A 72,089-nucleotide genomic window follows, 5' to 3' on the forward strand; every position below is an offset into this window, starting at 1 on the left:
GCATTTTTCCTCATGGTTTTCTTGACAATAACCAAAATCATTATCAAGAAAACCATGGAAAATGGCTAGATATATAGTTATCCAAATATGACAATTCCAACAAACTCAGGACTTTGATAAAGGAGACCACTGTTGTTAGTCAACGTTAGTCTACATATATGCGTAATGTCATTAACTTATGTCACCTATGTAATGTAGGTTAAATAACATTCCTATCTTACGTACCACATTTATTTTAACTCAAATTATGTTTTCTTAAACTTAACCAAGAAGTTTTGGTGCCTAAAACTACCATAGTGCGGTGACTTAAAGCAAGTGTTGCCCTTTCAAAACATATTCTTATGTTAAACGTCATACTATCGTGAAGTCAAAGGCATAATCTTGTCTCTAATGAGTGAAAGTGATCGATTCATTATCGATTAATCTGCCAATTAATTCCTCCATTAATCAATTCATCTTTTTCTAAATAAAATGCCAGAAAATGAGCTAGAAATGTCCTGAGGCCACATGATGTCTTCAAATGAATCCAAAAAATCCAAAGTTATTCAGTCTATTATCACATATGACAAAGAAAGCCAATTATCAAGTTTAAGAAGCATACAACCAGCAGATATTTGGCTTTTTTTGCTTGAACAAAATGTAATATGATGATCAAAATAGATGCCAATTAATTTTCTGACAATTGGCTGATCATTCAATGAAGCTAATCTCATCATATGAATCAAGTGTTGTTTAAATAAAGACGTAATAATGATTCATTTGGGGCGTCCCGGTGGCTCACACTGGTAGATTGCTTGCCATGTAGGCTGAGGCCTTGCTGCGGCGGAGCCGGGTTCGAATCCGTCCTGAGCTCCCTTTGCCGCATGTCTTCCCCTCTATTACCCCCTTTCACTCTGTCACTGTCAATAAAGCATAAAAATGCTTTATATATTTTAAAATAATCTTTAAAAAAAAAAAAAATAATGATTCATTTAGCGTTTTTATAAAGCACATAAAACATTTTCATCTAAATCACTGAAGAAATTGACGTAGTCTTTGATAAAATCTATATTGAGAGTATATATAGAAAAGCTTCTTGTTGTTGTATTAATAGAAAAGCTCATTCATGTGAGAGGAATAACAGGTTCCTATCCTTACACTTCAAACAGCTTGTAAAATCCTTATTTGTCCAATGCGAGGCCGTCTCCACTGGTTATCACATTGAGGTTGTCAGCTCACCATTCAAGTGCTCAGTCATTAGTTAGCTGCCATTATAAATCTTCCCCCTTATTAGAAACGCAGAAAGCTCAATAGCTGGAAATGCAGCCACTCACAAACACTCTATCAAACCATTGCCTTATTGATCGGCCCCTCTCATCTCATTCACCTGGGCTCAGATGGATGGACCTCAGAGTGTCAGTCAGTCCTGTGAGTCACAAGCGTCCGTGTCTGCCTCCTTACAGTCGCTTCCTGCAGTGAGCACTCTGCTCAAATGTCAAAGTAAATGAGCTGGCCAGGCTGTGCAGCCGTATGTGCTCATCAGGCCACTTTCTCCTGCCTGTTTGTTACTATTTTATATCAACCACACATACATACATCCAAACACACCTCCACCCTCACTGTCAAATCCCTCTCCCTCTCCCTCCACCCCCCGTGGCTCTCTGGGGGCCTGAGGGTCATTTCCGCGCTTACAGGTTTAATTAAAGGCCGCTTAATTATTTAGTCCGCTCCGGGGGTGGGGTGGGGGGGCGAGTCCATCCCTTGCCTTCAGTTTGATCAGTGGGTGACTTGTTGAGTGTCGAAGAAGGCCCACAGCTAAACATCAGTTTCTCACTGAGACTTAACTCTCCACAGACTGAACACACACTAACATCACTGCTTAGTTTTCAAACCTGGTAATTGTTCGGTATTTAAAGTTGGGCTGCAACTAATGAGTATTGACATTATAGAGCAATTTCTAGATTTACTTTTAATTTTATTTAGGTTAACTGTACAGACTAACAGACCACTGGCTGAACAGGCCTCCGAGCCTGAACAGTGAACGTGCCTTAAACCTGCATTCTTCCTAATGGCCAGCAGGGGGCAACTCTATTAAGTAATCTGTATGTAAGTCAATAGGAATATGAAACTTGATTTATTTCCTCAGTAAACACTCTCATGATATTCAATCCAGCATAATGTTTATTTATAAATTATGGTCTCATTTAGAGTAAAAATGATAAAATAGGGCATGCTTTAGGGCGGGGCTACAGTGTGATTGGCAGGTCGCTCTGCACTGTGTGGCTTTTAATATAAGCTGACAAAATTTAGTGGAATACCTACTGTATAAATTCCAGTTTAATACTTGTCATAGGGATTTCTACAAAGTGTCAGGAGAACAGCTAGAATTATTACAAATTACTAAAGGTCCAGTGGTAGAAGAAGTATTCATATCCTTTACTGAAGTCAATGGTCTAATACCACACTGTGAAAATACTCCACTACAAGTAAAAGTCCTGCATTCAAAACTTAAAAGTACAATAGTATCAGCATCAAAATGTACTTAAAGTATCAAAAATAAAAGTACTTGTTATGCTGAATGTTATAGATATTACAAATATATTACTAGATTATTAATTTTTATGCATTTATATAAGCATCATTTGATTTATATCAAGGCACAGCTCATTATAACTACTTAATATACTGTTATGAAGTTAAATTTAAAAAAAGTCTAAATGAATCATGTTAACTAAAGCTGGCAGCTTAATGTAGTGGAGTAAAAAGTACAATATCTGCCTCAAAATGTAGTGAAGGAGAAGTCTAAAGTTGGATAAAATGGAAATACTCAAGTTAAGAACAAGAACCTTGAGTAAATGTACTTAGTTACCTTCCACCACTGTGCTGGTCCCATGTGAATAAAGCTTTATAGTCCAATGGAATTATACGATTTCTTCTGTCTCTTTTGTGTTTCGGTTATACTGTAACCCAGACTGCAAAATAGTTTGGCTGCTGTGTTAAATGTAAATAAAAACAGAGTGCATCATATTCAGAATGAATGTATATATTTACAAAAAGGCAAAAGTTCCCCAGTCGGAGCATTCGACATCCTGTCTTTGTACTGTGTTCAGTTGAATGTAGGTCACAGAGGATTTACAAATCAGTGCATTCTGTTTTTGTTACAGCGTCCCAACTTTTTTCGACTCGGGGTTATAATCAGTATGCTCTGTGTCTTTCCCGCAGTAATATGGACTCGCTCATGCAGGACTAACGCGGTGAGTGTGGGTGAAGTGTATGACCTGTACCTCATCGGCCTGCGAGGTGTTTAGATTGCAGCTGTACCGGTCTGCTCAGCCCCTGACCGGCTCCTCACCTCCATCCCCAGCGGGGATAATGACACTAATACCTGTAAGCGGCGCTCTGCCTTGATGCCAGCCCGGGAGGAGGCGGCAGGGGCACCAGGCCTTTTAAACCAATTTTAACCCCGTCAATTAAGCCGGTGATTTGTGTTGGACAGAAATCACTCTGCCACTTCAACACCACCCCCCCTCCCGTCTTTCTCTCTCCACACACACGCACACTGTTCCTCCTCTATCCCACAATCCTTAGGGGACTCAAAGAGGCATTGATTGGTTGAGCTGTTCGCCCCTCAGACAGATCGATAATCACTGTGTTCTCCCGGCGCTGTGCTGCGGGGGGAGGGTGGGTAGACGCTCATTTGCCGGTTCCCATGGGAACTGCTCTGAGTCCCACCGGATACGGCGCTTTGAAGACCGCCTTGATTTCTTCTCAAAGTTTCTGTTTTGTAAGTTTCACTACGTCAACCTCTGAGGACAGTTAATATCGTGTCGAACGCTTTAATTGACAGTCAAATTGGGCCAAAAAATTGGTCTCCGTGTTAGAGGCGATCTTGGCTATTATTGGTTCTTTTTCTTAAGACAGATGATAGCGCCGTGTGTGTGTGTGTGTGTGTGTGTGTGTGGTACGGTAAAATAATGAATTTCTCTTGATTAAAAATTCTCTCGAACAGCGAGTGCTGAAGCCCTATTGATTTCCATTAAAAGTAATCAAACTTTTCATGCTACCAGATGGGTGTGGGAATTTCTTTTTTCATTGTGAAAAACTATTTGACTTCTGCTTTTTAAAATGACCAGCAGTCCACACAGAAGAGTCTGAATCATCGCATTCATCAATCAGCCCTCCCTATGCCTCGCTCCGATATCAGCTGTTAATAGTCTGAACCCTGAACTCTGAAAGTATTGGCAGTGTATCGCCGCAGCCGTGAAAAGCTTGGAAAGTTTAGAGCTGTATCTTCTGATTCATCAATCTCTGAACCAATAGCTCGGAGTTGTCTCGGGCATGAATCTCCCCTCAGTACCAGCCCTGAATCGTTTGAACCATCAATTTCCCCTCTATTAGACTTGCACTGTCTGCTCCATGGCCATGTCTTCTTGTTGGAGTTATGGCTGGAGTGGAGATGGGGGGAGGACTGTCAGCGGATGATAGAGACATGCGGGGGAGGAGCGGTGTGGGCAGAGGTTAGAGCAGGCAGAGATATGCTTGGTATTTAGGCAGGGATACATGAGGAATGGCTGTATCTGTCACTTCCTGCCCTCCTGTCTCCGCTCGGTGGTCCCCACCGCTCCGTCCGTTCGTGCCGGTGGCTCATAAAGAGTCCTGCGCAGCCCTATGTTCAGGTCATAAAACCGAATTAAAATATTAAATCTGTCAGAGCCTGTCCTCGTAAATAAAGCCATATATTACTCCTCCATCTATAAAAGTGAAAAAGGGTCGAGGCATTTTACGAGGGAGAGAGGAGCAGGCCTATTTCGGGTCTGATCACAAAAAGCCACCTCATCACTGCCTCCACCTGTGGACCGGGCTAATTATTCACCTTGCAGTCTGATGGAGAGTAAGGAGGAATCGATGGAGAGTACAAAGCTGGGCTGCAGATAGAAAGACTCAGAGACTGTGTGACTGTTTTTTTTTATCTCTATCAGCGATGACTGGTATGACAACTTAAAGCCAACTCATCAGAGGTTTCACATTTTGACACATTTGCTGAATTGATGGTGAGGTTCTCTTCACATACTGGACAGTGTGTATCATCTGGCTCTGAGATTTAATACAAACTGTAAATCTTTTACTCAACATTTTGATTTATATTCAGATGTGAATTGCCCTTCTTTACGAACATGCTGCCTCTCATCAGCCGTGTTTCCATTAAACTCGAAACAAATTTTAAAGCCACCAACAAGACAAAATGGAGAGAAGTTTTCAATTTGGCAGCTTATAATTGTTTTTTCATGTCAGAGGAAACAGCTGATCAGTCATGTGAGTTAAATGTTCACTACGTCAGAACTTAAATGGAAGAAGCGCTTCCATCTCCCATTTAGCTTATTAACTATTTTTTGGAAAAAGACAAAAAACACCTTGAGTGTAAGAAAATTGTTGCGCATTTTCGAAAGTTTTATCAAATTTTGGTGTTTCCATCAATCATCATTATTAGCATTTAAATTACAGTAACACCCCCACTAGAAGGCGCTACGTGCCTCAGTGATTTGTATGCATGGTTGACCTGCCTCCCCCGGCAGTCCACTCCACCGGCCCCTGAGATCAGAGCCATTAGCATTAGCAAGTGGTCGTGGATGTTAGGATGGACATCCACCTGCTACTGGGCAGCTGCTTCTGCCCGCTCAGCTAATTGGCTGGCAGGTGGCCGCGGCAACACAAGTGTGTCTCAGCCAGGAAGAAGAAGAGCGAGGACATCAAGTCTCTCGGTATCCTGGACCAAAGATGAAAAGGCAGAATGAAAACAAGTCATGCACACACACACACACACACACAACCACAACCACACAAACATGCATGCATGCTTCCTACTTCCAATTACAAACAAGCTGTAACACACACACACAAACACTCACACGTCTTGCAGCATTTGCTCTCAACACACATAAACCCAAAATAAGCATGTGCACACACACACTCCCTCTCTCTATTTTATTTAGCCTAATACACACACGCACATGCACACATGGACACACAGTCTTTGAGCTTTGCAGAATAACCTTGGCACCAGCATGGTGCCTGCTTCGCCAGTCTGGTAGATAGATGGTCCTCGACGCGGGCTGGCACAGGCTTTTCATTATGTTCACTACCAATCCATAGGAACCGAGTTTTGGATGTCTTCCCTTTTTCTTCTTTCTCGTTTGCTTCTGGCTTCCAGCACGCTACTGGACTGTGTCTGTGCTGCTCTTTTTCTGCATTGTCAATGACCATCCTCTTCCTTCATCCATTGTCTTTTAGACACGGTTTTGTTTTCTCCTCTCCTCTCCTCTCCTCTCCTCTCCTCTCCTCTCCTCTCCTCTCCTCTCCTCTCTGCTCCTTCTCTCTCTTCTCCTCTCCTCTCCTCTCCTCTCCTGGCTTAATTAGGATGTGGGGGAGCCGGTTGTCGGTTGAGTAAGCTCAGTATCAGATGATTAATTGCTGGAGGGGGGTACAGCAGCCCAGGGGCAGTATGGCCGGGGGAACACAAGGTTACAGGATGGTATACCCCCCTCCACCCTCCACCCTATCCTCCTCCTTCCCTTCCCCTTCCCTCTGTCTCTCTCTCTCTCTCTCACTCTCTTTCTGTCTCCTTCAGCAACTTTCTCTCCTCCTCTTCTCCCTTCTCTTCATCTCTGTCTCATTTACCCTCTCACTCTCCCCTCTCTCCTTGTTGATCTCTTGTAAAGCAAATTCCCCCACGTTTCCTTGTCTGACCTACGCATTTTGCCGGCACTTGCCGGCCGGTGCCGCCTCAGAGTGGGAACATCGCTGCACATATGTGTGCCGTTAATTAAGATAAAAGGCCGAAGGCAGGCGAATGGCAACGCAAACCAGCTGTTCATCACTGCAATGATCATTAGCTCCATGTATTCATTAACAAGCCTGAATTTATGAATTTCAGGTGGTCAACATATTCAGCCGCTCGCTGTCTCTTGCTGTGATTTGCAGTAATTCCCGCCTCAAGTCTGTATGTGGTGGTCAGTAGTCGGCTGACCTTGGCTGCCAGCAGGTTGAGAGTGTCAGACTGTGGCTATGATTAGTTTGCAGATAGTGGACCTTGTCTTTGGTCGGCCAGAGGGCAGAAAATCTATTATGTGATTGGTTGGTTGGCACAGCGCTCCGTAGTGGCGGCATCAAGCAAGAGCTAAGTCTAGACTCTAAATTTAGATTAATGAAAGGGTAGCTGGATACGTTTGTAATTAATAGCAGTGACCTGCAGGGGCTCCACGTATTACTAAAACCTGAACAGAACTGGACACCTCCCTGACCCACACTCACTTTGTCACAGTGAATGGAGACCTCATCTATTTTCTCCGAGTCCCTTTTTATTTATGGCTTGTTTTGACTTCACTGCTTCTCACTAAATGTTGTTCGGCAGGCAGTGTTCGTTGTGGTTTATTGTGCAGAGTCACAAAATCCTGTAGCGTTTGAGACTGTGTCTGCAAAGGGACGGCAGCCCACCTTGAACAAAGCATATTCAACAAGACAAAATGCTGCTTCAGCTCTTGGTGCAGAACTCATCTCTGAACATTTTGTTTGTACCTGAGAGTGTTTTTCAGTCGCCATTCTGTGGCCAACACGGTATTCTTCAGCTGTATTCCACTTTGGTGACCCTTTTTACCTCACTCTGTCTTCCTCCTTCATTTCTCTGTATTTTCACTCTCCCTGTCTGATGCCGACTCTCCCTCCCTCCATCATATCGAGCTGTCCGTCAGTGTGGGGCCTCGTGTCTCTTGGTCTTTGATGGATGGGGAACACGTAGGAGGAGCAGCCGTCCTTAATAGACACGGCGGATTGAAACACTGGGGAAGTAAATGTTAAGGGCCTCATAAAACATCCACTTCCCCGCCCTCGTCCTATGCTGCCCTCCCCCACATCACCCACACACCTCCTTCCCACAATCACCCTCCCCTCCCTCCTTAAATCTCCACCCACACAACACTGCTGACTTATCAGTCGCCTGCAAGTGTGTCTGTTTGTGACTGTGTCTTTCTTCAGCTATCTCTGAGTAGAGATGTGCAGGCATGTGTGTGTGTGTGTGTGTGTGTGTGTGTGTGTGAACATGATTGTATTTATGTGCATCAAATCTGCCCCTCCACATCCCTCCTGTGGTGTGATAGTGGTGATGGATGGAGTCAGAGGAGAAAGGACCTTCTTGCACCTCAATCCGACGTCTGTTGCCGCCGTAGATCACGTTGTATGGCAGTTTCCTGCAGCGATATGTCACTGCGTGTACATACAGTGACCGTGGCGGCCCCTTTGCCCCTGACCTCAAGTAACCATCAGCTCCTACTGGCTTGTCAAGATGTAGGAGGGGGGGGGATTAAGAAGACACTGGTAAAGTTGATTTATTTCCTCACGCCCCAGGCAGAGACAAAGGAACCATGTTAAAGAGCCTCCATCAATAAGCGAGCGCGGGCTACCATGTTTTGCGAGAGGCAGTAAGGTCAGCTTTTAAAGTTATTGCCGTGGGGCGATATCTGTAGCACTGAATAACTCAATTCCCCTCAAGGTGGAGGGGTCAAGAGGAGTCAAGGACAGTGGCGAGGCAGGAGGTGGGTGGAAAGTGAATTTAGCGGGAGAGGGGAGGCTTGCTGTTTCATCTTGAGCATTGACCCTGGTCATAATTCCAATTGCCTGACTTGTTTGATGCAGAAAGAAATCCCTCAGTGTGAAAGGAATTGCCTTCTCCCAGCAGCTCTATAGCGTGTGTGTGTGTATGTGTGGAGGATGGGTTCTGACCATGATTTAGATCTTCAAAAAATTGACCATGGATTGAAATATCTCACCGTAGAAAATATTTGAGGTGGTTTCATATGAATGTGTCTGAAAAGACAACCTGAAGCCAATACGAGAGCTCTGCAGATTCAGCCATTAATCATCATAATGCAGGAGGCATCCAGCGATGAATTAGAATCCCCTGGCCCATGCAACCTCAATAATCCAATTATTTAAAAGCCAAAATAGAAGTTATAGCAGTATGGTAAAATCTTTAAGGTGAAGGTCGACACATTACAGCATAGTAAGGCAAATGGCATCAGCTCCCTGGCGTGCTGGTGGTCCCCTGCGGCAGTATTTCATCGCTAACGTCAAGACTCTTGTTGAGGTCATGTTTGGAGCTCAGGACGGAGCAGCAGATGAAGTCATGTTTGGCCGCAGCACTTTATAACATCATGAGACACTCAGAAGGATTTAAGGATCAATGTGATTTGGGTTAAAGATGTAATTCTGCCTCGCAGTAGGATGGGGGGGTTTGAGGAGGTGCGGGCAGCAGAGCTGACGTTATTCTGCAGGTAATGAGCAGAAAAATATTTGCTGAATAGAGATATCTATCATTGAAATGAGCAGGGTGTCAGCACATTATAGAGAACGCTCTTTGAGAACAGCGAGAATGTAAAAAATGAAAGTCAGCTGTAAATACTTAAAATAATATGTGTTCAGGTGGAGAGTACAACATGCATGTAAAGGTCACACAGAGTGTTCACATCCTGCTGCAGAATCTTTATTATTTTGTCTCTATAGAGAAATGATTATCATGCTTTTGAGTCTGCTGAAGTTTTTTAGTGCAATTTTTAGTCAGAGGACTCTACACTTTCTACTGTATTTACTTACTTTATTGTTACTTCGCAGTTTAAAATAGTCTAACCATGAACAGCTAAACTGAGACATTCTGCATAGAGAGTACTTTTGAATTTCTGAAGATATTTTGTAATTTTAAAGAGATAAGATAAGAGATAAGATATGACTTTATTTATCCCGGGAAATTTAGTCGTCACAGCAGCTCAAGATACAGACACATATATATAAAAAACAGAATAAGAATATAAAAAATAAGACATATACATACATTCTATACACATTATATACATACATTTCTGCTATTTGGCATTCATTATTAATATATATTTTTTGTGTTTGTTTGTGTTCCTGAATGTACTTTGCATCTTACAGATATTGCACATTGGAGAAAATATATTTTAGCATGTTAAAACGGTGGAATAAAGCTGATTTAATCACGTTTTATAGTAACAATCGATGAAATCATTGCGTGCTCCCTGCTCAACACCGAATGGCAGGCAGAAAAAGTAAGGGACTTGCTAGTGATTATAATGAAGCATTTGGCAGCTAAACAGCCAGATCACTGTATAAAAGAAGTGGATTTAGCCACTGTAAGCTACAAGCCTAGAGATCGGCATTTTGGCTTTATTTGGAGCCAGAAGTGACCATATTTTGACAAGAATGTGGAGCTAAGTTAATATCTAGGTAATTAGTGTGTTTTACAAGGTGGGAAAAGGACAGCCAACTCCTTAGTAAGACATTTTTAGACGACCAAAATGTTGCTTTCATAGACAGGAAAAAACACTATGAAAGTGTTGAGTTGTATTTAGAAAACATGGACAACAATGTGGTAGCAAATTGCCAATCATAAGTTAACCCTGCCCCAAAGGATATTGCTATGCTATATTGATATGCTTTATTGTCTATTTTACTCTATATGGTACCATAATTTACAAAATTAATGTCATGTTGCATTTGAAGAAAACTTAAAAATTAGCGGTTGATATGATACAGCAAATATTTTCTGAGTGAGGAATTGGCTGATTTTCTCATAGACTTCTAAACAATATTTCTTATTTTTTTGCAACCAGGGGAGTCACCCCCTGCTGGCCATTAGAAATAATTCAGGTTTAAGGCACTTCAGCATTGGCTTCACTTTTTAGAGGTTGCAGCTTGAGCGACTATATTTCTCTCAGGAGTTGGTGGAGAATCAGTAGAGGAGTGAATGTTGGACTCAGGTAGATGCAAACACGACTTTAAATGAATGCCGCTGTTTTTAAATGACCATGTCATGTAGCTTACAGTAAGTAGGCCACTGCATGTTAATGTTGCAGAACATCATGAATATGAACTTAAAATAATAATGTCAGTGTCAGTGTTGTGATATTAATGCAGGTTTATATTATTAATGCAGGTATGGGCCTCTTTTCCCATACAGGTACTTCTGTTGCGGCCAACCAATGGAGTTCGAATGTGACGTAAATTGTTCTGCGACACTTGATTATTCAGCAACAATTTTGACCATGACATCAGTGACGCGATGCTGACAACAGACCGACGTGGCAAGTCCAAACAGTCGAGACATTATTTTTCCTTTGTCCATTGTCTTCTCTTCTTTGGTTTTCTTATTCTCGATTCTCTCGTCTCAGTCCGTTCTGCTTATTTCTTTTAAAAATGGTGCTTTTATGTTGTGGTCATGTCTAGTTCTACTCACGTCATATCCCGCCTCAACCGTATCCAATCAGTATCGACAAGTCAGTAGCGGCTCAGGTAGCGGCTCAGAAAGTACCTACTTGAGGCAGGTACTTTCTGAGCCGCTACCTGAGGCGCTAACCGGTGAAATTGGGTAGATCTTGGGCGGATCCTCTCCCCCAAGCCACACCCATAGCTGCTCACTAGAGGGAAAAGTACCTAATGGAAACGTGCCTATTTTAAACTCTTGTATGTGAATATAAATATATAAATAAATACGGGACTTCTACGCGTTAATTAAGATAAATTAATTACACAAAAATTAATGCGTTAAAAAAATTGACGCATTTTAATCACACCTATTTTTGCACCGCGGAACGTTTCTCACTGGATGAGTTTCAGACGGACTGATTACACTGGAGCACCAACTAGCATTCATGAGTTCAGACAACAACAAACCAGAGTGAATGAAGAAGCTGATGAGACCGCTTTGGTTTGCCCCGTGGATGGGAAATTTTGATACAAAAAACCAACGGATGGAAGCGTCGATAAGAGCATGGTTGTGTGTAAGTTATGCATCAAGGAATTCGCATATCACCGCAGCACATCCAGCCTCAATTATCACCTCAATGCAAAACATATAGCAGCTAGTGGCTAGTGTGGTAGCTAGCTTGGATTGTGTTTTACTTAAAAAACCAAAGTATTATAGTTTACAGAAGTTCTACCTACCTATAGGCTACCTGAATTTCTGAAATCTACTATATTTCTAAATATGCTATTGCTACACTTAATGGCAAAAATTGCACTGGTCTGTTGGACTTGAACAAAAATAAACAATATTTTTGTTGCTTAAGCTTATGTATTCAGTCATTATTCAATGGTATACTAAAAATCCATGTGAAAAAAATTACTTCTCACTGTTCTCAGGTCAAATATTAATATGCGATTTAAATGTTTATATATATATATATATATATATATATATATATATATATATATATATATATATATATATATATATATATTCTTCCTGTAAGTCGCTTTGGATAAAAGCGTCTGCTAAATGACTAAATGTAATATATATATATATAGGGTTTAAGTTTTTGCCCTTTTTGCAGACAGTGTTTTAGGCATTCCAACACAATATGTGAAATAATTAATCAACACCAGGCTGTGATCCTCTTATAATTTGCTTAAATGTCAGACTTACTGTGAGACTTACTGCCTGACCGTCCATTGTCATTGAGAGGTTACATTAAAGTCTAGTTTTCCAATTACCTTCCTGCAATGAACCTGCTCTCCATCGGAGCTTTCTCTTTTTACTGAGTTGTAAATAGGAGAGCCCAGCCACCGGTTTCACTTCATCCAGAGCAATAAACGGAGGTCTCTGCAGCACAAAGTTTATTCAGACACTTTACAGAGGGACCATGGCCAGACTTTTTCATTTCATGTGAAGAAACTCTGATAGCATTTGTTGCTGCATCTTTGGGAGAAAAACTCCAGAGGTGAGAACTGTTTGTCCATTGAATGCATTTCAGTGTTGTGTGAAGGGAGCTTTACTTTTACAGCCTTCATTCATGTGCTATTTGCAGCAAGTGCCTGTAGGGGGATGTGCTGCTGTGAGGCGACTGTTTTTCCACTGCCAGCGGCTGCTTTTCGGGAACCTCTGTGCCCAGCAGGTCACGCGCCTCAGACATGTTTCACAATCAGCCTTTTAGAGAAAGTGCAACTTATAGAGAAGGAGCACAATAAAGCTTCCCACTTGAGAGCCGCCTGTTTCTCCTCCCCACATAAGCAGGAAAGCGGTGAAATATGACGAGGAAGATGAGGCAAATGAAGACTGATTGGGTTGTTGTGTGAGTGTCTGCAGCTGAGTCTGCACATCGTTGGGTTTGTGATGAACTCATGCAGGAGCGCTGATAACGATGTGAGCCCAACACACTCCCATGACACTGGGATTGGGTTGTGGTGATTGCTCTGTGTGTGTGTGTGTGTGTGTGTGTGTACTTGTGCTTGTACTTCTTTCATAGTGAGGACCAGAACAAGTTTAAAATCAACACAGTGAGGACATTTTTGGGACATTTCGGCTCCTTTAAAGGCCTTTTTGAGGGTTAAGACTTAGTTTCAAGGTTTTGGTTACAGTCATGTTTAGGTTAAGGTAAGGGGCTAGGCGATGCATTATGTCAATAAGTGTTGTTGTTCTTGTGCTACTTACATAGTGAGGACCGAAACAAGTTTTTAACCAACAGAGTGAGGACACTTTTGAGAAGTGAGGACATTTTGGCCACTACACTTCTTTAGAGACTTGTTTTAAGGTTAAGACTTGTGTTCAGGTTAGGGTTAAGCATTTAATGTGATGTTTAAGGAGCTAGGGAATTAATTATGTCAGTGAGTTTCCTATTTATTTCCTATTTATATTTATCCTATGTAGTGAGGACTGGAGCAAGTTTTTACCCAACAGAGTGAGGATCTTTTTGGGAAGTGAGGACATTTCAGCCAGTTTTCATTACTGCAAGGGCCTGTTAAGACTTGGTTTTAAGGTTCTGGTTACAATTTGGTTTAGTTTAGAGTCAGCATTATGCATTATGTTAATGTGGGTCCTCACAAAGACAAGGTACAAGAGTGTGTGTGAGCGTGTTCTTGTACTTCCAACAGAGTGAGGACATTTCAGCTGGTTTTCATTTCTTCAAAGGCCTGTTTGAGGGTTAAGACTTTTAAGCATTTAATTGTGATAGTAAAGGTTAGGGTAAGTGGTTAGTGAATACATTATGTCAATGAGTGTTATCTCAAAGGCTTAGACCGGAGTTTTTAACCAACAGAGTGAGGACATTTTTGGGAAGTGAGGACATTTCAGCCGGTCTGCACTTCTTCACTTCTTTAGGTTAGTTTAGGATAAAGTGGCTGTGTATTGGCTGAATTCAAAGTGCACAGGCCTGTTTATATTTCTACTTGTTTGTTCTGTAAATTGTTAATACTTAATTCTTGTTTATTTGCTACCTATTATATTTCTAGTTTATACTGCTGTTTACTATTTATTGTATATTGCTATTATTGCGATTCGCTGTAATTCTTGAAATTTCCCCTTTGTGGGACTAATGAAAGAAATCTTAATCTTAATCATACTCTGTTCGACAGAGGATTATCCCAGGTGGTCGAAGTATGAGTCATAGTTTTTCACTGAGACCTATGGGGTGATAGTCTGTAAACAGTTAATCCATCTCCGTTCTGCTGTTCTGAGTTGTCCGCAGGTTCAACCTGGGTTGGATTCTGCAGTTAAGATGCAGAGATGGTTACAGGTTTAGGGTAAGGTTTGGGGGTAGGCAATTAGTTGTGAGGGTTAAGGTTCGGGTGAGGGGTTGGAGAATGAATTATGTTAAGGCAGGGTCCTCCCAAGGACAGAAGCACAAGAGTGTGTGTTTATTACCTTCTGGGGACCAGGTGTTATCACTGACAGTCGTCCCCATGGGGACCAAAGCCCTGTCCTAATGGAGCAAAATATCATTTCTGCAGTCCTGGTTACGGTGAGGGGTAAAATGTGAATTCATGTTAGGTTAGGTTTGTGTTAGGCTGTCCACAATGAATGGATGTCAGTGCAATGTCTTAAAAAGGATAGCTGCACAAACTTGTGTGTGTGGAGGAAGGTAGTTCCCTGTGAACATCCCCAAAGATAATGAGAAGCATCAGGGCCCCCAGTACTAAGGACTGAACTGTCAGCAGAAACAAACCTGCAGGTGTGTGTGTGTGTGTGTGTGTGTGTGTGTGTGTGTGTGTGTGTGTGTGTGTGTGTGTGTGTCGGGGGCTACTTGGTAACTTAGGGGCAACAGAGGGAGCTTGAGGGATATGGAGTGTTGCCAAGAGGATAGCACTAGGGATGTGTTGGGAAAAGATAGAAGCAAAACCAGGGCCAAAAAAATCCATCAGGCTGCAGTTTTTGAAGGACAGTTTCCCAGTGAGAGTCTCATCCTGACAGCCCCTGGGCCGGGCTTCTGTCTGGCCTCGGCGGGAGAGAGCTCCTCCTCCTGAGATCACGCCGATTCTCGTTGAAGGTTATACCGGGGGAGAAAAAAAATCGACAGGAGGAGAGAACAAGCTGGTGAGAGACAGTGATGGAGAGGTGGAAAGCTAACCTTTACTGGCTCTTGTTTAATGTCTTAGTCTCTCTTTCTTCTCACGTTTATCACCTGATATGAGCCCGTAGCTGAGTACCCTTTCTCTCTTCTGAAGAGTTTGGCATAAACACTTCTCAGTTACATGAAAAGAGGAGAAACTGTAACATTTCACACCTCCCTCGCTCCCACACGATTCACTCAAACACACACACACACAGATGCCAACACACTCCTCACCAAATGCCTGCGCGTGCACATGACCACACTTCCACACCTGATCGTCTTCTAAAGGAGTGAATAATTACTTTGCCAAAGGGCACAACTGTGATCCCTGGCTGGTATTTAAAGCCTTGTCACTGAATTTAAATTACCCCTCCTCTCCATTGCCTCCTTTAGTTAAGTGGAAATGTCCTCTTTTTGGGCTAATACAGAGATCACAGCCCTAATGTCTTCATCATGGCCTCCAGCTAATACTGCCACTCTGCATGGCACGAACGCCCAGCTTGAGTTTCCACATTGGCGTTGACGTGTGAAGCTATTTGCTGTCACAACCCAAACTTTTCTCGTGTTATTGTGTTACGGCGAAGTGTCAAACCCTGAGCTTTGACATTTCCACCTCAAAGTCTTGTTTTCTGTGTGTAATAATGATTTATATATAAAGCATATTTTTCAAGCGGAGGTAGGGAGTGCTGTCTTGATGGAGGTGTGTGTGAAACTATGCCCCTCTAATTAGTTTATTCAGTTATTCTTTCCTCTTCCCACCATGTTGTAGCCCTAGGCCATCTGTGCTTTCTTTTGCAACAAACTCTCACTGCCTCCACCTCCCTCCTGCTGTTTCCTCAACCCCTTCACTGCATTATCATTTTCCAGCCTCTCTCTCTCTCTCTCTCTCTCTCTCTCTCTCTCTCTCTCTCACGGTCTCTGTCGAAGCATGTGTGCCCTGTGTCGTGTGTCCAATCTGTGTCGAGGTACAGTGAGACGGTTCTGCAGCGCTCCATCATGAAAGGAGCTGCGGGGGTTGAGAGGCTGATCCTGTATTTGTCCTTGTCTGATGTAACTCGCCTCCCATGATGCTCTGTGGCTGAGACTTGGCCCACCTGCTTGTCCACTCCACTCCGGGTTCCATGATTGGCATGGCGGGGCAGAGAGACCATTAGGATGCTGAGGCATGAAACCACTTATGGTTTATGTGAGTTTCTGTGTGTGTGTGTGTGTGTGTGTGTGTGTGTGTGTGTGTGTGTGTTTGTTGTGTGTGTGTGTGTGTGTGTGTGTGTGTGTGTGTACGCTTGCTTTTACACATTTGTGCCCGGAGTAAGTGCGTGACCATGACCACCCCGACACACAATCCAGAATATCAAAGAACATTGAGTGTATTTGAATTCAGCAGGAGTGCAGCGAGGTTTGCTATGATAATAAATTGCATCTGGATTGAGATGGTATCCAGGTAACGAAAGCCCTAATCAGCTTCTATAAGAGCTGCAGTCCTGTGTGCAACATGATGTGGAAACTGATAACAAAGACTCTTAATGGCGGGAGAGTTTTTTTTGTCATGCAAAATATATATGAATGAGCTTTTTTTAAATTAAACATATTATGTAGGACCCATGCTTTCAGCTTCACCTATATATGTCTATAATGTCATTCTTCTCAGTGTGAAAAAGCCTCTGAAACCACTTTTACACTATAATGAGACAGCAAAGTCTCTGAAACCCCAGCCTAATGAAATTTTCAGATGGGTTGGCAGGCTGACCCTACACACCTATTCAATATAAAAAGAGATTTGGGGATATATTAGTCATTTAAATGAAGAAATAATTTACAAAAATAGATTAAAAAACAGAATTATGCGACAAAGATGATCCTTATTGCGGGGTTTGCAGGCTGGCAGAGAAACCTGTCTCATATTAGTTGCAGATGACTGATGAAATCAGATTTTTAATAAGACCTCAGAATCACTCTGGTTCTGTATATCACCACGCTGCTATACCAGGCTAATCCTCGCCGATGATTTCAAAGTGTGAAGAAATGAGAGCGCTGCGGTTGAGCTTTGACTTTGTCAACACTGTTAGCGAGGGGATGATGCTGCAGAGTGCAATATCCACCGCCAGAGCAATATTACACTTTGTGGTGTAACATGTCATGGAGGAAAATGACACATAATTATTATTCTGCGGGATAAAATTACAAACCTGATAGCCTCGATGTTCAAAACAAAGTGTTAACAAGGAGTCAGCGCCGTCCCTTCTGTCTCCTCACACTCTCATTGTCTCCTGTTACATATTTTTTTCCCAGACACACGTTTTCATACCTCAAGGTTATTTTTCTGAATGTCTATTTATCATTTTAAGCTCCTCACGCCTTCTCCCGCCTCCTCACGCCATGACTAGTTATTTTCTCAATTGACTATCGTCCAGCTTCCCATTACTCATGCTGAAATGCCCTTTCCTCTCTGAGAAGCTCACACTCCTGAATTGTTTTCTCCTCATGGACAACCAAAAGCCTCTGTCCTTCTCGTAAAACCTTATGTCCATTATCAATGATTGTTGCCTGCAGTTTCCGCTCTCTGCGTGTTTCTCTGCAGTTATGTGTGTCCGTGTGTGTGTTTGACCCAGTATGCCTCTCTCACAGATTTCACATTAACCTCAATCCTGCTTTCTTCCAAATTAGATTTCTATTCTTCTGTCTCCATGTTGACTTATTTGCTTCCCTTTCATCATCTTCGGCAAGGTTATCCTGAGGCAAGCAGCACTTTTATGGGAACAAGGGGGCGTAAGGGAGGGGTGGAGGGCCTGGCTTTGCCGCCAGCCATGCCTTAATCGATCTTGTTTAAAGGGATGTTGTGAGCTGAATGTTTGAACCCATCCCCTCGTTAACAGTTTTCTGGGATTTAATTAAGAAGTAGAATGAATTTAATGTCAATTACGTCTTAAAATGAACGCGGAGTGCGAAGATGCACAACAAAGAATCCGAGAAGTGGGTGAGGGAGGGAAGAGGAGGCTAATTAGGGGATGGAGTTGTGTTCATGCATCATTCCAGTTGAAACATTTCCTTCCTTTCCCTCTCAACCCCATTTTCCTCCCTGCTCCTTTTTCTCCTTCTGTTTCTCTCTCTCTCTCTCTCTCTCTCTTCATGTATATCTGCAAGAGCCTTCAGCAAAAAAAATTGTCACATCTTTTCTCTGCCGTTGGCACACAGTATGGGTATGCAAATATGAGAAAATAGAGACTTCAGCATTGTTGACACGCTCTTCCTACACATGAAGCACAGCCAGATATAAGACTGCCTCTCTACAACTGAAGTGATTTAAGTACGTCTGTGTACTTTATTGATTTTTAGAATGTTGAAAACCACAGTAAATGCCATCATATCATCCATACAGTATATCATCCACAGAGAAACAAAGGCATGAGGAACAAAAAGGTAAAACAGACGACCTCCACTGCATGACCCACATTTAAATACAACTTTATTCAGATCTGAGGACTCTTAGCTTTTATATATATATGTATATTTATGTTTCTGACAGTCGGGTTTTGTTACTATTCTTTGCTGAGAGGACCGGTGTCGCCTTGCAGTCTCTAAGGCCAAATATCCACATGTCTGTCGGCATTAGATGGTTCAACAGTAAGGCTGCTGCTGTGACAACACCGTCCATTCCACAGCAACACAACTGTCTCTTAAATTTAGTCCAGCAGCCTTGCTTCAACTCGCCCCGGAGAGAGGCGGAGAGGGTGGAGTCTCAGTGAGAGTATTGCTGTAAATCTGAGAGAATCGGTAAGGAGCAGAGTGAGGGGCTTCTTCCCAGCGTGTAGCCCAAGATGTGTCCTCGATTTTTTTCTACATGAGTTCAGCGCTGAGGGCCCATGTTGCCCAGCTTTGATTCCAACATGTGTGAGTATCCAGCTTCTCTCCGGACGCCCTGCAGGAGGCGGGGAGAGGAGTATTGAGGTTACTGAGGCGTATCTGTGTTGGGCACTCCGTTGGCATGCTCTCGAGGAGATTTCGTGTCCTCGCAATCCAGGGGCTTATGTAAGATGCTTTCAACAGGAGAGAGGAAAATACCTAAACCAGCTAAACTTAAGACTGTGTGTGCACACGCATTTGTTTGATGGGATATAGATATAGAGAGAAATAGATAGATAGAGAAAGAGAGAGGGGAGTTCTCGCTGCTGATGTTCAGTTGGCTCTGCATTAAGCTCACAGAGATTAGCCAGCTCAGCTGAGCGCCGTGCAAAGGAGGACGGGCGGGGCAGCAATGAGGAACTACCCACAGTAGGGTTCAACACCAGGGTAAGGGAGGTAGAGAGGGTATGGAGGCTTAGGCCAGTCAGCCGGGTCACACACAGGGAGAGGAAAGGAAGTGAAGGTGGCGGGACAAATGGAGGAGGAGCATGCAGGGACAGGGCCGGAGAGAGAGCAGGAAGGCGAAAATGAATGAACAGAGGCAGTGGTTCATTCATGCTGGTTGATATGCATTTTACAAGCTGTGTATCTCATCCAGCAGACAGGTGCTACATCTATATTGCATGTTCCACTGGGACTCTTTATGTATGCTTTCAAATAAATACTGCATTACTGTGATGTGGCAGGAATCGGAATCTGTCCTGACGATTTTTTTCTCATGGTCGGCACTCTGATTGATGGTAGCCTCTTCAGGAAAAACTGATTGTGAGACTTTTCTCATCCACTGTTCTCTGTTTTACCTATAGAAAACTAATAAACTGAATTCAATTTGTAGGAATTGTGATCAAGGAGATGCTGCTTGTTTTATGTAAGGTAACAGACTATAGTTCCTTTAGAGCGGGTAGGTGGGGCTGGGGGATGTGTTTAACAAACTTTTACCCAGGAAACCGCGTCCATGTCCCATTTGGAATTAAAAGTCAACTTTGTACGTAAACTTTGGTAAATTAATATGTCACGGCCTACATCACCTATGTGACCTATGCATCAACATCCAGTGATTACTTATGGAAGTACTGATTTTAAACCAGACCCTGATCTTTTTTCCTCACCTCACTGTTTCAACAAGTCCTCCAAACCTTATGACTGCATAAGTTTCTACCCTCAAATATGACCAATAGGAGCGTTATACCTGATCATAATTGTCGCAATATTTATTAGTCAATTTTATTTTGTCATTTAAGTTGTGATATCGTCACAGTTTGATTAAGTTTAGGCAACAAAAGTACTTGATTAAGCTTAGTGAGGGGGAATGACATGGTTAAGCTCAGAAAAAGATGGTTAAAATAAAGTTGAAATAAATGGAAGTAACTACGAGGCAGGTTTATTTGTGATGTAGACCTATGTATGGGCCATGCCTGAAAGTTATGTTTCATAACTGTCAAATAACAATGTTCACTTCTTTGTGTTTCAATATTTGTTTGACCCGTCCACCCCACCCTCTCTACGTGGACCTTGTCGCTCTTTATACTCAATATCTTCGCTTCCACCAACATTGTTGCTATAAATGTTACTTTCTCCATAACTACTGCAGCCACTAGAAGGCGCAGCTAACTAAGAGTCATAATAAGACCATCTCAGTGGTGTTGTTGACTGAACCTAACCAAGTAGTTTCTTGTTACAACCTTAACCATGAGTCACAACGACGCTTCAAAATGTTAAATCGAGCTCAGATTTTAGAGGATATTATATGAACCATTGCAAATACGTTTTTGTCTGATATCACAAGAACATCATGAGAATATTTAAGGGTATGTGTGTTGTCAACATATATCAGTGCTTATGTGAAATATCTGTTTGGATAGAACGAACACACACAAGAGGAGGCAGAAATTTGACAGTTGAACAGCCGTTATCCTTGCTGCGGGTCTTGTCTCTGTCTGTCCCCTGCAGACTTCTGCTGCTGTTTGCTCTGGGCCTCAACTTGATTAGGTCGCATATGGAGAGAAGCTACCCCCCTCTTATAAAAAAAACCACAGAGCTTTGATGTGCAGATTTACAGGTCTGTGTTACTATCTTTAGCCCTATCGCTGTGTTTCCCCTCCTGCTTCTGCTCCTCAGTCTCACACAGAGCGGCTGAGACGATGCATTCATGTCTGGCCTTATGCTGTTCCCCCCACAGGAGGACAGCTTCATGGTGACCGCTCACCGCTGCGCAGGTCCACCTGGGAGATCGCTGCACAGCTCCAGCAAAGCGTGCACAAATCCTGGCTAAATCCCTAACATCACAGCACATTAGCATCACACCGGCTGCCTGATCTAAAGACTCTACACAGCTTTTTTGTGACTGTTCGCTGAAAAGTCATTGTTCACTCTCACCAAGAAAATGTCCGGTTAATTCATAGCTCCATTGTGCTCTTCTCTGCACTGATATTGTTTGTGAGAGCAACATGAGATGGGCCAGCCAGTGGCCATTTATCTTAATGAGAGCAGTTAACTCTGGGTTGAGCTTTGGCTGCCGGCTCCGCGCAAAAAAACACACCAGGCAGCATCCCCGCGAACGTCCTCTTATCCTTCTACTCGCTGACTTGATTTTTAGGAATACATTTCGCCCTCTCGTTGAAACCTTAATTAGTTCTAAAGGAGATTAAATTATATGTAATTATTATGATAATATTTTCATTTATTCAAGATAACGGGCCGACTTTAGTGAACACAGTATTTGTCGGGAGAGAGCAATCTGCCTGCACTGTCAAAGTTATCAAGGCGTGAAATCAGGAATCCTGACGGCAACAAAATTTAATCTTTTTCATACAGAGGGGACAATAGAAGGAGCTGCATACTCTAAGTCTCCTTCTCCACTTTAATTAAAACAGCTCACTGAATCTCTCCCCCTCTCACTCTCTCTCTCTCTCTCTCTCTCTCTCTCTCTCTCTCTCTTAAGTGTGGAGGGCCAATTCTATCTCTGTGCAGAATCTAGTTATTTCCTTCGCACTGAACTTGTCTTAAGCCCTGGCCCTGAATCTTTGTTGAGCAATTGCTTTTTCTTGCAAATTTTATTATTTTTTCTCTCCTCCTTTTTCCCTCTTTTTATTAAAATGGAGGTGACATAACTGAGAGATATATTGTGATTAGATTCGGCAGGCTATAAACTACACATCAGCAATGTCGTGGTGGGAAGCTGACAGCACATGTGATGGTGAGAAGACGGAGACAGACTTTTAAGTTCACATGAAAAAAAGATGCCCTTTAAAAAGACTTGAGTGTAACCTCAGTGACGCTGTGGTTCGTTACACTTTACATTCATCTGCTCTGTGTGAGAAAAACAACACTTTGCATTCCCTCTGGTAGGTTTTTAATCATTTACAGTGCTCAGTGTTAAACGCTGTATGATGTTTGTAATAAAGTGTGGATTTGTATACAACTCTCCAGTGAATCGTGTCACAGCGTTTAAATGCGCGCCTTCGCTGAAAATGCTGCCTTGCGACTTTGCAAAAGAGCAATGTAGTAAAGGGTGATTAAAAGGACATTCAGACAACATTCACAGATGACTTAATGGAAGAGAGAATTAGCTGGCGAGAAGTTGGCATTTAGAAACTGGATTGAGGTAAGAATGTGCGTGTTTGATTTTCACTACCAGTCCAGTTAATGAATGCTGCAGTTACGCATTCCAAATGCCTCATTATCTGCATACTGTAGTTTTTGTTTTGCATATATATTTTTACATCTTACAATAGTCAGGCTACAGAGAGGGTCTTTTTAAGTTGTCTTGCTGCCACAGTGGCATTAAGGACGATTCACAGGCCTGGTTTCCTCCTCGTGTGTTGCAGTCACTCCTGCTCACCCCCTTTTTTCCTCTCCCCTCCCACCTCTCCTCCCCCCTACAAGAGTTCTAGCCCGAGGGCAGGTAGGGCATCTCGTTATGGTAGTTGTAGTCCGGGCAAACCTTCTGGACCAGGCGGTAGTCCGTACTGTAGAAGGAAATATAGATACAGATGACCTTGAAAGGCTTGGAGCAAATCCAGGACACGTGGCTCTGAATCTGCTCCTGAAAGCAGGTCTTGGATGGGTCGTAGTTGCACAGCGAGGTGCGCTTGCTGCGATCCACCTTCTCATAGTCCACGCGGCAGTTGAAGATCTTTGAGTCCTTGGGGTAGACCACGCTCTGGCGCTCCAGGTCAAACTCCACCGCCTTGACAGGTGGCACCAGGCTGACCGAGATGTTGCCCTGGCCCGTGGAGTTGTGGCGGAAGTAGACGCTGAACGTGCCGTTACCGTGGTCCACGATCTTCCCGGTGATGAGCAGGTTAAGCCTCACCGTCTTGATATTGGAATAGAAGTCGCCCCAGCCGAACATCTTCTTGAACTTGCCGGTTTTAACAATGGGCCGGCGTTTGACCCTGGAGCTGGAGGCGTCGGGTTTGAGCAGGTCGCTGCCCAGCATCTCCCAGAACTCCTGTTTAGAAAACTCCTGCTTGGAGAACGGCACCGGGGAGCGGTAGGGCAGCTCCAGAGAGGTGGTGTTAGCAGCTCGGCTCTTACTGTGAAGCATCCAGCGGCTCAGGGGCGAGAGGGGAGCCTGCCCGCTCAGGAGGCCCACCGTCTTGGACGAGTCGTCTGAAGAGCTTTTGGCGCTGGAGGAGTCGTCTTCTTGACCCAGCGCCACCTAAAGAGGAGGTGGAGATAGGGGTCGAGGAGGGAAATAGAGAAAGAAAGTAGGCAGTTATCAGCAAGGTAGAAAGAAACGTGGACAGAAAACAAATTAAAGGTTTAATCGATACTTAATTTACCGTTCATACCTCTCGTGGTAGTAACCGTGACATTCTATCAATGTTATATATATAAATAAATGGTTGGAATTTTGCAGGTATTGCTATTATTACATTCTTTTGTTTACCCCGCCGTGAGAGAAAATACTCCTTTATGTCTAGTTTTCGCAGAGCCGATGTAATTCCCTAAGCTCCCGAGTAATGGGCTCATATGCCTCCTTCGAGCTACTTGAGGCCAGAGGGATCAAAGAACAGATTCACACAGAAAATCCACACCAAAACTGAATTCACATAAAGTGTGTTACTCCTGTGCTCTTGGGCAGTTTAATCAATATTTGTGAGGGTGGACAATTTTCTCCAAAGTCTATAATCCTGTAAAACAATAAAGCTCTGTCATTAAGAAAGGCTTTCTCTGACAACAGGAGTTGGAGGGTGATTTATGCACTTATAAAGTGTCTGAATGCACCAAAAAGAGCAGAATTCATGCTAAAACACTCATCTCTACATCAGCCAAGGTGCCATATTAAAGTTTTATCTATTTTTGCTCGAACTGAGTGAAAAAAGGTCACTTGAAGATCATCTAATTGGTGAGAAATTGAAAAATGTTAAAGGAAGAAAGTCATGTAGAGAGTAGACTAAGCTATGTTTCCAGTTTTAAAGGGAGCTTTTTGCTTCTTAAGCACTGTGGTGTGAGTCTGGGAACAGGGGGAAACTATTATTGCCTCGAAAGATTTGGTCGGAGGATCAAAGTGTTTGAGGAAGGGGAGCCGGGCGGGCGGGGGGGCCGAAGAATAAAGTGTAATGTCCAATTAAGACTTCCAGTGTTTTAATTAAAGAAAGAAAATCTGTATCGGCACACACACAAAGCTGTCAGATGTTAACATCAGCTGAGGGGAGGAGAAGAGATGTGAGGGAGATAAGATAGTGCTGCTGTGCTCAGCAGCCGCTTTGTGAGGAGTGTAGGATTGTGAGAGCAAAGTAATGGGTAATTATTCAACGGTAATGATCTATTAACAGGTAGCGTCTGTCTAATGTGCCATAGAAGTCAGCAGCATTATTGTGTCCTTTGGATATTGCAGCAGAGAACACACACACACACACACACACACACACAAACACACTTTTCTGAGTTGTAAACGTGAACAATAAGTGATGCAAATGCGGGATAAGTTTGTGTATCTGCGCTGTACCCGGAGAGATTTTACAATGATGCATAATGCATGCATTCCTGTCTGTGCTCTGATCCATCTACTGTCTTGACTGCCAGGGCTTCCTTATACAGGCTTAGTCAGGATTATTAAGTCTGACTCATTTTTATTCCATTTTATGCAGGTTTTTCCAAGCGCGCTCACATTTGTTCACTTGCGCCGCAGTCAGTCAGCGATATTGATTTTCTGTCCCTCTAAAAACATGTATTTCCTTTCATAACAACGTGGAGTGCATTTCAACTGGCTTGCGAGGATTCCCGCTGATGTGGTTGTGGTCTGGTGTTTGGACTCTTCCCCCTTTTTCCTCCAAATCTGGCCCTGTTACCACAGGGGTGTTAGAGTCCAGACGGCCTCTCCTCTAGTTACCTGTCTGCTGCTTCACTGCCACTCAAATCCTTCCCTGGTGGGCTGATCACTGCCCTGACAAGGACCCCTCCCTCTTAAATCAGATACTTGTGATATCTTTGTTGAGAATCCCAAACTCATTAATAATAAACACAATTTTGCAAGAGCTTATATTGATTTGAATCTTTTCAGATGTATCTGTGTTCCTTCAGAGGAGGAGTTGAGGCGGGGCGGGATGACTTTGATGACAAATAACACCATTCCCCACAGCGCCGATTGAAGGACTAGTTTGTGTTTGATTTCTCGTCTTCAATGAGCTGGTGGCTGCTGGGCACAGAGGGTAGCACTCTGCCTGCCTCCCCGGATAGCACTTAAGAGCCCCCGCCGTGTCCTACAAAGGGGCCCTTTAGGGTTCTTGAAAAATATGTCACTCTTGATTTCTAAAAACTGCCCCTTGCTTTTAAGATCCTCGTCATTTTTGCCAGCACCTCCGCTTGTATGGAGTGACTCTGATGGCGCCAATGTTCATATCAAAACATAGAGCAAAAACATATTGCAAAATGCTTGTTGTACATGTTATATATTGAGCAAGGGATCCCTCCCCCTCTCTCTCCCTCTCTCTCTCTCTCTCTCTCTTGCACAGTGTTCATTAGAAAGCCTGAGAGGCCGGGCTGCAGGAGGGGAGATGAAGTGAGCATTGTGCTATTGTTGAACAGAAGATTTAAGTGTCTGGCACTGCTGGAGGTGTCAGATTCAGTGTGCAGCATCATTGTCAAAGACAAATGTTAAAATGAGCTTAATATGGCTCTGGGAAAGAAGAAAAAAAAAGACGAAGAAACTGAGCCAGAGTTGCAATTATTACTGCCGTGAGAGAACACACACTGTGTGGTCGTCCACAGCACCATGGAGGCTTTAAAGGTGCCGTAAACCACATTCAGAACATTAATTGAGCAGATATAATGGAGTAATGGCGTCCTGACAGGAGAATGAAGTCACGCTCCCACTGTGTGTGTTGTAATCTGACTTCCACTGTGTCTTTGTTGTGGTAGCAGTGCGTGCATGGTGAGTGCGTGTGAGTTCCCACTGTGTTAAAGTGGCACCGTGGTGTTCTGACCACGCATCTCTATGTGACGAGTTGGAAATGAGAAAGAGAGCCACGTGGACTGAAGGCTCTGACCCCGGACGGTGAAGATTCGACAGCCGAATCATCACACTGGTGGAAAATGTGGTTATGAAACAACAGATAGTTCCTTCTAGGCTGCAGGGAGGTCCTGAATGTCTGATTTTACTAAATCAAAGAATACATTTATTAATCAGAGCACCCACAGAAACGTAGCAGGCACTAGCCGAGCTCTATTTTTAATTTATGAACGATTCTCTGTTAAAATCAGCAGCGGGAGGCACAAAACAGCTGATGGTTACAAACGGCCATCTCTCTCTTTCTCTCTCAATTACTTCCGTGTCATTTTTCTTCTTTCTGTGGATTGCTACACTGCGGGGAATTAAATTAGGCCTGAAAGTTGTATTTACAACAGTGAAAAAGGCCAAAATAAGTGACATATGTCTGTATCTCTACTCCGTTGCTTTTCTGCTCACTCGGCTGACATCGGCGTTCACCGTTACTCCCTCACTCTTTCTTACACACACACACACACACACACACCACACATTTACGTGCTGACTCTGCTATTCTCCAAATGACCCATGCTACTCTTATGACAAGGCTTAAACAGAGGGGGATCAAAGAGTAAAAAAAAGAGAAAGATAGGACAATCAGACACCACTAGAACCATGAAAATGCTCGGAGTTTCATGTTTTAATGACTATTTGCATGTTTTAAAAACCTTAGGAGATCAATGCATCTCTCAGTTCACAGAGGTCACACGTTAAACTGCAGCACATAACTTATTTTTCACCATTAAATATTACAACAATCACTCCTTTTACACTCCATTCTGAAAAGTGCATACTGCTACAACTCTCTCGCCACTCTGCGTTTAACTAGGAGAGTATATGAGGTGTAAGATTTAACTACCAGCACGCTTCCAATTTTGACTTATGCAATGTAAGCAAGTTGAAATAGTGTAGGAAAAGCCCTGAGTTTACTGTTGTTTTCACAATGCTGGGAGATTAATGCATTGCATCTCTGTCGTAGAATATTTTTTAGCCCTGACATTGTTTTCTTAATACTTGAGCTCTAATATTGTTGGATATTCTGCTCACTTGCATTCATATTTAAAACACAGTCCAGGAAGTCATCCTTTGATGATGCACCACAGATAATATCTACCGTTTCACTGACCTGTGTTGTAACATTAAAGAAGTGTTTTGTTTAGTTTAAAACATGGAGTATTTACTGTACTGTAGGTCATATATAAAATGTAGTGCAACACAAGTGTTGCTTCTAAAAGCCCGAATGAGTAACTTTCAGACAAAGTTTGTTTTGTTTCATGAAGCTTGGCGAGATGTATCCCGGCTTTAAGTACTGTAGGCAAAGTGTGGGCGATGGGCAATCAGGTCTTAGTGAGGGGGCGGAGGTTCGGGGTGATTTTGTCATTTGTCATGTGCGCTAAGTGAGTCAGTGAAACGGCTGGAGAGGATGGGAGGTGGCTGCAGGCTCTGTCGCTGTGGTAATTGTGAGTCATTCAGCCTCAGTGAGCACAGGCCCCAGGCCTCTCTCCCAGCAGGGAGTGTGGGGAGGGGAGCGATCCTCGCAAGCCTGCCAGCTCCACAGGCAATAATCAGCCTGTTAAAGTGACAGGTACACCGTTTTAACCCCTTTCCCCTGGTGACAGAAGCACACTTCGGCCATAAAGCAGCTGAGAGATCAGAGAGCCACTTAACTGAAATCTGTGCCATAAGTCTCACAGACGCAGGGGACTGGTGACAGACCAGCGTGTCAACCTAAGGATATTGTTCCAAAATTAGACTCCCACTTGGGTGTGAGCATTCAGACTTTACTTGTTAAGGGCCTGAAAAATGAGCAGATATCCAACCAGGAGCTGCACTTTTAACTTCAGAAATGTGGAGACTGGAACCACAGAAATCATTGATTAAGCAATGAAAAACTATTTTATTCATTGATTAACCATTACTTTCAAGCAAGAACACCAACCATGCTCTGTTTCCTGCTGTTATTTCCGGTTTTATATCATTGTGAATTACAGGTGCATCTCAATGAATTAGAATATCATAGAAAAGTTTATTTATGTCAGTAATTCAATTCAAAAAGTGCAAATAAGGCTTACATTTAATGAAGACCTACAATTCAGTGTATCAAAAAAAAGTGTATCAAAAAATTGAATATTACAAAAGACCAATTGTAAAAAGTATTGTAAAGTATGTTTAATATGGAAATGTTGGCCTCTGAAAAGTATGTCCATCTATATGCACTCACTACTTTATTTGACTGGAACTACTGGAAAAGGACTTTTCCATGATATTCTAATGTATTGAGATGCACCTGTAAATATATTTTGTTTATATATTGTATTGTCGGCTGGACAAAACAAGCAGTTTGAAGACATCACCTTGGGAGTGGTGGAATGTAACTTGGTACATTTACTCAAGTACTTTACTAAAGTACAATTTTAACATACTTTACCAGAGTAATTCCATTTTTATACTTCTTTATACCAATACTTGGAGCTAATATTGTACTTTTTTACTCACATGTATTTGACACCTTTACTTTTTGCATAAAAAAACACATGATGCGTATATATAGTATCTACATCCCTGATTCTGATGAAGTTGGGCTGTTGTTGATAAATAAATGATAACTGACTGTTTTACATTCAGCATTGAGAGAGTAGATCTATGTTTTTCACAGCATCCTTGCTTTTTGGGATTTGGGGTTTTAAAATTGGCTCCATTCAAAATCTAAATGTATTCTGTAGTAATAAAACAGAAAAATATAACACTTTGTCAAAAGCCATTCTGCATAATGAGTACTTTTACTTGTTACACTTTTACTCTTACTGTAACATTTTGAATTCAACACTTTTACTGGTAATGGAGTATTTTTGTTGTGTTACTTTTACTTAAGTAAAGGTTCTTAATACTTCCCCCACTGCAGCTGGAGCATGAGGAAATGTTGTTGGATCTCATTTTAACTTGCTTTTGAAGTTTCATCAAATGTAGTTATCGCTCTTTTTTGTTTTTTTCAGCACGTAAAGTTTGTGCACTCCGGTTATGAAGCCTCAAGTTCAGAATTTTGTCCATCACCATATTGGTTTTCTTGCAACCAGAGGTGGAAGAAGTATTCAGATCCCTTACTTCGGTAAATGTACTAATACCACACGTGGAAATTACTCCACTACAAGTAAAAGTCCTGCATTCAAAACTTACTGAAGTAAAGTACAGCTTTTGTAAAGTACAAAAGTATCAGCATCAAAATGTACTTATATCAAAAGTACAAGTACTCGTTATGCAGAATGGACCAACTCAGATTGTTAGTTGTAAAGTTATTCTAAAAACATTATTAGATTACTATTTTTGATGCATTGATGTCAGTTAAATTAATTAAGAGCTCATTTAACTACTCAATATACTGTTATGAGGTTAATTTAAAAAAAAAATGTTGAATCACTTTAATGTATTTTTTTTTAATGTTAAATCTCCACCTGAAAAGTAACTAAAGCTGTCAGCCAAATGTAGTGAAGTAAAAAGTACGATATTTACCTGAAAGTCTGGTGGAGTAGAAGTATGAAGTTACATAAAATAGAAATACTCAAGTAAAGTACAAGTAGCTCAAGATTGTATTTAAGTACAGTACTTGAGTAAATATACTTAGTTACATTCAACCAGTGCTTGCAACCAGTGAATGTGGAGAACAAATCAGGGGCTGGAATTATGCTACATTTTTAGATAATGCTAGTGTTAACTTGGTTACCGACAATCAGTCTTCTAAATGAACAGCTGACTCCTAAGAGTTTCTTTTGAAGATGTGAAAACACACAGTGAACTGCGTTAGTGACTTGTCAATCATACGGTAGCCCATCCCTAAAGCATACCCTACTTTATCATCTATTTGACTGTAAATGGGACCATCATTTACAGAATTAACATCATGCTGTATTAAAGAAGACTTAAAACTGGTGACTAAAACTATAAACTCATTAGGAAAATTTTTACTGAGGCAATAAATAAAGTGAGAAGTAGGATCATTTTCCTATTGGCCTACAGGTGCATCGCAGTACAATTGAATATGATGGAAAAGTCATTATAATAAGAAGAAATTAAATAAAGACGTGAAATGTTTCATTCTGTGTGTAATGGACCTATCTAATGTGTTTTTCCACTTTGTGAATTGAATTACTGACATAAATAAACTTTTCTATGATATTCTAATTTATTGAGGTGCACCTGTACATACAAACTGACTTATTTTTGCAACCAGTGGAGTCGCCCTCTGCTGGCCGTTAGGAGGAATGGAGGTTTAAGGCACTGTACAAACAAGTGTGTTAGACTTCTGCCTCACCTCTCTAGATGACAAACTAATCCTGGGAGATAGAAAACAGTCACTGACAGGGCATCGCTTGTAATTTTTCCCAGAATGTTGTCACAGTCGACATCCAGTTCATGATACTCCAAATGCAAGAGCTTTCATCAGTGTGCCATAGGCTCAATCACCACTGTGTTGCCTCATTCAGCCATATATAATGACAAAACAGGCTTTTATTTGAGTTAAAATCCAAAATTATTACTTTAACAAATCCTGAAAATGATTGTTAGTTGCAGCTCTGATGGGGACTGTGGTGCAGGGATCTATTACATTAAGTGTTTTTATGAATATTGCTATATAATAAAGGATATTTTAATTGTTCTTATTACCTTTTTACTGTTATATACTGTATGTGTCCCAGTTGGCATTGATTAGATCAAAACACATCTAGGAATGTAGGTTAAAAATTAATTTTGTTTAATTTCTCTGTTTACATGTGATAATTATTGTTGTTTTAATAGCTTTTAATTGATCAGATTTATTTAAGACCTGCTTCTCTTTAGCATTTAAATCTCTCTCAAAATTCTTGATGTGCAGGTTATTACACAGATACTTTCTGCTGTATGTCTTTGTCGTGACGTCTGTTTGAACTGATATTTTTATGGATGCATGATCTGAATTAAAGTAAACTGATTGATTGATACAGAGAGTCTTCCCTGCGGGGCTGAAAGCTGACAAGTTCAATAAGCACTCCATTTTCCTCTTGCTGTTGAGCTGAAATCTTCATCTCTAATATGACATCAATTTTTAATTAAAGACCCAGGCAGCTCAGATTTCTTAAGTGTTCGTCAATGCTTTATTCTTTTCTTTTTTTCTCCTCTGTCTCCTCTCCACGTCTCCAGATCTAATATGCTCACTGCAGGAGACTTCTCTGTTACATGATTAAAGCCTGAAAATGGCTGTGCCCTTATAACTAATTATTCTTCTGGCCAGTGTAGATCCAAGAAGAGGTGAGGGAGGGAAAGGTAATTTCACAAGAAACAAGCCATTTGACTCTTAATGAATAATTTACTCCAGCTTCTTGGGGGTCACTGGAGCTTAGATCTGCAGTGGGTGAACAAACACACTACACTGAATCTTTTTATTTTAAACTTCTTTCTGCATCCTTCAGACGCTCTCCCAGCTCATTCTGGACAGGTTCAGTTGTGTCATCCCAGTGGAGTTGGGCTCATTTTGTATGCTCAGAGGGAAGCCGGGCTCTGAATTGGCTATCAAATTTTTTACATTATAAGATATTGACAAGTTGGCCGTGCAAGGAGGGCGGAGAGGGGACTGTTTCTCTCCAGTTTGTCCCCAGAGAGCGGGGAACAACGCATGCACTGATGGGGCAGAGCTGATTAAAGTGCTGCTGTGATATTCACACCTGTCTGGTGGAAGATGGAAGGACTCTCCAATTGTCTAATGGAGATTCAGGTATGAAAGGTTCAATTGAAAGCCGTCTTATTAAGGCATGTTGTGTGACTTAATGCTCCAGACTCTCTGTTACATTCTCAACACCTGTCCAAGAGCTGAAAAGCATGAATACCTGATCAGTTTCCAGCTTCAATCCAACAAAAAAATTATTCATGCTTTCTTGTTCATTAAATTGCTTCAGTAAAGGTCAAATCAAAAGACAATGGTTTAACCGTGCAGCTCCCACCTGGGAATGTGTGTCACAGTCAGCACTAAAAGGCCATTAGTGGGCAGCTTTAAATACAGATGTGAGCCAGAAGTTTTATATGCATTTCTGTTTAAAAGCTCTGTTACTGCCACACAGCTCTTAACAGCAATCTGCTTCTTCAGCTGAGGGACTTTTTTCTGTTTCGCAGCAGTCTTTAACGGGAAAAAAAAACAACAAATGTGAGCGGCAGAGTGAAATCTGATCACAAGTGCTTAGTTGTGAAACATTTGACACGCATCCTGACAACAGGTGTGAACTGCAGTCCGTTTTATCTGCATTAGATAGTCATCAGAGGAAACGCTGAGCCTCATGCAAGAGCGTTTTCCTATTCTGATCTTAACTTGCTCATACTTTATAATTTATGATTTATAAAGGATTTTCAAACTCAAAATTCCTGAAAGTCATGAAAAATGCAGTTCATTAGTGAAAGGCTGCACACAGGGTTGGAGAGAAGCAGAGGAATTATATATTTTAAATGCAAGATAGGAGTTTAAACTGGTGGCATTCTGAATATAGTTACTACGTAAAGGGATTACTTTACTACTAACACCACAGAGGTTGTGTTTTCAGTTTGGCTTGTGTGTTGGTTTATGTACATTGGAAAGACCTTCATATAAAATACAATGGTTTTTTTACATTTTATTTTACATTTTTAAATTTCTTCTTTTAATTGAAATTCATTTTTTTGATTTTTTTTACTTTGAAATGCGTCAATTTGACCCGCAACATAACAGGACTGATAAGGTCTGCACCCTTTGTTTTTATTTGCTCTAATATTCACATGATGCATGCATTTCCAGTTAAACATATTTTCTTGACAGAAACACAAAAATGCGATAAAACAGAAATGTGCATAAAAGTTTTTACGCTCGCTTGAGGTGGTTTTTGTCTTTTCATAAAAATAGTTAAAGCGCTAAAGGGAGATGGAAATGCTTTTTCAGAATAAGTTCTGACGTAGCAAACATTTAACTCACATAACTGATCAGCTGTTTCTGCTCTGACATGAAAGTACAATTATAAGTTGCCCAGCTGAATCCAATTCCCTGAAGACTTTCCTCCATCTTCTCTCGTGGGTGGACAAAGTTGTCCGATTAGCAACCTCTTTTTTTGTTATGTTTTCTCTTCTTCTACTGTTTACTGACGGATTAGCCTACAGCAACACATTACACTGCCATCTTCTGACCAAAGTACATTTGTGCAGCTTTGTTTATTTGCTCTAAACCAGATGGAAATATCCCTAAATTGCATTTTCTTTAATGCAGCATTTAAAAATTTTGCGTCAAACTTGGATTTGGCTAGCCTGGCTAACGCCAGACTATATCACAAATGAGATCTAGTCTGGAAACCACCTATTCATTTTTCTGTAAAGGAGGAGTAGTTTACAATCCTCCAGAGCTGTTTATTGGGTGCTACAAATGTCTATCATAAGCGTCTGTAGGTAGCTCTTAGCCATTCGTATCAGTTAAACCAGATGACGTACGTAGAGCGCCAGAAATTGATGTTTACATAGACAGACTAGCCCGTCTCTACTTTGAGACTCAAATGCTCAATTCTGCTTCTGCAACGTTTTTCTGCAGCATGTTCTGACTCTGACTGGCTGCTCACAGTCTACCAGCAGTGTTGATGTGTGTGTGTGTGTGTGTGAGAGAGAGAGAGAGAGAGAGAGAGAGAGTGTTGCTTGCTGCTTTGCTTCTCCAGTTCTCGCCTTCTGCAAGATTATTTATTTTTACGCCTTATTCCCCCTCATGTCATTCAGCCACACGCATCCACTGATTTTATGGTATAAAATCAGTGGATAGACAAGCAATAGACAAGCTGCTGCGGGTCTCTCGGCGGCTCCGCTGTCCCCCGGCTCGTAGCGAGATCACCGGCGTTACAGCAGTGAGCGGTAGCGGGGCTAGTTGGTAGATTAGGTTTTTGCCGAATCCTGTCGGAAGCAAGGCTAAAACATCCTTTTTGGTAGTGAAACAGGAGTGTAAAGTCAAATGTTGTTCTTCTTTTAAAATTAACTTTAGGGTTAGGGTTAGGGTTAACTATTTAAAACGCCGTCTACAGCAAGATCGAAAGAGAGTTTCGCGTCTGCTGCAGCCATGTTGGATCCGTAAGAAAACTACAAAACTACAAGCTTCCAACTGTCGAGTAGTACGCCTCATCGTCTTGCCGTCCCTCCCCATTCTGTGATTGGATCCCTAAAACAGGGCTAAGAAATGGCCTGCAGGTTCAAAATGAAACTGAGCGCGCAAGGCAGTATGGGTATACCCAGGCTAGGATTTGGCTGCAGACAGAAGAGATGCACAGACTGCAAGGTTTTGGCATTGAAATATTAGAGCCAAGCAGAGGAATCAGAAAGATGATTTAAAGTATTCCAAGTAGAGTATTTCAGTTTATTTCAACAGTGTTACTTACCATGAGTAATTTAATAGAATATGTTACAAATGACACATTCAGTAAGCTGTGGTTCAATATTTTTAAAAGAAATCTTCACACCTATGAATGTCCATGACTCCTAACAGGTCTGATCCACTTGTTAATTGTGTTTGTGCCCAAGAGAAAATTTTCTTCTCTATCACTCGACAAGCCGCTTATAAACGGATCCATTCATATGAGTGCTTCTTGCATGACATCCATTGTTCAAACTCTTTAAACAACCTATGTGTCAAGTGACAAGTGACCTCCAACAGTCGGGTGAATATTAACTTCATTTTCCAGAAAGATGACAGCATATTTTTTTTTCAAATGACACTTATTAACTTGCAGTAGCAGAGAAGAAGAGAGGGAGTTGTAATGAATGTCTGGTTTTCTGTCTCCTACCGAGAATCAATGTTGGTTTCTATTAACTATGAATGCAATCTTTGCTTAAGCTTTACCAAACACTTGTAGCAGCTTAGTTTTGTATCACTTTGTGATTGTTTTGTGTCTCTTTGTGGTCGTTTTGCATCTCTGTGAGGTTGCTTTGCATCTTTTTGTTGTCATTTTGTGTCTGTTTGTGGTCACTTAGCAAACATAGCAGTGGTTGAATGAAACTAAGTACATTTACTCAAGTAATGTACTTAAAGGTATCTATAATTTACTTAAGTATCTCTTTTTTATGCAATTTTATACTTTTACTCCACTACATTTAGAGGCAAATCTCGACTTTTTACTCCACTATAATTAGCTGACAACTTTAGTTGATATTCAGGTCAAGATTTAACATAAAACTCCTCTACCCTCCCCTATGAAAGATATTTTGGCATTGACTACTCTTCTTGCAAGAAGACTCATTCTGCTTAAATGGTAATCTTCCTCTCCTCCTTCCTTTTTTCATTGGATCAGAGATGTTCTTTATTTTAAAAAAAAAAAACTGGAAAAAAAGATTTTATTTACAAGGGTCTTCAAACAAATTTGGGAAATTTTGGTGGCCTTTTTTCAGTTAGTTGAGAAGCTAAGTTTTGTTGATATATATATATATATATATATCCTTTTTTTTTTTACTACTGACTACTGGTGTTGCATGTTCGTTGTTTTTATTCTATTCTATTTTATTCTATATATTATCTATTTTTTTATTTTTTTATTCTAATTCCTTTTTTTGTTTGTTGTTATTTATATTGCTCTTGATACACTTTCAGTGTATGCATATACAGGTGCATCTCAATAGATTAGAATATGATGGAAAAGTCCATTTCCAGTAGTTCAAGTCAAATAGCTCCAACCAAGTATTGAGTGCATATAGATCGACATACTTTTCAGAGGCCAACATTTCCAGATTAAACATAGGCACACAAAGACACTGAATTTTAGGTCTTTATTAAATGTAAGCCATAGTCATTATAATTAGAAGAAATTAAATAAATTAAGACATGAAATGTTTCATTCTGTGTGTAATGGGTCTATAAAATGTGTTATTTCCACTTTTTGAATTGAATTACTGACAGAAATAAACTTTTCTATGATATTCTAATTTATTGAGATGCATCTGTATTGTCTGGCAAAATCGTTTCACTTAAACTATTTTCCGTTTTGTTATGTGTATGGTCTTGCGCGTTGTGCCTGGTTTTTTTGTTGTGTTTTTTTTTGTTGAGAAAAGCAATAAACAAAGTTGGGGGGGAAAAGGAGAAAAAGAACATTTAAAAAAATGTGATCAATTTTAGTTTTTTTTAAGTTATTTTTTAAAATGAAACCTTGCAACACTACATTAAGTAGTAAGAATGAGCCCAATCTTTACAAAAAAACACTGCTTGCCTGAATGCAACAATAAAAATATTCCATGAATATATATTTAGAATATAACCATCTGAGTATAATGAGTAGGATTTTGAATGCAGGACTTTTACCTGTAGTGGAGTAATTGTGCAGTGTGGTATTAGTAGTTTTACTTCAGGGATGTGAATCGTTTTTCCACCACTGCTACACAGGTACCAGCTGAGTTCTGTGTCACTTTTTAATGAACTGACAAAAAAATCTATCTGTGCTTTAGGTGAGCGAACCTTTCCCAAACAGCAGTTCCTAACAGGGTCACTGTGGAGTGGGCCATGTAGTAGTGCATCAAACTGGAGAAATAAAGGTTGAAATAATTGCTGTCCTATATTCCAGAGCAATACATTCTCAATTCAGTTCAGAAATCACTGTACTCTGCAAAAAAATGTTCCTATTATCCATTTATTATAGTTGAAACAGTCTTCTTTCAAGCTCAGCCAAATTCCCTGATCCCTTTGGCTGTGCGCTGCTTTAATTGGAATCCCCCGTAAAGACCCTCAGCGGGCCTTGTCTGGACATGTGCACCACTCTGACCCTGAAAATCACTGTACCGTCACTGGGCGGCACGCTGGTGAACTGCACACTACATGTTCATCCATGCAGAACAGACTGTTTACAGATTGTGAGAGAATATAAATGGGCTTCTGCTCCCCGGTCTCATTGCGATGTGGTATCCAGCCGCTCCAGTCACACCACGATGAGGTCAGCATGAACCTTCAGGGCCTGCGGCATCAGAAGCAGCTTCAGTTTCCTTCACTGTTAAACTGCACTGACAGCCTGATGTTCCCCCTTCAAATAAACCCATGTCCCCTGGTCCCACATTTCTAATATTGTTTAGATGCCTGCTTGAAACGAGGAAAATTTCATTCTATATTGACACTTTCCGTAACATTTTCACAACGCAGTTAAACAACTTTTACTATTGTCAGCTCCAGCAGAAACTCTCTGAAAATTAAAACGTCTGTTATGGATTTTCCCTTCCTTAGTTATTCCTCTGTGTGAAAGTGAAGCGCATCTTTATCTGGATCTCCTGGGAGTTATACCCACTCATTCTACCCAAGGCTACGAGTCGTTTTTCTTTAAGCTGTGCACTGTAATCCACCCTTCACTGTATCCAAACCAGCAGACAAACCTACAGATATGCTTCCAGGATCTGCTCTGTCTCCCCTGCAGTCTCCCAGAGAGCAATGCCCCAATAAATTGTGCTGGTTTTGAGCAGACAACGTATTCTGTCTCAGGACAGCTCGCCGCTTCACTATGAAGGGCTGTCAGTGTGTCAGCGAGCTTTCTCTCTGTCCGTCTCCCTCAGTCTCTCCCTCTGTCTGTCTCTGCTGGGAGCTGGCAGGGGGGAGGAGGGGAGGAGGGGGGCAGGCGGTCCCCTGCTGGCTTTCGTAGTGGGTGGTCAGGAGGGACGGGGTGCACCTCTGGGGTCACTGTTGCTGTGTTTGTGCATAAGTCAAGCTGTTATGGACCACAGGCAGAATGCCACAGAGGTTCTTCATTATAGCACCAGCAGCCCTGCTCATTTACTGGCGCTTTGTTCAATCAATACAAATTTAGTGTAAAAAGTCTGAGTTTAAAACACAAGAAAAGAATCATACAGTTCCGGCAGATGTGCCTGCAGAAAGAGCATCAGTTATGTGGCTCTGAGAGTTGCAGTTTAATAATAATAATCATGCCATTTTCTGTTCAGACCGACTACTCTTATAAATGCAGACCCACAACAAAAGAGACCAAGCATTCATAAAGTTCATGGCCAAAGCTGAGTGTTTTTTGATATCATCATAATGATTATATAATCTGAACATTGTGCAGTTTGTGTATTCAGGAAAAAGAGAATTTTTAAATTAGGTACAGCTGGAACAAAGAACTATTTTCAGTATCTATTAATCTGATGATTATTCGCTCAAATCAGTAATTTTGTTTAATCTTCCAGATGTTCAGTATTCTACTGGCTTGTTTTCTTTTCACTCACAGTCCAAAAACTAAAGATTTTTTTTTCTGTTATAAAAAGCAAAGGAAATACTGCAAATTGTCAATTTTGAGAAGCTTAAACCTGCAGATATTTAGCAGTTTGGCTTTAAAAATTGCTGAACAGTTTTCAGTAGACCGACTAATTGTTTAATTATTGCTGGTCTGAGGGCATCAGTGCGGCACCTGTATCATACATAAGATAAGAAAAAGTTTTGCAGTTGTGTATTATGTGTGCTCATAAGCCATATTGCAATCATTTTAAAATTGGCTAATATTGCATAATATTGTGCTACTGATGGTGAAGATGCCTTGTCCCTCTCAAATCGTCCCCTTATGATTCTTCATGCACTCACAGGTTGTAAAGCACAGGACAGATGTCATGAGCCCAATAAGCTGCTCTGTCTGCTTCCACTCTGCTTCAGCAGCCAAACCCTCCCTTATAATAGAAAATTTGACAATTATGAATGAGTTTTGTGTTTCCTGCATCTGTGTGGGATGTGAGGTGGAGAGCAGAAGCTTATGAGCTCTGACATGCAGATTTCAACAGTGATGGCAAAGAGGAAGACTCAAGAGAGCGAGAAAGCCCCAAACAAAAAAAAAAAAAAAAAAATTAGTATTCACTCTGCTGCGGCTGTCTCACATTTGTGTCTGCATGCAATATATGCTTTATTAGACAGTGTTTGGGGGTTTTGTCTATTTGTTTTCTCAGGATTAAGGTGGTATTCGTGCTCAGCCGGGGATGTATCTGGGTGGACAAGGTCAGCGACCCTGCGAGGAGGACAGGTATCTAAGAAGCATGAATGTAAGGCTTTGTGACAGGTCAAAACGGAGCGAGGGGTCTGATGTGGTTAGAATTAGCACCGGGCAGCCTTTGCTTTTTAAACTTACACAAATATATTGAGGTTTACCCAGTGTGTGTTTGTGCATCGTTGCACCGTGACAGGCAAACTACAGGCAGTTTTGCATAGATTTTTCTGCCTTTTGTTGTTTCGGTTGCTGTACTGCTGTTATGATTCAAGAGTCTCATTGCTGTGATCTCTCTGTGCAGCCTCATCACAATGCTGTCTTTGTTATGAAAGGGATTTTGGCTCTGTGAGGCTTTCGATATAAGAACATAATTTGTTTTTAATTGACGTGCCGACCGTGTTAAATAAGAACGTGTTTCTTTGCTGATGGCAAAGTCAAATAGAGGGTGATGGGAAGAGTTTAGAAGTGGAAAAAGCACTGTACCCGCACCGAATTATTATTTGTGATTTCATGCAAGTTTCATGTTTTCTTTATATTTTCACATTACCTCCATGCACGGAAACCTTGGAATATGTATGAATGTGCTCACTGAAATTCAATCTGCAAATAGTGACATTCTGTGCAGGGCCATACGGAGGTGAGATTCAGCTATCAGGCACGATGGTCAGCGTCCGCATCTGCACTGAAAGCAATCACAGAGAGTATAAAGGCATCCTGCCTCTCATGGCCACGGAGAGGCTACCTGAGGCTCATCCATTCCAGAAAATTCTTGTGTGAAAGAGCAGCTGTGAGCTCAACGTGAGGTTGTATGAAGAGCCGAGCGGCTGCATCCCCAGCGATCTTTACTACATGAAGGTTACTGCACACCCAAGGTCAGAATCCTTTAATTAACAGCCTCTTTTGTGGGTGTGCACATGTTTAAAAGCACAAACATTTAAAACCGTGTCTTGCTGAATGAGTAAAATTATTATAAATCTATCTATTGTTAAAGCAAGATTTTACTTCTAGGAAAAGAGGAGTAACTGCACGTGAGATAGTCTGCTGTTCACTGAGACGGTGCAGTTCAATTCCCTTTTCTGTTGCACTTCATTCTTTTATTGGAAGTTATTCAGATTGTTGACCTCCCTCCTCCCTGATCTCTCCGGCTGGTCTGGGGATTCAGACTGTGCACGGTTCAGCCACACTGCTGCTGCAGTTGTAATTACATGTGGATTAAGTGTATTTTCTTGGATGCTTTTGCACAAAAATGGAAGAAAGAATCTGTCATGACTGTCAATGAGTTGTATCAACCTCCTGCCTTTTTCAGCCCCTCATCTACACCTCCTCTCATTTCCCTCATCAACACTGCGTACCTGCTCTATTTTAAAAGTGTCAACTTTCCTCTGTGGCCACCTGTCTCTCCTCTGCGTATTGTTACTTTGCATCTGCTTCGTCTGTTTATGAATGAATTATGATCTTCTAAAGACTGAAACCAAAACAGATTGTCAATCAGTCGATTGACAGAATAATAATGAGCATCTATTTTGATAATTGATTCCTATTTAAGATATGTTTTGAGCAAAAATGCCAAATATTTGCTGGTTCCACATGTGTAGATGTGACTCTTTGCTGCTTTTGCAAATGTCTAGATCACAAACTTATCGGTATCTATCGGTATCGACCCATAAGTTGTCCAATATGTGCCGACATGAACATTTTTTTCCTAGAAAATAAAACAGAAATGAATGCTTTCTGTGATTTAGAAATACGCTATTTGTTTTATTTTTATTATGAATTCTTCAATTAAATTGTCAGCAACTGACTGATACTGAAAATTCGATTCTCATATGTTTTTTTTATTACATTTTTTATTTAATTTGCTGACTTTTCAATTCTAGAATTTGTTAAAAATGTATTACACTGTATGAATAATGCATAATAATGTTAAATATTCTTTGATAAAGTCTTAGATTAATAAAGCCGCCTGAGCACCTTTGCAGAGTCTTACTGGTGCAAAATCAGTGCAGCATCCAAATAGGGAAGGTCTATTTTTTAACAGTTCACTACATCAGCTGCCATATTGGTAATCAGTGAATTTTTCCCCTTTAAAATTGGTATTGGTTCCTATATTGGTCAGGACCTATTATTTTGACTATTTACCAAGATTTTCTAGTCCACACAATTAATGAGTCCTCAGGAAAATAAAAAGCATATTAATCCTTGGTTGCGGCTCCTTTTGCACATCTTGGCTCTGCTGCTGAACTGATCATGTGACCACTAATCACAAGGACAGAGAAAGGACACTAAATATTCTCCTAAATATCCCACAGATTATTCTCTTGATATATGCATATCAGCCACTTAGTTCACTGAAACAAATCCAGCCAGCTTGCTGAGCATCACAGAAGAAGAATAACTCTAACCGCTGCCAAAAATAAACATAATTTCTCAAGCAGTCAATTATACAACTGAGATGGTTTATATTATTCATAACCCTCCATTCAAATACTGAGATTAATTAACATTTGAAACACATCATTCATCACATAAACAACAACTGGAGTGGCACCTTGTGTTAATAGTCGTCTATATTAGCAGTCATTTGGAAAAGGCCCCTAGAGACCTGAACCCTCTCAGAGAATTGCGGAGCTATTACAACAGAAAATCATCCAAATCGAATTTTAATGCATAGTAGGCTTATATGATTATTAATCACAACTCTGTTGCATAATAAAAAGTTACTTAATTTATTAATTGCTCCATAATTTATCAATGTCACACGGCTAATGAATTACCCAAGATCTCCTGCTGAGGGATGTCATGTACGTTTTTCATAGATACATGGTGTGGACAGGGAGGAAAAAGCCCCAATTAATTTCATTATCATTAGCCACAGACCTTTCGGGTTACAATAGGCTGCAGCCCTGCAGCTCACACAATGCTCCCAGAACCAAGACAACACCACAGTGAGTGTTAAGCCTATTATCCCACACTCTTGTATCTAGTTATACAACGGCTGAAAAGGCGATCATCCCCCCATATTTTAAGTCAGCGTGTGGTCTCTCTTCTCTCAGATCTGTTGAAACAGCTCCGTCTCAGCTAAATAAATCTGTGTGTGTTTAGTCTTTTACAAGCCTTGTCTGCTAGACCTCAAATCACCAAAAGGGCCATTACTTCCCCGTGAGCACCTGAATAATACGTTAATATGAAAACCACAAGGTCATCCTTGAAGGTATGCCGACACAAACAGTGCATCAAACAAGCACTCAACCTCTCTTGAATATTTCCACTGCACTCATTTTTTTTTCTCTGTGTGTGTGTGTGTGTGTGTGTGTGTGTGTGTGTGAGCTTGCTCATTTCCTGGGCCCTGTTACACTCAGCCCAGGGGTTTCCGAGCAGAAGGGTGTTCAAGTTCCCTCTTGTGAATCCAGAGGTGATTTCTCATTAAAGGCTGCTTTTTAATAAAATCTGCAAGCGTACATGAAAGAGGAGTGGGTGATCCAAATTTGATAGTGTGGTTATGTAATGTTGGAGGTGTTCATTAAGACGGCAGGGACAGTTCATGTTTACACATCTGGTGTTATAGGTCAGCGGGGGTCCTGAGGGAAGGGATTACAGTTTATAAAACACAAGCTGGAGGGTTTTTTAGTGTTCCTTCATTTATTATTAGTGAGCTCAATTAGAGAGCAGAGATTCTGGTGAGGAGTTTATCACTTCTCATGGTATAAATCCTGTATTTAATCATATCTGACATGAGAAGGTGAGTCCTCAGAATGGAGCCTTTACTGAGAAGAGCTGCTTCCTGTAGACAGAATACTCCACCCTCTGTCTCACACAATATATAAAAAAACATGTCCAATACACTAAAACCATATGATGCAAATATTTGGAGCTAATTTTGTGTTTTTTTTTTTTTTTTTTTTATTTTAGCCTGGTGTGTGGGCTACTGCAGGGTACACCTACTTTTTCGGTTAACATACACATTTTTGCTGGCTGACACAAGCTGTGAGGATGTATACTCTGTGCATACATATCAAATTGTTGAAAGCTTTCATATTATTGTGTTAGTTTTGACTTTTTTACGATTTATGTATGTAAGGTGAAAGGTTATACCTGCCTGCAGTTTAATCGATTTACGACACGTGCACTTATTTAGGTGTAACTTGTGACTTTCATGTGCAGTAGGCCTATCATACTTTCAAGCGAGCCAAATATGCAGATTGAATTAATTAAAGGACAGATGTCGCTCCAAATACGCGCAGTGGTGTCGGACACCGGCGGCACAGTGCGCTCCGCACACACGCTGCCAGCACGAGTGTCCGCTGGGAATAGTGAGTGCACCCGCCGTACCTGAGCCGAGCAGGGTCAAAGTGAATGTTATTTACTTCGTAATTATAAGTTGGAGGCAGAATAACACAGATATCAGCACAAATGCGTTTTGGAAGCAGCGAGCAGAGCACAGCAGGCGGCAATTATCTCCGCATCTCTGCAAAGAAACACAAATGACCTGCACGGCTGGTGATCTAACATTCTGACCAGCATCAGCTCTCAGCTCTCCACATGTCTGTCTGCACATTTCTGGCTCACTTAAATTCGCGAGTTTGTAAGTTTTTAGTGCAAAAAAATGAGAGCAGACACCTTGCCGTACCTGTGACGCAGGTGTTACACGGACACCAGAAGGTAATTTGGAGCAAGATGCGTAAAGACAAGTGTGACTTTTCCCTACACTCCCACTCTCACTTACCAAACAAGCGGTTCCGTTGAGGAGGAGCAGGATGAAGCCGCGGTTGGGACGCATCATTCCGGCGCGTAAAAACCCACAGCTCCCCCTCCCCGGTGGCAAAGAACAAAAATTAAAAAAAATAATTAAAAAAACTCCCGCACACGGGCTGTTCCTCCTTCAGGAAGATGTTCTTCCTCCGGCACCGGATCCCTCTCGGCTGACGCACGGTCCCATGTCCAAAGCAGGCTGAACTGCAGCTTCCACAAACCTTAAGAAAACACCGCTGGAAACCACTTGGAGCTCCCTTTTTTGTCTTTTTTGTCACCAATCCCGGGTTTGAGTCAAATTAGTTGTGGTGTGAGAAATCCATGAATATGCGTAAGGCTGTTATCATCCATGCAAACAAATAAAGAGATCCCAGCTCAGAGTAAAATGGGCTGACTGGGAAATGGGAAGATCATATCTGGTCATCGGTGCCAGTGGAGATCCTGGAGTGATGGAGCTGCAGCCTCCTGCAGAAACTGAGCGATGCTGAGACTGGTAAGAGCGAACACACGTTTAAACAGTTTCTACTCTCTCTCTCTCTCTCTCTCTCTCTCTCTCTCTCTCTCTCTCTCTGCCTCTCCCCTTTTCTCTCGCCACAAATCTGCTATCTCTCTCTCTCCCCCCTTTCCTCTCTCTTTCCCCCTCCCTTATCTCTTTCTCTCTCCTCCTATCCACCATCTCCCTCCTTCTCTCTTTGAGCCACTTTCTCTGATCCCATCCACTCATCTTATTGTGCATACAATCAAATAAAAACAATTAAAATTAATAAGCAGTAGCTACACAATAATAAACATCTGTTCCACTTGTATGAGTGAATCCGCCTTCATTTTTCCAATCCCTAACCAATGTATCTGACATCACTTTCCCAGCCTGCCTCGCCAATCCGCTGACAACATTTTGGGTATTTCTCATCACCGAGCCTGTCTTTAGGTATAATCAACACTGTGGGTGGGTGAAAATCGTTGATTGGGAAAGACTGGGTTTTCTTTTCACACCATGCTTGTCACAACAAAACACAACTCCTGTGTTTCATGTGGAAACTGAGGAGCTGGAGCTAGAGGAATTTCACCTCATGCATGTTACAATCAGATTGTTTGTACTCCACGCAGGTCAGCCAGTGATCCGGAGCCCCCGCTGAAGAGTATCGACGTACTCTGCGAGCGCCGATGAACCAGTGACCGTCACCTCAGTGGGGTGTGATTGATAAAGACTTTCCCCAATAACGCACAGTTCATTAGGAGCAGGTTAATGGACTGAAATGCAAGATATCACTACGCAGGTCCCCTGGCTCCCAACGGCTCCATTTCTGCTTAATTAGACTCATAGATGAGTTTCTCCCGCTCTGTCCATCTTCTTTTTCTGCAGCCTTCTTCTATCTGGCAAGCAGCTCAGATTGAGACCTGTTCTCCATCTGTCTATCACCAGGTCAGAACCTTTTCTATCAGTGTTATTTTGTCTTGGATCAGCCCATTTTAAACCTCTTGATCTGGTGGTTTTGCCGCACCTGCTAATAATGCATGTGGTGTTATCTGCTTGCTCTGGTGTAAAAGGGTTAATTGATCTCAGTTCTGGGGTTAATTGGCTCGACAGGCCCTAATGCTGAGGGATCTGACCCCTGGAGGTATAAGGTCAGAGTTGAGGGAGGAGATGTCAATCCAGTGTGACTGAGACATCAAAGAGTTTGGCTGCAGGGAAGCCTTCAAGACGACTGCTCTGTCTGTGTGCACACATACAGATTCTCTGCTCATTATGATGCAGAAGATGCTGATGAAAGATGGGAATGAGCTCATCGACTTAGAAGGTTGCTTGATCTCTCTCTTTCTCTCTTTCTTTCTTTTTTTATTAGATTATTTCAGAAGCTAAACGTGTCTCTGTATAATGCAAGCCAGCCTCTTCAGTTGCCCAGGGTATCTGGGAGCTCTCTGGGAGAGGAAACAGCAAACCTATAAAGGGAGATCCGCTCCCCGGCCCACAATCTGAAGAAACAGCAACCACAATAAAACGCCTTTTAAAACGGAGCACGTTCATTCATACACACACACTTTCACTCCTGCACATAATTATAGGGCCGTAACTCAGTCTGTATACTCTCTGGGGAACAGCCAGACAAGCGGCTGCTATTTTTTACTCACTTGAAAAAAAAAATAGAAGCAGTGTGGATGCTAAGATACCCATCATTTGACACCCAGGATCGACTTATCTTAATGTCGTTTCACAGACGACTCACATCAGCATGACAAACAGGAATGCATGTTTGTATATTTTCTTTTTATTCCGCTTTCCTGCCAAACTCCCAACAATTGTGCTCAATCATCGCATTGCTTGACACATAATCCTATTTCACAGTGTAATTCAGTTTGAATGAGGAGCTGCAGGCAACAGACACCCTGGTGAGATGTCACAGACCCGGACTGCAGGGTTTATACGCGAGTATTGGCTGCCCTCTAGTGTCTCTTCTGACTGCTGCACCCTCAGGATGCAGCCAGAGCTTCAGTCGTGTACTAATGAGGGATGGAAGTCATTTAAGGACAGCCTCTGGACTGGACTGTGTAAGTGTTTGAGGGCCTTCTAGTTGATCTTTCGAGCACTTTACACACACTTACATCAAATCAGGATAACTAGACTTCTGTTCTAAATTATAACACACAATATATAGCATTGTGATTTAAAAATGAAGCAGACAAGAGTTGCCAAGAGGATATTTATCTCTTCTCTCACTTCTTATTTAGTCCTACAGTAGGGACACTGTATAAAAAGGAAGAGAAAAACACTATAGTTCATTAAACTAAAATTGTTCATAGTTTTACCTACAAAAGTAATGCAATTTAATTCCTAGGCATCCCACAAAATTGTGAGCCAGGAAGTGGAGCTTATAACAACCCATATTGACATTCACTATTAGGCTTGCGTGGTCATGCAAATTATAACTGGAGGAAAGAAGGTAACACTGAAGTGAGGAGATGTAGTATAAAGACTGAGAAAGTCCGTTAAAGCCTAATTTATGCTCCCCCAACGTACAAAAATAGATACCTGCCCCTGTAATTACATGAGTCCTTTACTTTGCCATGGGTGTTGAGTGATGTATCCACTAGAGGGCAGCACTCAGGGTCAGAACATATACAGTCTATGGGTCAGAATCTGACATTGTTAAGTTAACCTGCAAATATTTTTCTATACGTAGCTATATCCCCTCTTACATCACCACCTACATCAACCATAAATCTGCTTCCAATCAGTACAAAAGTAGTTATTTTATCCCAAACCCTGATTTGTTTCCATAACATCTGGTGCTTTGACATAAGCAAATAGTTCCTTTTTACAACATTAATTGTGTCTTTTTAAAAGCGGTCACATGTTTCCATCAGGAACCATCCGACCATTTCACAACATTAAATGAAATTTAAATTGACTGAACTACAAAGAGCCCAAAATATCAGCCCTAAACTTTCAGCCTACTGATCATGTGTGTGTTCAGATAAAATGATATCACACAGACTGCTGTTCCATTACTCAAACAGTGTTTGCAGCCATCACACAACACTAATGCTGATTACACAGATGACGTCAATTAAAGTCTGTGAGGATTTAAAGCTTAGTGGGACATTGGAACTGGGCCTGTTTCTTCTGTTGAAAGTGGTTCCAATAAAAACAGTTCACAGGATTATGAACAGTAGCCAAGATGTTGTTTCTGGAGAGTTATTCTGCTGTTGACTTTTAAAGTGTTGTTTTTGATGCTTAAAACAAACAGACAAGGTTTCATTCACTTTTATGAGAAAAAAAAAACCTGAGTTCAAAACGTACATAAAGACACAATGCATTACATTTTGAGTTTATATATTTACATATGATTAAAAGTTTCCCAGTTTGTGCATTAAATAAAATAAAGTTGTGCAAGTATTAGGTTGAATGCAGGTTACAGAGGATTTGCAAACCATCTGTTTTTATTCTGTTTTTCACAACATTCAAACTTTTGGGGAATTTGGGTTGTATAATGAGGCGATGGCATGAATGTCAGAGACAATTTCAACACATAAAAATATGTGAATATCAATATGTTTCTTGTTCATTTGGGGTGTTTGCCCAAATTACATCATTTTATGGGCCCAATGAATCGGACTTACATGCATTCTTTTGTTGTATTTTTCTCATGTTGCAGATTATATTTATATTTTGCAAATTGATCTCCTTGTGCCAATAATATGTGATGCAGATGTGCTTGTTGAAATGTACTACATGCATCCAGATGTGATTGAAGCACAACAAATAACTCTGAGCCCTGCAGCCACTAGGGGGTGCTGTAATCAAAGAAAACCTGTTGGTACCAATGGGCACCTCTGGCTGAGCATAAGCAGTCTCCTCCTGCATAGATATCAAGTCCCATCCATCAAACATGTGAGACGGATGTCTGACAACTCGGACACGGTGTCGTGTCAGTGTTTGTTCGCTGCAACTGTTTCCTCTGTTGTGAGGTGCACATTTGCTGAAAGGAAAGAAATGTGTCTATTTCTGGCCGTGTTCCTGGTTTAGGACATATAGACTGTATCAAACTTCAAGTCTGGAACATATCTATCTGGTTTCAGTGTGACTCAATCTGATGCACTGCACCATCTGTACACCACAGTTATAGTGGGAGAGGGGGAATTCACTGTAAAGAAATGTCAGATTAACACCAGCAGTGCACTTTCTCTTTCTTTGTCCCAGCCTTTCCCCACCACTCCCCTTCTTAAACTTTAATCTCCAGAGATATAAATATACAAGGCACTTCAAGCTAACAATGGACTGATTGAATCTCCATGAGCTGCACTGTGACAGAGCAGTCAATCACTGTGTCCTCTGCTAATCAATGTCTTTCTTGAAAAGAGGACAGGGCACAATAAGAGAGAGAGTCAGGAGGGAAGTAGGAGTGATGACAGACGCTGGTACTAGAAAATCAGAGGGCCGAGGGATGAAGGGAGGTTTAAATGCGGATTGAGGGATGAAAAGAGGTCTGGATGAATGGAGTAGAATCAAATCTCCAGCTCTGGGGAGGTCTACACATCCAAGATCCATTAATCCTGTGCAGATCCCCTCTTTTCTTTATGTTTCATTTCCTCCTTCTTCCTTGAGAAAAAGAAAGTCTTTAGTTTTCCATTTGTTTGACCTTCCCCTCGTCACCAATATTCTCTTATCAACTGTTTGATCAATTTTTCAATATGGCTTCTGTATTTTAATACTTGTGTTTATTTTCTCTCCCTCATTCCCACTAAAATCAAAGTTATTCTTGTTCTAGCTTTGCTTAAAACGAACCACCAAGGGTTAATTACGTTTTAGGAGGGAAGGGACACACATTTGGGACTTGTCAGCTTTATAATTTTCCCTCTTTCTTTCCTTATTGAAGAGGAGTGGATTACTTCCAGACCTTGACAAGGAGACTCAGACACAGAGGCTGGTTCCATCCAAATGTTCTTCCAAATCTTTTTTAGCTTTTGTGGTGTGGCTGCGGAGAAAGATTGTTGGCTGGTGTGTCGGTCCAACACTTTAATATCTTTATTACAAATGAGTTGAAATAAAAGTTGGCAAAAACAGAGGATGAAGACTTTACTCCTTTACTTTTCAGAAACAGATCAACATTTCCCAACACTTTGAATGGTTTATGAAAGGGCACATCAGAATTATAATATCCTATAGCTGTTAAACTGTAGGCATAGTGTGTGCATAGCAGCCATGTAGCCTGTAATTTAGTTGAGGCTTTGTTCAGTTTTTTTGTTTGTTTTATAGTTTCTTGGCATATATAATAATAATAATAATAATAAAGATCAAGCAACAGCTGAATAGAGCTGTATTTAACATAATTGGAATCATCTGTTTGATGATTTAAAATGTGGGTGTACTCCTTCAAATTAAAATTGTATAATTGTCTCTTTCTTTTCTCTAAGGAAAAATAAACAGCATATTTGGAGATCAATGAATTTTACACAGACACATGAAACTGCACAGTTCATGTTATATATTTATTTGTTCTGGCAGATTTGTCTGGTTCTTCTCCTATTCAGACAGAATGAAAAATGTATCTTCATAAGGCGTAGTCCCATTCAGAAAGGGGTTAGAATAGGATCCCAGAGGCAGGTTTGGCAGCAAAGGGGGTGCTGGAGCTCCCCAGAACACATTTCCTCTAATTACAAAAATGAGAATATTTGTGAATCCAACAAGATGTATTAACTTTAAAATGTAAATAATTGCAATAAATTCATGTAAAGTCTGTTAGCTAAAATTAGATGATCTCTGCTCCAGATTTAACATATTTACTGAATCTGTGTGAATATATAATTATAAATGCATATATATACTTTTTTTTTAAACTGAATTTCTTACATTCTTTATCAATCCCTGGCGCTGCATATTTTTCTAACTGTTTGAAATGTCCGCACTCGCTAAGCTACACGTTAGCCAAGAAAATGTGTGACGTTTTGTTATAAATTAATAAGTTATTCCGTTTAAACGAGAGATGGTGGAAGCTGACTGTGATGCAGAAAAATGTCTCAACAATTTAGTGACAATTACGTTCCGGTGAACTTGCGCCATGTTGGAAGTAAAAACTAACAGGATGCTTCCAACGTCAAGCTGTTACGCGTTTTAAGCCCATCTGGGATGCTTTAACGTATTTATTCAAGCTGGAGCTTTTCCTTGACATTACTGTTCACATCGGCTGTATATGAAAGGAGTTTACGTGCTTGAAGTTGGCTTAAAACTCACCTGAGGATCAGGTGGTGGTGGCAATAGACTGTATATAAATAATGGACATAGTCACCGTGATGTCACCCATTGGTTTGTGGACTGCCCGTTGGAAGAATTGAGTTCAGCGTTACACTCATCGCCATCTTGCGTCGCCATCTTGTTTCTGATATGGGGAGCAGACCATATTTGGACTGTGGAGGAGCGAGAGGGATCTGACGACACTGACTACACGCCTCTCTACACCTCAACCTGACTGACTCATATTAGCATTAACTGGAGCATTAACTGGGATGTTAGTTTTGGCTAGCAAAAAACAAAAACAAAATGTATGTTACTGACCTCAGAAAACTGAACAGCAACTCCCTGGAGTGTCTGTTAGTCCAACCAAATGCTGAACAAGACATTTTTACTCATTAAGTGAAAATACAGTGAAAGGGTCAAAGTTATGAGACCAAATCGGTAAACGTCCTCTTTTCTATCTATATAATGTTATATATGACTTTATTGACATAGTACCGTGGATACGCATTGTTCTGCTTCTCTCCTGATGCCGGCTCGTCTTGTAAGTGACCTGTCAATCAAAGGTAGCCACTCCCCAAATCATACGATTCTGTATCTTCTATTTTCTTCTAAATGGGGCCATTATTAGAACTATTAACATCAAATTGTCTTGAAGAAGATGTTTTACTAGTGATTGAGACTGTGGTGTTGTTCTAAAAAAAAATTCTGAGGTAATAAATCAAGTGAGAAGTTTTCTCATTTTGCACTGAAATGAATGGAGAGATTTTTTTGCAGCCAAACTTAGCACCCCCTGCTGGAATTTTCGGTAGAATGCAGCTTAAGGCACTTCCTGGTTTGCCTCCCAGCTCAGACACGGAGATTGCCGCGTGGTGGTGACAAACAACCATAACAGAAGTGGACGTGGACGTTTAAACTTTCAATCATGGAGCTCTCTACTATTGTTTGGACAGTTCGTGTGTAGTGCCATCTTCCTGTGCTTGTCAGCTCATGCTCTGTGTTTTCTTTTTGACCGTTGGTGATGGAAAGTGATGGTTGTCTGTTGAAAGTGGTTGTTATGTGACGGCCTAACATTTTTATAGCACTTGTTGCGAGTCTAACGTGTAGTGTTGTGAACTGTAACACATTTGAAAACGTTTTTTTTCCCCTCTGGTTATCTCAAGTGAGACATAAATTCAGTCAGCACCTCACAGAAGCACATCCTTGCATGGTTTGATTAAATAATAGATTCATATTGTTGTTTATTGTTATCATTAAGTCATTTAATATGCAGACAAAGTGTTCAGGACTTACTCTTACTAATTAAGCTCCCCCAACCACAATTATGCTCCCAGTAGATGCTGTAGATGCTGTAGATACTGGCGGTGGAAGTAAACCCAGCAGGTGAGCAGAGTCTCCCAGAACTTTCTGCACTTAATAATGCTGGTGGGCTGCACAACAGTGGTTCTGAAAGATTCAAAGGAAAGGCCCCTCGCCTTGAGAGGATCATAGTTTAGATATGGTTTGAATTTGTAAACACAAGGAACTTTGACAGTGTGAAGAAGTGGAAGTGACAAAAAAAAAGATTAAAGCAGGAAGAAATATAAGGAATGTAAGTTTTTGCCAAAGCGTCATGGAGTTAAGCCAATTTGACAAAGTCGAGCTGAGGCTTGCTAACTGAAAGCGAAATGTCTCCAAATGCCCCCCACCCCAACAAGATACAGACAGCCTACTGTTTTCTAGTGTGTATTGAGCATCGCAACTTCTCTAGACCAACCACGGCTATAGATTTAAAGTCTGGTTCCCATTACTCACCAGAATTACACCATGAGCAGTGGGCAACACTTTACTGTGCCTGGGGAGCAATGTGGGGGATTAGGTGCCTTGCTCAAGGGCACCTCAGCCGCAATCAGCAACCTTTTCAGATAGTTAACACAGACTATAGCTGTTTCTTCCATCGAAAGGAGAGACTGGTGGAAAAGAAAGTGTTAAAAGTAACATGTTTCTGTGTGGGCTGAAAAAAATTCCTGAAACCTTTCAGGCTTATAAAATCCTTTGAAAAGCCATTGGAAAATGTCAAAAATGCTTTGTCATCAACACTCTTGCACAGCTACACTTCTATAACTCCAAGACAACAGCCAACTGCACAGTGGCAACTCTTTAAAAGTCTTATGTAAGGAAATCAAAACGGCAGGAAGTGGCTTTAATTAAAGGAGACAGGATTGTGGACCTACACTGTCTCTGGATAACACTTGATCTCCCTAATAATCCCGGAACTGTTTTCACAGTTTCAGCCAGAATAACTCGTCCTCCGCTCATGTGCTTCTGATCAGTGGTGAGTGTCTGCCTGCTGACCCTTCCACAGCTCGTGTTTGGGTCCAGGCATGTCGAAAGGTGTTAGTGACTCAGTGTTGCTGTTTGTTTGGGTTTGGACAACATGGGGGGCGTGAGTGACTCAGTCTTAACACCAGCAGATTTCAGCCTTGGCACCTTCTCTGCTGCCTATGTTGTTGAACCTCCCTCTAATACTAAAAATAAATATCTCAGAGAGCCTAGGGAGAGCGTTTAGGATTTCCCACTGTGAGGCATGATGGGTTTCCCCCCTCTAGTGTCAATCGAATGACACAGTTTAAACCAATCTGGTTTTTTATGTAACCTCTTGACCTTAAACAAGCTAGTCGGTCCGCTCGTAAAAATTTCCGGGGCCGATACTGGAGCCATGTATCAGGGCGCAGTGCCTCAGGGGCTCAGCCTGAATACATTTGTACTTCTGTCAGAAGCCTTTCCATAGAAAATCTATTAACACTGCGGTTTACTTAATCAGCATGAGTGATGGCCATCACTGTTGGTTAAGCAATGTAGAAAAATAGAAGCTGTGTCACAAGGTCATGCAGTGCCCCTAATAAAGGGGCCTTTTGGTGGTTTTGCCTGCTTTATATATCCATCACCTGGAAAGTGTGAGTTTAAAAGGAGAATATCAGCATTATTGAGAGTTATAGCCTATTAACTTGTAAGGCTGGTCTACATTTTCCTCTGATATCTTTCAGTGCTGTCATTAGATGCATTCAAATAGCAATAAACCAAACTTTAACGTAATAAGATGTTGAAGAGAAGACTCTTATTTTCAATGATGGAATATCTTTTGTGTCCTTTAGGAGGTTGCAGGAAAATACAAAGAATATGGGGACAAATACAGTCTACAGGTAATATCATTAAAAGCCATCACATAATGGAAATGTTTCCTTTAAGACTCATCTGTCACCAGGCCCTCTCACATGCATAATTATAACCCAGAGAACAGGTGAGGCTCTGTTGTGGTCATTGTATCTTCTCTTTTGTCCTCCACCATGATAACAGAGAGGCCTGCAATATGTCTATATAATATAAGAGCTTCCTTTTAGAGATAGTTTAGCCACAGCAGGTTGTTCCATATGGTCTATATGATGATTTCAGAGGGAGTCTTGTGGTCCTGATGTGGCGTCCTCGAGTTACACTGGTTTTTTTTAGGCTAGATCAAAGTGGTGCCACTATCAGCTGGGATGCTCTGAGCATCAGACACAGGGAAGGTCATGAGGTGGGGCTGCTGGGAAGGTGTCCGACTTCAAGGCCTTTGAGCTTGGGCCCTGCGTCATCCGCCATTGTAAGGCGGGCCAGCCGGTTGGGGGTGCCACAGAGGGGAAACAGCAGGGTGCCCTCAGGGATACGAAGGACAGGGACCCTTTGAAGTGGGTAGGGTTGCAGCTCTGTGGCTGTGTGACCCTCCCAGAACCCCACCCTGCTTCCACACATCACATATGGACACCTCAGGAAACTACCCCTGGGAGCATTGTGGCTCCCAGGCCCAGGCAGTGTAACCTGAGAGTGGCTGTAGCAGCCTGTCAGACCACTGATGGAGTCTCCCCATTGGTCCAAACAGGAAGCTAGCATGACCCTGTGAAGCCCTGGGGTCAAATATGTCTCTTAGAATGGTGACAATTGGATTAGTGTCTTATGTAGACCAGACGGCCTTGAGATCCCATAAACACAGACACATTCACGCAGGTAGAAGTAACCTGGAAGCACTTACACTTGCACTTGCACGTCCTAAAACACACACATTTTATGTTGGCTGCCCTGGTTCTGAGGTGCTCACTGCTCACGCTTTCTTTCTGTTTACTCTGTTATGTTCTGGCAACAGCAGTGCAGCTCACCAAGCGCATGATGTCACCATTTTCATTTCTGTTTTATGATAGGGGATCGATAATTGAAAGTGTACTTATCTGTTTTCAATGGATGAGTCAGTCCGCCGTACTGCCTTTTCTATATTTAGCCCTGCATTTATTTTCCAGCAGTGTTATTTTTTTATGTGAACAATCTAGCTGCAGACACACACCTTCTCTTCAGGGAGACACATGGAAACAGTGTTTTATAGCTCTGCCCCCTTGTGCCCTTTTTCCTCTTCTGTCTTCCTCCCTGTCTTTCTCTTTATCTCACACTCTCTCTTGCTCTCTTCTTTATGTACTTTCCCTCTCTCTTGAGTAGATGAGGGCATGCCACCATCACTTTTGTAGACTTGAAAAAAGATGATTAGACAGATTTAATGCCACTGGAGCCAGTTTGCTTGTCTCGTCAAAGCATTTTGCTTCCACAAGTGCATTTATATACGTGTGTGCCTGTCATATGTGTGCCCATGTGCATGTACTGTACTGTAGGTACGTGTGTTTGTGTGTTGGTGTGTGGTCATATAAGTGCCTGTAAGCATGTGGCTGGCTCAGAGGAGCAGTGGTGCATACACTACCATCAGTCAGAGCCCAGAGCCAGCCCTGCTTTAATGGCTGCCATAATTAAAAAAGCTTTTAGAGGAGGGTGTGCCACTAAAGGGGGCAAGGTGGGGGTGGCTCTGGGCTGGTTGGAGGCGCAGAGTGGATAGTGCAGGACAACCGTCTGCCAAAAAAGCAAGCTAGTTTTGCATGTGCATACTGCAAAGATGGCAGAAAATGTAACTTCTTCTTCTAGACTGTTTAATTTTAGACTCTTTCAGAGGTGTTGCTAGGCACTAGACTGGCTTGTTTTTTTGAAAATGCATGTTAAAATGCATGTTAAAATTGAAGGTTTATAGAGATGTAGTATTTAGATCCTTAACTAAAACCTGCAATAACTAGTATTTGACACAATTGACATATCATCACCTTTTAACTTTGATATTGCAAACTACGTGGCAAAAAGTTGCTTTTTTCATACAGTTAGGGAGCAATATTAGGGTTTATTTGGTGTTGTTTGTATCCACCTGACGATCGAAAGTCCAATTTTCACTCTCTGTTAACTCATTTGTACCAGCTCATCAATATCTTTAGGAGCTAAATGCGTCACTATGGAAACACTCCACTCATGATTCAATACAATTCACTATATCTGGATTCGGTTTACTCACAATGTTTTTAACAAAATTAGTTTGAGGGTAAATTATGAGTTGAATAGATATCTTTGTTTCTCAGACAAAAATACACAAAATATATTTTCTCTAACAAAGTAAAGGATATATTTTAATTTCTGAGGTAATGCACATTTCTTTTTTTCTGGACATTTGTAAAGTGTTTTTGTCTGGTCTGTTGTCGTCTTCTCACCTGTATCATTTTCCGACTTGCCCCCGAATACCACCAGACGTAGTTGCGGTGCGTTCGTTTGCAATGTGGCTGTTGAAACTGATTAAGGCCACTTGAAAAAGCTTTTGATTCTACTAGAAATGCTGCAGCATGACCTCTAATCAGAAAGGTAAAATTACCTCCAACTTGAAACAGGATGGTGCATCTTGCAGCCACCATGTTTTCCACCATACTAGATATACTGATGCAAGTGAGGTAAAACTTTGAATAAGAAGTCAAAACAGTAAAGTTGTGGGCCGTTTAACTAATGAGCTGAAACTCACTATAAAGCTGAGAGGAGCTGCAGATTCAGGTGATAATTCTCTGTTAATTCACCACTATGGCCACTTTGTTTACACTGTCTGTACATAAAAGAAAAAAATCCAGGCAGCTGTCTTTTATGAACAGTCTGTTGTGCTGTAATGTTGGTTTCTTTAGCGTGAAGTGCCTGTGGAGAGTCAGGAAATTCATGCTGATGTAAAGAGGAACATGGAAGTGCTTCAGGCTGTCTGCAGCACAGACTATGACCTCAGCAAGTGTATTAGGTAATCCTATAAAAAGTGTTTCCCAGAGGTCATCGTGGCTTCCACTGGCCACTACAGTGAGCTGAAACTTGGCTTTAGATTAATTAACCAAATTATTCTACTACTGTATACCGACCTCATGTAATGAGACCACTGCTGGACTGCCCTTGTTGCCATTAGCTGCAGTGTTTACTTGTCTAGAAAACATTTATTTTGCTGGCAAAGTTGTGTAACGTAAACACCATGGACGTGGATGGAAACAATTAGACGTATCAGACATGCCCGCAGTAATAACGGTGTAAGACTCTCTAACCTAAACACACTGGGAAGCATAAATATTCATAAGAAACTGAGGGGAGGCCGGATTAGATGATGATATAAATGGGATTCAGGAGTTTTCTCTATTTGAGTCATGACGGAGGAAATGCACGGAGCAATGTTCAGCTGCTGCTCGGTATACTGTACAGATGTTCATATTACATTACACTGGCTCCAGCTAAGAAATTCAAGTTAGCCAATTTTGGCTTTTATTTATCGAAACCAGATTTGTGAATGAGATAGATTTGCATTTGTGAACTATGCTTTCACACAGGACATGTTATACTGTAATCCAGTGTGTAGGTGTGAGTCCAAATAGGGCTTTGGAAGTGTGGTTGTGATTAGCGAGGTCCTTGCACTCCCCCAGGTTGTGAAAACATTTGAAAACACTTTTCATTTCCTTAGCTTGAACTAGGGAGCATCCTGGTTCACTCTCTCTTCCATATGAGGGTAAATGATCCCACACTCTCACAGAAGTCCAGCGGAGCAGACCTGCTTTGCCGTGACCCCTGGGGTCATATATATGGAGGTCTGAGTCTGGTACATACAACTACTGTGCCCCACAGTTTATCTCCACTGAACCTATTGAATATCGCTGGGGAGGGGAAACATCCCACTGTTTACTGCTGCACCCAGGGGTACACACAGCGACTTGGGGGAGAAGGTGTGAGTTTTGGGTTCAGGCGCAGGTCAGAGTTAAAGTACGAGGTTGAGGTTAAAGGTCTGCACGTTTAACTGCTTTACCTCCACACAGAGTGTCTTTATTCACATGTATTTACATGAAACTGCAGCTGACAAGCTTGTAAATGTACCCATGATGCAAGCAGTGGCTGTTCTAGACCAATCTCACTGTGGGGGCCAAGGAGGGGCCAGTGTTTAATCAGAGGAGCACATTAAAAAACCTTTCAAACGTTCAAAACCTTTATTTTAGCTTATTTTAAAATCTCATTGAAGTATATTTGGAAGATACAAAGAAGATACAAAAACATTGATTGAAACAATGAGACTTACTAACAATAACAATTACTTTTGTACGACAATGACATTTCTCATTTTTGTTCACAATTACTTTTTTTATTTTAAAAGTGCAGTACAGTGAGAATTATCTTTTTTTTTAATATCCACAAGCTTTTATTGCACAATTAAACTATTATACAATGTACACATTCTGAGTTTCTTTTGTGTACAATGAGATATTGTTTGAACAAAAAATAAGTAAGAATTGTTCAGTCGTTCATCGTTATAAATGTATCATTTTATTATTAATTTGACATAGGGGCCACAGCAGGGGCCAAGGGCTTCTTCACAGGGGCAGAGGTCCCTGTAGGCCCCTGTGTAGAACCGCCACTGGATGCAAGTCAGAACATTCTGTATAAATAAATTATATATAGTTGGAAAGTGTCATGCTTTTAGTTAGTTTTAATGGGTTTTTTTTTTATTAGAGCTGCCAAGATTATTCCATTAGTTATCAGTTAATAAATTAAATATTAACTAATAAACACAGATAAAAGATGTACTCGGTTGAGAAAAATACTTAATACTTAATACAAAAAAGGTAAAATTCCAGGTTCCTAAATATGAATAACTTCAGGTTTCTTTACTCCTTTTATGAAATTAAACAGAAAATATTTGAGTTGTGGCCATAGCAAGATATGATGATGATGATATCTCAGGCTTTACAAAACATTGATTTAAAAAAACAAACATTTTCTGACATTCTATAGGCCAAACAACTAATCGATTAAACTTGTTTGTTTGTGTGTTTTGTTATGTTTTTGTGTTTCTAACTTTGTGTGTGTGTGTGCGTGTATGTGTATGTGTGTGTGTGTGTGTGTGTGTGTGTGTGTGTGTGTATGTATGTATGTATGTATGTATGTGTGTGTGTGTGTGTGTGTGTGTGTGTGTGTGTGTGTGTGTGTGTTTTGTCATTTTTTGTGTTTCTAATTCATATCTTGCCACTGCTACTGCTGTTATGTAGCACTGCTTGCTGCCAATTAGCACATCATATTTTGCCATAATTTGTTTCACTGTTTAATTTGCTGGTTGTGAAGTGTTAAGTCCCACTTATTGCTCTTATGTTATTAATGCTTTTTGGCTGCATTCTCTTATCCACTGCTGGAGTGGCCCTTTAATTCCCTGTGGGCACCATTAAATGTTCATTTGAACTGAGGTTGCATAGTGTTAGACATGAAGTTTGTGAGTTGAACAGGTGAACTGGACCCCCCTGCCTTGTCTCAGAAATGGGTGGAGGTAGAGGTGGAGGTGTTAAAGTGCTCGGGGCAGGCAGAGTCTGCTGTTCTCAGGCCCAGGTGGGGGCAGAGGGAGTTTCTGAGCTGGTTCTTATGTTCAGGAAGAGAGCAGGCAGGGGCGCAGGATCTGAGCAATTACACATATTTGGGTTACCAGGGAGCTATTTATTTGCGCAGTTTGACATGTTTCTGTCGTCTGGGGGAGCTGTGCAGTATGGAAAACCGATAGCGCTGAAGTGTATTTATTTATTCTGCAGGCAAAGCAGCCAAACAGAACAAGATTGGGGAGAAGAACTGGAAATTAGAAAGCACACAGAGCGAGAGAAAGACAATTTACTGAGTTTTTTTAAAAAGTCGGGCCTTTTACTTTTGTCCAAGCATGCTGTGCACTGAGTCCTGTGGAGTTGTGGGTGGTAGAGAGGACGTGTCCTCCATCTGCCTGAACAACTTCCTGGACCACAACATGATGCTGGCTACTGACCAGTGGTGAGAGCTTTGTTTATGTTCATGGTTCAGTACACATTCATAACCATCTGACTCTTAAAAAATGATTCACAAACAAAGGTGTTTATGGAAAATAAACTGTACTTAAATCAAGCTTAATAAATTATAATTAAAACAACAAGCATATTTATGGTTCTTTTAGTCAGTCTGCTATCCACCCTCCCTTAGACACTGTTGCCACACATGCCAAGTTTTCCATTCTTGCGGGACACAGCATCAGTATGAAGTTTAACAGTCACACACTTACAGACTATTCATAATTCTTGCCCTTATTTAAACAATAGACAGGGGTAGACAAAAGCTGGCTTCTAATTTCTTGCTGCAACTTTTTGTGTCTGTGTGCACTTTGTGTTGGACTTGTGTTGTGTTTTGGTTGGTGCTGGTCGTGTGTTGACATTAGCGGACTCCATTTCTTAGCCAGTGTTGCACATTGCTGGTGCTGTAGGGGAGCTAAAGAGGGTCAAGGCACTCGGGAGCTTGCAAAAATGTGAAATAATTTCAATTTTGCTGGCACAACAATCCTAAATCTTCAACAGAGAAATCAGAAAGTTTGCAAAAGTCTCAAAATAAAAATAGCAGCATTGTTCTAGTTAGCTAGTTAGTCAGTTAGCAACTTATTTATGCTGTAGGAATGAATAATTAAATACCTTTTTTCATCATACTTTTACTCGTTTTTCTTCTCAGTAACACTAAACTACACAGTGGGTTTTCTATCTCCACTTTTTCATGTCACCTGTAGCTCCAAAATAATGTATCATGAAATTCTTCTCAGCTTTGATTATGAAACATGTTACCTTTGCTGTCAGTGAGCTAGTTAGCCGGATATGCTAACACCTGTAGCTTACATGAGATCAAACATGCTGTTTAATCCTTTCCGTAACATTTTTCCTCTCGTCTTGGTTTAAAAGTTCACTTGTGACAATCTAGATTTATTCTGTAAAATTACATTTTGGTTTTCATAATACTGGTGGCAGGAAATCAAGAAGTGGTGGATCCAAAGAAAGCAGGGCTTCCCAGTATTATATGTTTGGCTTCTTTAATCCATCATGGGAAACATATTGTACTCCAGCATGCTATTGACAGTTTACTGACACAACATCACATGAGGGATTCTGGGGAAGTTCAAACTGTTTTTGAGAGCATTGCCCGTCAATGCCACTTGTAGCTACTGACATGCAAAGTTGCCCAGTATAGTTTTAAATATCATGTTGATTTTTCAGTCAGTGCAACATCCTCAAAAAAAATCCTGTTTTTTTTTCTCCGGAATTGTGTGTGGGTTTATGTATGTGTGTTTTCACTCTGTCCGCATTGATTCCATGTGTTTTCTATCACACTGCAATGCAACCAACAGAAATAAAAGAATAAACCAAGAACAAACACAAACAGTTAAAGAGTGCAAAACGTCTGACAAACTCTCCTGTCATCATTAACATCATTGTCATCGTAATCTCCCTCTTCTGATTTCTCTAGATCACATCTTCTCCTCCCCCTTATTTTACTCTCTTAAACGCATTCAAACACATATGCCCTCACACACACACTTATACACACTTCTCCCAGAGTGCTAATGTTGACCATGTGTATATCTGGCAGCAATTTTAACCCTTGAATGCACACCTTAAATATAAAAATACATTTAGAAAAGCATTTTTTTAAAGTGTTTGTAAAAGTTAACTAGCATTAGCTTTTAATATATGGCCTAATCTCAAAACATGTACCAGACCACTAAATACCTGAGGAATGTTGTGAAAAAATGGATGAAAGGGTTAAGCCTTTGCTCTTGAGTTGTACTCAGACCTTTCCTGGATATACACAGCTTATCCAGCACTCATGCAGCTACAGAGGATATGGAATCAATACAGCTAAGAGCAGGTCTTATACTCCAATAATATGAGCTTTTTATATTCATAATTCACACTATTTATAGCATGGTCAGAAGAAGGGTCGTTCCTCTCATGGTGGGAACGGCGGGCTGCTCTGCATTCCACGCTGTGTCAGACATGAATGCGGCTTGAAGGATAAAATCAAGCATGACGACTGCATCCTGATCCTGCAGTGATGCCCTCCTGATGGCTCTCAACACTAGATTACAGGTGGATTACCTGCTGAGCAACATGACAGGATATGAAATGCTTCAATCTTTCACCACACATGTCAGTCCAGGGATATTGATGCTTCTTCTATTCATGAGATGCTTGCTTCTCTCTTTTGTAGGGTTCTCCTGGAGTCTATGTTAGGCCCACTCCAGTTTACCATATTCATGCAACATTTGAGGCAAATTTTGCAAAGACATTTAAGACTGCCATCGCTTTGCAGATGATACCCAACTGTATGTCCCTTTTAAGCCTGGTATTACAGATGTTTCTGGTTTTACATCTTGCCTCACTGAAATTAGTTATTGGATGTCCAAAAATGTCCTCAAATGGAATGACTCTGAATAGGAAATGGTTATAATAATCCCCTTTGAACCGATCACTAGCAGAAATCTCTCTTCTAGTCTGGTTGCCTTATGTTTGCATTCAGAGATGGTCTTCTGCATACCTTGGTTGTTATGAGGGTTTTGAGTTACAGTTTGCTTTTCTGTCATCTCAAACCACCCTCTGACCTCTGGCATCAACAAGGCATTTTGGCCCTGAAAAATGCCACTCACTAGATATTTTCTCATTTTCGGACCATTCTCTGTAAACCCTAGAGATGGTTGGTTAAAATCCCAGTAGATCAACAGTTTGTGATATACTCAGACCAGCCCTTCTGGCAGCAACAACCATGCCACATTCAAAGTCACGTAACTCCCCTTTCTTTCCCATTCTGATGCTCGCTTTGAAGTTAAGCAGCTTGTCTTCACCATACCCACATGCCTAATAGCACCTTGTTGCTGCCATGTGATTGGCTGATTAGATATGTACATTAACGAGCAGTTGAACAGGCGTACATAATAAAGTGTGTCTGTGTGTGTGTGTGTGTGTGTGTGTGTGTGTGTGTCTGAATGCCTGCCTGCCTGCCTGTGTTTCTGCTGATTACACCGATCCTAGGCTGTAACTAATGAAAAAGTCGTACGTGACGCTGCGTCTAAGGAGTTGAAGTTGCTGTTGAGCCACTTTGTCACCCAGAGACTCATTAGGTGCTTATGATGGTGACTCACAAGTATGATTGATTATTCCTCATAGTGAAAAATCAACTGCAGCCTGTGTTTAAAGAATATGAAGTGGTTTTGAGTCATTGTTTGATTGCATTCGGGGCACGGGGCCGGTTTACTGCCGCAGGCCAGCCTTATCTCAACATAATTCTTCTGGTTTGGCAGGAGATGCGTCACATGCACCTCAGTGCCCCAGCTTCTGTCACGACCTTGTAGAAGCTCTCATCACGATGACTTAATCTCTATTCATGTTCTGTGCTGTCTGTCAGTTTACAGAGCACGTCTTATCCTGTAGAAGGTTGAATCTGGAATGTCAGTTCTGTTTTTTTCATTCAACTGTGTGTTCAATCTTCATATCTTGACTCCCTATAGTCTACCCCCATTTCAGGAGTGTTTACCAGAATCCTTAATTTACATTCCAGGTCTCATTTGACTGATATTGACTAATGATTCTTCACGTTTTCAGGCACAAACAACAATTGAGCAGCCAGCTAGACAGCTGTGTTTAATTTTCAGCGAAGTACGTACATTTATGACGTTTTTTTCCTCCAGGTACTGTCATAACAATAGCGTAGGCCTATGACATCTGTTCTGTTCAATTTCAGTTATCTTTATTGTATTACATATTTTGGAGGGTATTTTTGTCTTGTATTAAACAGTATATCCATATTTGTTTTGTTTTATTGGAAATAGTGGAGTAGAAGCCAGTGCTGTGTTTTTAATTCAAGCTAGTTCAACCTCCTCTTGTGTAGTGACTCACTTCCTGCCTGGCAAGGTGACACAGAACTTGTTTTATATAATGAAAAAGTGTCATTCACTCCTACACAGAATTTCCAATTCTCAACTGGATCACATGGGATTATACTACAAGATTGTATCCTGTGGCATGGAGCTCACAGTGTATCTGACTTGTATTTTACCAGCAGTGCTATTAGATTTGGTCAAATATTGCTTTTTACAGTTGGCCTCTCGGTAGAAAGACTTTATTGGTAAGTGAGACGAAGCAATTTAGTAACAATGGGGAAACATTTATCATAATCTACTGAAATTGTATGTTTGTGTCGTGACTGAGAGTGAGAACACATGGTCAACGGTTTTCTTTAACTGATCAATCTTATTATATTTCTCAATGCAGTTTTTAACATGTTGATGCTGTGTATCCTCCACTTTAGACCGTTCAGTTAGTTCAGCACCTTTAGTCTGAGACCACCTCAGATAGTACATTTTTGTTTGTGTGTTTCAGCAACATAAAGAAATATGAACCTTTAGATATGTATAACATTATTTTAAGTCACAAATTGCGTGTGCCCTGGAGTTCAGGTAAGTTTGAAATACAACCGAGATTCCAAAAAAAGTTGGGAAACTGTGTCAAATGTTCATAAAAACAGAATGCATCCAATTTAGAATTAGTGTATATTTTTACAAAAGGACAAATTCTGGACAGTGCTCACAATGGAGAACTGGTTACATAAGCAAGTTGCAGTTCCCAATAAGCTAGTGTTACCCCAATAAAAAGCACATGTTGTCTTCATTACTTTTACTTTTTGAAAGTAAAAAATACATGGTTAATGGTTAATATTCCTAATGGGTCACTGCCCAGGTCAGAGCAGGTCCTTCTCATATTGACCAATCAGTCAAATGTAGTCACTCTATTAGCACAAAGAGTCAATATTTGATGAATGAGCTAAAGTTTTTGAGGCATGTTAGTGCAAGGTGAAGTGTTATTTACAGCAACAACTCTTCTCCTCACCTCCTATAGGTAGAGGGGAAGATTTTCGTCAAGGTGATTCATCATGACTGACTCTCCGTCTTCTTTCTTATCAGATGTTATTTGGGTCGAGGCCTCTGTCCTGCTCTGGCAGCCTCAGTGCCCTGCCCCATGATGGATAGTGCAGAGGTGCTGTGATTGTGATCCACAGCCTCTCTGAAACAAACCTCCTGTTTCTCCGGCACCACAAATCCACTCGGATATGTGGCGTTAGCTATATGTTCTGTGATACGTGGTGTAACACAACCTCTCGTTACTCACGCAGACTTTTTATTGCAAATGTAAATGAGAATGGCCCTGAGCTTAAAATTTATCAATGTCACATCTGTGAGAGTTTTTTCAAACTGACTTGTAAAGCAAATAAGGCTGTGGGAGTGCAATTTGACTACAGATGAAGCAGTGTTCAGTCGAGGCGTGTAATGTCTGTTGTTGTCGTTTATTTTCACACCCATTTTTGTTCAATACACTTATGCTCACCTATTTGTTTTTCCATCGTTTAAAATAGGTGAACACGACCTTGACTCCAGCATGCTGAGCTGGGTAGCCAATAGGGAAGGGGGGATAAGGGCACGGTGAACACGGGTGGCCTCAAAAGTGGAATAGATTAACAACATGGGGAGATTTGTTTATGAATGTCAGGGAGTTTCTCTCTTGGCTTTGTGGAGCAGCAGAGGCCCTAATTTGTCTGGTTAATGCTGCTAATCCTGCTCCTGGAGATCGTCCGAGGTCTGTCTGCCTCTGCGCCTGCTGTAATGCCTTCCATGCTGCTGTCAGAGGGAGGAGAAAATTATTTTTATTAATCTGTTTTTAAAGGCTCACAGGGTTCTGCTGTTGAGGGCTATCACAGTGAACGATGATCAGGCCGAGACAATAGGTTTAGGATGCGCATTAGAGCACCTAATGGTTCTCTCCATCTTCCACACAGACACACACGTACATATACACATCATGCTCATAACCCCAGCTTCCAAACAGATACGCACATGCACAGACACGGAGTCACTCAATTTTTCACAGCAGACACTGAAAATCTTTCTGTCAGCATTTGATCACAAATGATAAAAAACACTAGATTGGAGAAAAATACATTAGACTATTCCCATTTCATGGCTTTGCTTAGGAGAAAGCAGCCAGTTTCCATTACAGTATTCTGTTTCTGTTTAAACTGAGCAAGGCGGCCATCCAAAACTCAACAGAACGAGAAAAAAAAAAGGAGAAGAAAAGAACGCACACAAAACCCTCGGCTGGTAGCACCATCTATTGTTCAACCTTTTGTCTTTGTGAAAAATCATCCCAGCATATTTCCTTCTCTGTAATCCATATAATAAGATGACTTTGGGTCTAAATACCTGATACTGCACATTAGTAGAGTTCTGCATGGGATAGTTGTAATTGTCTGCAGGTCTGTTTACTGCGGTCGCCCTCAGCATGGAGCTACAGCTTGCAGGCGGTCCACGTTTGCTACAAAATAATAGATTTTTTATGACTTGTGTTGATTAATTTCCGGGTCTCTGTGCTGATTGGAACACACTGCTGTCAGTGCTCTGGATGGATTAGCAGTATTATGACTCGGGCAGCTGCTTGATGGACATGCTTACAAAGAGGGTTGCTGCTGAACACTAATGACTGCTGATTATCTCAATTTAAACTACCGCATCATCGTCGGAGTCGTATATGGCAACATCATCATATTTGTATAGACCCCTGTTTTGCTTGCTTTACAGCATACCTTGCACATTTGTTGAGTGAAATAATCAAAAGATGTTTCTGATTTGCTCAGCCTCCCTCCTCCCAGCTGTCTCCTCTCTCCTCCCCTTATGCTTTCACTTTTCCTCACAGGAAGTGGTTTACTGTCAAAAACATTCCAACAGCCAACCCCAACACACACTGATCCATCACAACAGGCCCCCGCATTTTTATTTTCCCCATTTTCTCGCCTCCTTTCTTCTTCTGCCATAGTGGAACATCACAGCTTCAACCTCTGTTTTTTTTTAAAGGCTCATCTCTTCATCAGCGTGTCTGTGATCAGCTCTCAACCAAGAGCAGTTTTATCTGTTCTGGCCTCTCTGCAGCTCAGAGGACTGTTATTTCATTGGGTGTTTGTCCCCATGTTTTTGGCTGTTGGTGCTTTTGTTTGTTTTTCCTTTTCTGTTGTTTGTTCTGACATGGATTGAATGATGAGAAACCTGGGGAAATGATCCATCTAATCAACACATCATTTTTAATTTTCAGATTTAAATTCTGGTTCAAAAAGGTTTTTTTTTCTGCCAATACCTAAAAGCAAAAAGTCAAAGAAATCACCTATTTGGTTTTTCCACTGCACCACAGTGCTATGGCATCTTCAATACTAATACAAGTGGTCAGAACTTTTTCTTTTCTCTCTGTAACTTCCCCATGTCCTCACTGTAACTCATTCTCTTTTTTTCTGCCCTGTCTTTGTCCTAACATGCTTTCCTCCTCTTCATCCTCCTCTTCCCTCCTGTCTCTGCATCCAAGTCGGAAACATCCTGTTCACGGCTCCATATCGACAAAGACACAGCTGGTCTGGGCCTGCTTGTGGGCCGGCTGCTCCAGCTTTATTTATGCCTCTCCCCTGGTTAGGCAGCAGAGCTTTGGAGCAGATGGCTGCAGTGTTCAATTGGACTCTGCCATTGTACCCCTCTTAATTGGTACTTGTAACCAAGTGCCTCATTAATTATGCAAAAGGGACTGTTTTAATGCATGGTGAGCCTGTCTTACTAAAGTGTAATACTAATCAAGTGAGTGCTTTGCTGCATTATGCATTAGAGAATTTGATTTATTCTAATTGTGGGCTTGTAACCGGATGTTTCGGGTCTGAATCTCTAAACAAAGGTAGATCGGGGGGAAATTAATGAGTAACGTAGCTTCGTTCATTATCAGCCGTCCTTGTGCTGCCCTTGAGAAAAGTGTTTTAGGATGTTTTTCACGAGAGGCTGCAAGTGTGTATGACTGAAAACTGTTTGGGAATTCCAGAGGAGTCCACAAAAGTGGGATTCAATAAAACACAAATCTGGGGTTTATGTTGAATTGGAAATGTGTTGCAGTCAGCAGCAGGTGTTAAAGCAATTCATCATATAATCTTTCTGTAAATGTTCTTCTATAGTTACATCATGTTTTCAGGAAGTGCAGAGTTTTGTAGCTTGCCAGTCCATCATTCGAATAGGAGATATCCTATCTGACTGCAGCTGTTTTTGTGATAAACTCACCTTTGTGTGCGTGCAAAGGGGAAAACCACAAAACTACTTGCAGTTTCAGTGTGCTGTAAACACACCTAAACCTAATTGATGCTTTCAATAAAATCAACTCCGGCAAAACTGTAATTTCTACGGTACATTCTTACATGCAAGTTGAAATTACAATAAAGTGCCCTGTTGAGATTAAGTGCTACACAAAAACACTGTGGTTTGGTAAAAAAAAAAAAAAAATTGTGCATGGAAGCAATTTTGCCAGAGTGAAAAACACCTCTGAAGTGATCTTAACTTCAGAACCAGCTAATCAGCTGAAGTGTGAAAACACCTCCAAACCCTCGACCGCTGCACTGGAGCTGCTAAAGATTCAACTGGAGTCAACTGTGGCTGCACAGGGAGCTCTGTGTGTTTCTGTGGTATGATGAAGCAGATTTTGCTGGAAGATAAAAAAAAAAAATAAAGGTCAAACACACCGAGGCAGTTGACAAAAGTTAAATCTTGCCTTCTATTTCAACTTGAATCTATAGTCCTGCATCGTTACCCACAGCCATTTTCCTATACGATGCATGTGCTGGTTGTCACAACAGCCGGCCGTCCAGTCTCAACATGTGCGTTTGATATGGCTGCCCATTTTGGTTGGTATGTAAACGGTTGTCATCGGTGGTTTGACCGCAGTGCAGATCACTGCTGCTTGAGGCCGAAACATTACACCGCGGCCTGCAGACTTACTCCACTGGAGCTACCAGGTCTAAGCAGTTGGTTGTGCTGGGTGGTTTTCCTCCTGAGGTTCGGCTGGTATTTCAACTCTGTGTTAATCCGTGGTAATTAGAAAGATCCATCTGGGCTGCAGAGAGCCAGTGGAGTGTGCCATACACATGTTCATGCATGAAGAACTCTGCTGTATGCCGCTGTGGCTTTATAATCACATCAGGTGTACAGTATGTGGTGTAGGGTGGCATGATATCTATAAGGCTGCTCCTTAATTCATTTAGTCAGAATGATAAGTGGCAGTCAAACCTATTCCTATATGTGTGCATGCAAAATTATACACTGCATACTTACAGCAGTTGACAGTTCATGATTTAGTTTACTGTAGTGGTTTTTATAGTCATATTTCTTTTTGGTGCTGTAATATGTTTGAACTTTCTCTGAAAATTATACCTCAGGCATTACAATATCAATCCCAAGTAAAAAGCAGTGATTTGATTTGTTGATGAAATTCAAATCCTTTCAGATGCTCTTAATGTCAGTCAGGTCACTTTCTATTAATGAAGAAAATGTCAACATAACTGCATAATCCATCATATCATATTAATGCTTTACTGTAATATTATACTGTATTGATTCCCAAGAAGTTCCACTTGTGTATGTGTGTGTCTGTCTATTGCAGTATAAGTGTATCCTTACCATATGTGTACTTTTTACTGTACATCAGTGTGTGTGTGTGTGTGTGTGTGTCCGTGTGTGTGTCCGTGTGTGTGGTGTGGTGGGCACTAGTGGCGAGCGGAGGAGGGTGGGGTTGTGGGGAATTCGTTGGAGCGTGACCTTGTTAAGACATGTGCCAGCCATCACCTTGTGTGTTTAATGTAACGTATGAGGCCCAATTAGATCATTGCAGGCGCTAATGTGAGAGGCAGTGTTTAGTACACGGAGCACTGCCTCGAGAATCAACATTGTGTGTGTGTGCGCATGTGTGTGCTTCTATCTCTGGTCCCTGTGGAATTTTTTGACCTTTAGTAGCTGCTGTTGTTTTACGAGTGGGTCCCTGTTATGTTTATCTCGTCTCCACGAATCTCTATACCCATTAGATACCACCATAAAACGGCTTGGCAGTCCACAACTTTGTTCTTCTTGCTACCAATATTGTATAACAGTATAAGAAATAAGAAACAGACTCCACCCACTGCAGCATGGAGGGTCACTGGGCATCCTCAATTCCCTATGGTACCTCCAAAACGAGTACCAGTTCGTTTTCAGAATTTGGGCTTTATCTTAGTGACGAAGTGTTGGTTCTTGGGACGTACCTAGATACAGTCAAGAACTGCTTCTAAATTGTCTGGTCCATCGGACTCCTATGCCTTATCAAACTTAAGCTTAGTCCCAATATATTGGAGAGAAGGAAGACATTTCATATTGTATCATATGAAAGTAAAGGATCTACTGTATCTACTGGTACCAAAAGGTCCTGATCTCTTGTCGGGAAGGGGGTGAAATAACCCTCCAAAGTTAAAACATTTTTAGCGAGGGGGAAAAATGGGAATGGCCATTTTCAAAGTGGTCTCTTGGCCTATGTTCCCAAGATATCAGCATAAAAACAAGTCTCCTCTTTTCAGTAATGCCCATTTTATGCTAACACCATACCAATACCATACCAATATTGTAGCAAGTTGTTAGTTCAAGCTCCACAAATGACTCTTATTTCTAGCCATGTAACTCGGTGAACGATGATGATGATGCAACAAGCTTCTTTTTCATCAAATACTTACATGTGTAGGTACTGTTTGATCATAAAGGCAGAGGTTATTTAAAGCACAATAACAGCTTGTACATTATTTCTTGAGGTCATTGTGAACTGTGAGTGCACATCAATTGCTTGTGGTCTAAATCCAATTCTGAGCTGATTTCCATCAACGAAAACCATTTGTTGGGCTGATTGTGCTAAGCCTTCATCTTGCAGAGCATTTACTCATAATTTCCTCAACAATAAAAATGTTTCTCCCTCATTTGCATTTTTTATGTTTACACAATGTTATTTCTAGTTTGTGGCACCCATTCAGCTCATCTAATTCAAATTCAATGCAGCATCATTTCCATGAAAATATAAAGGTGGAAACCCCACGCTTCTGTCTGCAGCTCTCTCTTCTGATATTCTTTCTCTCTCTGTCTGTGATTGCAGGCAGTGACTCATCCCTGTCTCTGCCATGATGTCCACTCACAAGACACATACAGGGATGATTATAGCTGTGTAGCAGTCTCTTCGACAAAGATAGAAAATGGGTTGGTGTCATGTCATTGAATGGAGCTGTCTCTCATCTTCTCCCTTCTTTTTTCCCCCCTCTGGTAGGCTGACAAACATGTCCATTTCACCTGCTCCCCGGCTGTGTAATAACAAGGTTTTGTCATTCTTAGTCAGATGAAACACAAAAATCTCTAATGATGATTACTGTAATTGCTGCTCAATTTGTCTGCCTCCACCTTCCCTATCACCTCTAAAGCATCCCTTCCCCCTCCCCCCGTTCTCAATAATCTGCCATCAGCAGGCTTTTCCTGGGTTTTCTCATGCAATTATGCAGAACTGTGTTATTGGTTTCCATGGTGAGTTTCTAAGATAAATATCAAAGTATGTGATAGGAGAGTGGCTTATTGATTTAAGAGATCTCGGGGTTTGCTCTCATAATGTGGCCACATTTGACCTTTGACCCATCTTTATGTTCTAGACTGTGGTTGTGATCGTGGTTGAACCGAGGAGACACTGGGTCTTATAGATCGTCCCGTCATCCTTCCACCCCCTCAGTTCACAGTCTATCACCAGACCTCGACAACATGACGCACAGTCCCAGCGTGCACTGATGGTGATGACATGAAA

At 41.3% G+C, this 72,089-nt stretch overlaps 1 protein-coding gene across 1 annotated transcript; it reads right to left on the reverse strand.

The window, feature by feature from the left end:
• Positions 1–21,911: 21,911 nt before the first annotated feature.
• LOC131984033 (neurexophilin-1) lies at positions 21,912–44,932 on the reverse strand. The gene is made up of 2 exons (XM_059348895.1): positions 44,440–44,932; positions 21,912–23,934 (listed from the first exon to the last, which is right to left on the reverse strand). Exons 1-2 carry the CDS (start codon positions 44,494–44,496, stop codon positions 23,161–23,163), a joined length of 831 nt encoding a protein of 276 aa, XP_059204878.1. The 5' UTR covers positions 44,497–44,932; the 3' UTR covers positions 21,912–23,160.
• Positions 44,933–72,089: the final 27,157 nt, after the last annotated feature.

Source organism: Centropristis striata, chromosome 13 (genome assembly GCF_030273125.1).
Source record: "Centropristis striata isolate RG_2023a ecotype Rhode Island chromosome 13, C.striata_1.0, whole genome shotgun sequence".
Lineage (NCBI taxonomy): Eukaryota > Metazoa > Chordata > Actinopteri > Perciformes > Serranidae > Centropristis > Centropristis striata.

What these genes read in the sequence shown, in the direction of transcription:
- LOC131984033 (XM_059348895.1), bottom strand. Translation starts at nt 44,496, where the DNA reads ATGATGCGTCCCAACCGCGGCTTCATCCTGCTCCTCCTCAACGGAACC. An exon ending in TCAACGGAACCGCTTGTTTG is followed by an intron (nt 23,935 to 44,439) that starts GTAAGTGAGAGT and finishes CCTCCTCTTTAG; the next exon opens with GTGGCGCTGGGTCAAGAAGA.